Source organism: Anabas testudineus, chromosome 1 (genome assembly GCF_900324465.2).
Source record: "Anabas testudineus chromosome 1, fAnaTes1.2, whole genome shotgun sequence".
Classification (NCBI taxonomy): domain Eukaryota; kingdom Metazoa; phylum Chordata; class Actinopteri; order Anabantiformes; family Anabantidae; genus Anabas; species Anabas testudineus.
Window position 1 is genome coordinate 11,403,237 of NC_046610.1, and position 71,764 is coordinate 11,475,000.

The following is a 71,764-nucleotide window of genomic DNA, read 5'->3' on the forward strand; positions in this document are numbered from 1 at the left end:
CTGGCTCATTTCTGTTTTACTGATTATATTTGTAGCAGATGTAGATTTTTCCTTCACACTGTATTTTATTATATATTTAGCTAGTCATCCTCCACGCATGATCTTCATTTACAAATCTGTGAAAATGATTGATTCAGAAAGAAACGTAGTTCAAGTAGTTCAATACAAATGCACTAAAAAATTACACATTTATTATTTATTTATTTTATTTATTTTTTCTTTTTGTGTACACACAAGATGTTAAGGTCACACTTTGACTAGCTATTTGACAGCTGCGGCAAATGTGAACATTCATCCTGAAAACACACATTTAATGTTTGAGCACTATTCTGAAACAGATATTCAAAATACAAGAGGTTTTGGAAAAAAAAGACCAAAGAGACTTTGGCTTGGCAGAATTGGTTCTGGGGGGAAACAGGAACCAGCCAAATTGGAATAGGAATAGGCCCAGCTAGATACAATAGAGCAGGCAGGTATAAACACACTTGTTTCTCTGCTGATCTGACTGTAACAGGGGATGATGAAGACAAAGACAGGAGCCAACAAAGCACACTGCTGCTGAGATGATTTTGTTAGTGCTGGACATGAAGGCAGCACAAAGGCATTGTGTTTGACAATGGGTGACTTAACTTACTCCAAAATAAAGAGAATCTGCAATATAACATTGTGTGTACGCTGTCACCACGCATAATTTAACTTAGTTTGTGTGTTTGTGGTTAATAACTTTTAAATCACACCCATAATGCTGTGGGAATGAAAAGTTTACCATCATCCATCATAGCACAGGTACCATTAATTGAATTTTAACTTTGTTTTCCAGGCTTCAAACAGAACCGGCACTTATTTTTCAGACGGTATGTGTATGTATTCATATATTCTTTGAGTAGCTGTATTTGGCATCTGAAAGTAGTCAATAAAACTAACTAGTATATAATTTCTGCTTGATCTAGTAAGTCAGGCAAATTTGTCATAATGACAAAATGCAGCATTAAGTGTCTTAGATTTACCTTTGTTCAAGAAGATACTTCCTTATTTGGTGTTTTGACATATGTTTTGTAGAGCGCTGTTTAGCACGTTAGTCCAAAATCTCCCATATGTATGAGACTGTGAAGACTGTAACAAATGATTGACATCATGTTTATGGTCAATACACCATTCAGTGACCCTCACTGCCCTATTGTTGAGGGAGTTGCCATCCACAGGGCTATTCCCACCAGGATAGAAACATTTCATGATAAAGGTGATCACTGACAACATCTTTGTATTGATTTGCAGTGACCCTTCCCTAAGTGGAGCCCCTCATTGCAATGCAAGGATTCAGACCTGGTCTTGGTGTGCACAACACAAGAATCTAATGAAGGATGACTGATCTGTCCACTTTACCTCCTCATTACTTTGGTTTTTGCCCTACTGAACTCTAAAATGTGCATTCATGTTTGTAATGAGAGGTTCTGTGCGGTGCAGTCTTACTATAATATTGCACTCTGTAATTGCTGACAGAACATTGTTGCTGACATAGTCTGATCATGTCTCACCTAATATTGCAAGTCGTCATCATCATGGATGTTAATTGCTCAGTTGTATCTAGTGATGCACCTGTTTGGCAGCAGCTGCATTCGTTTTGATCCAATTATTTATTCAGGTTTTCCTTTTATTTGTCACCTGCCGGTATGTAAACAACACGATAAAACTTAATTAACGTTTGTCATAGGTGGCATTGAGAAATATACTGTTATATAGAGTGTTCTTGAGCATATTAATCAAGTTGGAAGAAGTTTGATTAAATGCAAACAACACAAGGTTGTGAGTTCATCTCAGTGGCATTTACCAACAAAGCAATCGAAAGCAGTGCCACTGTGAATGATCCTGCTGTAGTATGGAAGCTTCTCTTTGTGGTGTGCTTGTGATGGTTGATGGTTAGTGTTAAAAATGTAAACTAAAACACATCCAGATCCATCAAGCACAGCATATAAATATAATATACATGACCTCTGTATGGACATTCATATTACAGCCTTTTAAAATCTCAAACAGCCGTGCACCAGACCTTTCAGTGCAGAGAGCAGCTTTTTAGCTTTAGACACTTTCATGCATCTCGTTATGTAAATATGATGGCAATTTAACTTTTTGTTCTCACGTCTAAATAAGCACCTAACTAACAAAGTCTGTAAAACTTCCAACTAGGCGCAAGTCACTGCATTGAATGCCATCAGCTCACACTGCTGCCCTAGTATCCTTAAATCTTACAATAACTATTTCAAGTGTTAGCAAATTCAAATACAAGCATTGCCATCTCTGAACATTATATAAAACATAAAGCTAATAAAACAAACTGCTCATTAGGTAATTCTAACACAAATTAAGCAACTAGAGTTAATGTGTTAATTTCCCAGAAACAATGTTGAAGTGATAAAAACTGATAAAAAAAAAAAACTTTAAAATGAAACAAAAATGACATTACAAGTTTTATAAAACTCACAGAGTGTTTTAATCTTTGTGATACTATGGTGTTATCCATTACCTCAAGCGTCAGGGTTGTTATTTAACTAAATATACTCTAGTGATGAAGATTCAACTGTGTTCAGCAGAATCCCCAGTGGGAAGGCGCTTATCTAACACAGCACACATTGCTGCAATGAAACTATAAGCGCAAGTGAAGGACATCTCCTCTAGGGAAAATCAATCTCAGTGTGTGTGTGTGTGTGTTTTTGTGTTTGTGTGTTTTTCCAGAATGTCTGTGTATCCAGAACCTAAATTGGCTTATTTGCTTATTTATTTATTCATGTGCTCCACCAGACTCTGCGCAGCGCTCTGGGTATTAATCGTAATGAAATTATAAAACACCTAAGAAGCTAAAAAAGCAGAACAAATATAACTTCTCTGTTTGGTAGGGCTTCAATCAAACACCTTTAAACAACAATATCTCTGCACAGGTGGAGGTGCACTGATCCTGCTCATCACCTCCTCAGACACAAACTGCAGTCAGTCAGTGAGGCAGCCTGCGATCCTGATAAAATAGTTTAATCAAAATCCAACTTTTGCTTATTTTGTTGCTGCATTGTTGCTGATGGGTAAAGAGAAAGCCTGTTACAGTCATACTTTCCTCAGACACTAATTGTCCTCCCCCAAACAAATATTATAAGCCTTGATCCCTCCCTACCAATGAGTTAGTCCCACTTCCAACATGCTACTTACGGAGGCTTGTTACTGGCAGGTCGTCCTAAATGTAAATAAACACAACAAGGGCTGAATTTTAGATTCTAAATGTCAAAGTGTGCATGAATGACAAACTTAGCACAAATCTGCTACTTAAATCTGTGTCAGACGATTGATCAAAAGAAATGAGGCTGATCTGTCGCTGCAGCGGCCTCTCATCTGTCTTTAGATTTGCAAATCAAAGCTGATTTGCTGGTAGTTTCATAATTAGTAAAATCAACTTTGATTTATTTATTTCAATTCAGCACAAACCCGAGGTCACAAAACATGAGATCAGCAAACATTTTTGTACTTTCAAAACCGTCACAGTTTAACGTTACATCATGTTCAGGTCAGGGTTGAAAAATCACTCGATCTACAGTTGAAGCTAAACTCATTTGTCTCGAGTAGAGCTATTAAAGTGTGCTTGACTTTCAGGCAGGGGGATAATTTGTCCACTGTAATAGAAAATCTTGAGACTAGAAAGTGTTTTTTCTTTTGTTATTGTTCTGCATAAATGTCACTCTTACATCATGCTGAACACCTTGTTTCTTTAAATGTGGGTTACTTTAGTGTGGTAGAAATCTTGATGTTATGTGAAGAATGTTTTCTTTAGTCCATTAGGATCTATATGATCTGCTCTTGATCTATGTAACTATCTTATTGCCATGTCAGAGATAGTATGTTCCTCATAGTCATATATCAGTGTGGAACAGCTCTTTGATCCTGCTCTCATTGAGGGTCACAACCTCCCCTTTGTATGTGGGGCTACATATGTTTGTTACACACTTACTATCTTGCACTTCCCTCTCATACTTTGTATGATTGTATTGTATAATATAGTATCTTTTTATTACACTTTGAGATACTTCAGTTAAGCTGAGAGGAGGAAGAGGAAACATCCAATATTGTATTAAAGTTAAAGTTCATTAAAGTTTCTTGTGTTGAAAGTACAATTCCTGATGATGTACAATTTAATTGCAGAGTTAGAGCCAGACCAGAGGAAACATTTGAAAGTGTTAGAGTGGCTTCTCTACTTCATATTTCCTCCAAAGAACAGTGTAAAATTAGTCATTAAATTCAAGGACTCTTTACTTTCCTATTGTTTTGCTTGGTCAGTTTAAGAGTGAGTTGATCTGTGGTTATGTCGGGTTGTTGCCAGCCAGAGGAAACATTTTTGGCGACCTTGTTGACCTTATTAGTCATGCCTGCCCGGGCAAAAGAGAGCTATTCTCTCTGTTTGTCGTGTTCATTATTAGCAGTGCTCGTGGTGCAGATTGTGCTTGACGTAGCCAGTGAAGGTCGGCGAGGAGGTGAGTGATGTGGCGTGATCCAGGAAAGAGCTCGGCGAAGGGGCAAGGAGGCAATGATGCAAGGTAGTTTTTGAAGTGAACGGTAGAAGGTATCAAATAATTTCTATGATTTTCTTTGTGACTCCTACAAGTTTTGAGTGGGATTAGAGTATGAATACTGAGCCACAAGCTGTTTATCAATGATCTAAGGCTGTGTTGTTTGTCTTCCGGGTGCAGAGACTACTGTGTAGAATGTGGATGAGATGGGTGACACCACCCTGATGTCTAAAACTTATTTTATAGACTATTAAAAGTAAACTTTGCCTATTACCTTTTGTGTTTTCCGGTTCACAACATTTCATGTTTTTGTTTCTTGTTGTTTGTTTGTGCATTTCTGGCTTGAAGGCCGCACTTATACGTGCAATACACACACTTGAAAGTTCTGAGAACAAACTTAAAATGAAGCTATTACTGTTTTAAGTTTTCGGTGGGTGTAGCTCCGAGGTCTTCAGCCCCAGACATACATTGTCAGGAGCCAGCTGAGTGCCATAACAGCTCTCAGTGTGTATTGCAAACTTCTTTATTGCTTCTCCAAGATCGCCATTACAAGTCTTTTTCTCCACGAGAGGACAATCAAAAGGATTAGATGCCTTCTTAGGTCTTCTCCTTAGGCACACCACAGAGAAAGTGTACCATTCAGAGAAAAAATAAGAGAAACAAGATTTAGAAGACGATTTAGTCCTGTCACCTATTATTAAACAACATTCACATTCAGATTATAAAGCATCTTTCAGTGAAGAAATACTGAAAAATTATTAACATGACATAAGAATAAGTCTCTAGATCATTATTCTATGTTCATTTTTTTGAGTCTTGGTAAAATGACATTGAGTCAACATCTACATTGTATTTTAATACATCAAATGTGTCTGTTTACTTTATTCCCAGTCCCACCTTTGTCCCACCTGATGTCAAAAGGCTTTGTGAAGAAAATAAAAAGTGCTCTGAACAGACTATTATGTCAAGGTCACGTAGTTATTGTAAAATCTGCTTGAGTGGAAACATATGCATTTTTCATGAAACTGGACATATTGGGTGCCCTTGCGTTCAAATAAAAAAGCTATTTGTAATGTTCTGAAAATCTTTTTTTTTTTTTTTTTTGTATTATGTTCCTGAACTGAATGGAATAGGCAGCCTGTCAGCTCTTCATCACTATGCAGGAAGGTTTCTGAATATGGACTGCTGTCCTGCCCTGGGTGCTGCCTTCCAAGTGTGATTGTCAAATTCATCAGTTAGTTATATAAACTTGCCTGTAGCATTAGTACGTGTTGGCAGTACAAGAAGGAGAGAACCTCCACTGAGGAGAAGTATATCTGCAGGCAAAGACTGGAACATTTAATGCAGAAAATGTTGTAACATCTAAAAATAATATTCATTAACTGTGCACAAGTCAGCAAGGATTTACAATAATACAAATCTTAGTGGGAGTAATGTTTGGTGAATAAGACAATCGCTTATTCAATTACTGCAAGATGCAGTTTCATAATTTAAGCTTTGTGGCACTCAGAAATTGATTAAATATGATCAATAAGTGATAATTATGCTGCTTAATTAAAAGACAGTGGCACATGTTTGAGGGTATGTTGCCATATTTTAGTTAGTTACAGTCTGTTGCAGCTTTACTACAAAATATAACTGTACATAAGTCATTCAGTCAGTTCACATTACAGCCATTGACACACTTCAGTTCTGTTGTAATATTGAATCAGGTCCAGTTTGTATTTTTTGACATATTTTTCAAAAAAATGGGTTCAGTGAGTTAATGAACTCTTGTTCAATTTAAATGCAGTTTTTTTTTTAGTACAATGCTTTGCAACTTTTGACACTGTACATCACTTTCCGGCTTCTCTCCTTAACTCCCTGCACTGGAATATGACACATCTGTAGTGCAGAATGGTGAGCGCTACGTGTACATGGGTTTGACCATACGAATACAGATGGACAGAGACAGATGATTCTTACATGTTTATCTGATTATAGATAAGGCTTCCTCTGACTTCACAGAGACCCACTGTCAGTACACATGCAGTGAGTGTTCAGGATGTTAGGCAGCCTGTCCTCCTCCGCGGGACTTCGTCTGCACGGTGCAGGATCAAAGGACTACTTTCAATTAATCTACATTTCTAAAAACTTTCTAAGTATATACCGAGGCCTTCAGGTGCAGAATGGAAATAGTTAAAGAGGATTAGACCTAAAATATGTAAAAAGCTGTTTGTATGGCCTTTTTAAAAAAAACAAACAAAAAAAAAACAATAATAATAGTAATGCATTATTCATGACATATGACTTATTAAATAATTTAAGTTATTACTTTCTAAGATAAAAATCTGAAACTAATTTGCTTTTGTTTCATTTCCATTGTTATTGTAGAATTGTTTACTGCATCCTGGTTTATTTCATGATGCAGGGTATATCTTTTGCTTCTCCCATGAGAAGAAGATAGACAGACTGCATTAATCAATTGCCTTAGATAGTTGAAACTCTACACCTGAGAAAACTTTTCTGCTATTTTGCAGTTGGCATTCATCCATTAGCAGGGAGCCATCGAAGGTCAGTCAGTTATTTTCATCTAAACAGCACTAAATTCAAAATTTAACAGAGCACGTCTATTTCTTGTCTATATAATTTTTCCATTTTTTGATGAGAATCTCTGCTGCTTCTCACACCATAAACACTGATTTAGGGCTCATGGAAATGTTGCTTACTGAACGCTGCCAAAGAAAAAACATTTGGTTATTTTAGTTGTTTTATCTACATCTCGAGTTAACCACAAGACACACTGCTGCATAAAACATCCTGTATCTCATTTTACTTGAGATTGTGAATTTCTTTGCTTAGACCTCTGAGAAACCTTTAGCTATGATTGTCTGAATGGTTAAAGCAAGTGATAAAGCACCCTGTGACTTGACAAGAATCCAGATATAAGAAGTGACTCCTGTGGTTTCTCCTCTAAAAAAAACAGCAAAAATTAGTGTGAGAAGAAAATAAAAACTGTTGGTATCTCATTCCATCTACATTACTTGTTAAAAGACTAAAAACTGTATAATTCAAGGCCAATGATTTTAAATTGGAAGCTATCCACCATGTTCAAAGCTGCACATTTGTTTTCAGTATTAGAGCCTCTTTTATGCTCTTTCTCTTTATATTTATTTAAAAGGGAGAGTCTTTTTTTCTCTGTTCTTTGCTCTCATTTCTGTGGCAAATGATAAGTTGCTATTATGGAGCCAAGAGTTATTATACTGGTGTCATAATGAAACCTGTGCACCACAAATTTATGACAGAAAAGTCTGATTCATATTCATTAAGTAAAGACTTAAATGCCTGGCAGTTTATTATTAAAAGTATGTAGCCCTTTATTATAAGCATAAAGGTTTTTTTCCACATGAAAAGAGCCTGACAATATAAAAAAAAAAAAAAAAAAATACATCAAGGTACAAGTGTACATTGTTTTGATTGCATTGCATGATACGCTGTCTGATAAAATGTAATAAATGAATGAAAATGAATCTTTTCTGATTTCTCACATTGAAAGCTGCACATGGCATGACAGAACCATAAATCACAGCAGGTTTTCAGCGTGACTACAATCCGTATGATGAATAGACGTTTCAATACAGCACTCTGAGTTAAACTCATCCTCAGACACAGGAAAATTATACAAATGCTGGTTTTCCAGCACTGCTGTATTGGACGTCTTCCATTTCTTGTAGTCTTTGTGGTGAAGGGTGCACACACACCCTTCACGAATGGTGGAAAACTTATTTTTTGCCTTCACTCCAAATCATTCTGTGTCACTTATATGAATGTTACTGTTGAAAGGCACACGAGTCAGAACCCTCCCACCTGTCCTGTTCGCCTGGAGCTGCCTCCACTATTTTGGCCTCTTCCCCAAAACCCTCCAGGTAATGTTAAGGAACTCCAGATAGCCAAATGGCTCACAACAAACCTACCAAGAACTTATACTTTCAAAAAGATGTTTTAAAGATTCATAATATTCCCCTCAGTTGTTAGAGCACTGCAGTTAAAGTACTGAAAATACTTTCACATTTGGCATATGACATTTAGGCCAAAACATAACAGATGTGATTATTTATAAAAGTGAAAATGATGCATTCCTGATTTAGCCAAGTGACACCTTCTGAATCTGGAGTCCTAATCCACATTTCTCATGACCAAAATGGCCAGGAATTACTCGAAATAAGGCAAGTGTAAAGATTATGTGATATTTTATAGCAAGAGAGGAAACAAACATCTAATCTTCACTTTGAGTTGTCATATTCCTGCGCTGATAGAATCCAATTCTGGCAGATTGGAAATTGTTGGATTTTCCACAGAGTCAACATCAGGTCTTTGTCCAAGACAGCACTGATTACATTGAGCCATCACCCATCTTGTGTCTTACACACCCTGTTCACTCTCAAATCTGACCTGAGACACTCTAAATTTTAAGTTGTCATGCCTTTATGTTCAAAACAGTAAGCTCCAAATATTGTAGACATCATAAGTCATGTAATAGTAATTGTAATCTGATTACAGAAACATTAAAAAACGAGAAATTCACCACCTTTTGACAGAGTATGTCTTTTTTTTTTTTGACTAAATGAACTTTAGTAAAATGCTTAATGTTCATACAGTATCAGGCTGTAAATCTACACATCTAAGATAAGAGAACATGCTCAATATTGTTTTTCTCATTCTGAAGGTAGAAGAGACATATATTAGTTATTTTTTATTGCCACTTATTCATCTAAAAGGCCAGACAGGCTGTGTTCGTCCACTTTAATACAGTTTTCTTTTATTAATTTCAGTCCTTACTGGCAGACAGCTCTTCTGTGATATCACTTGATTAAATCTAAATGTATTAACAAACCCTTAGAGGAAATTTAGGGAAAAAACCACGAGACTCTTTCTCCGCTTGTAAACTGTCACTATGCCAGGCGTTCCCAAATGAGGCATTTTCCCCAAAACCCAGTTTAAAGTTATTGTAAAATTCAACTTACAGTCCACTGAGACTCCCTTTAATGGAAGATACCTCCAACAAAACCAAGCTCAGGACGGGCGGCTATCTGCCTCAACTTTTTGGGGTGAATTAGGAATACATACATTATATTTTGCATTTCACGTGAGCTGCATTTCACAGCAAGATAATCAGAGGCAAAACACCTCATGAAATGTCTTCATACATTGGCCAGACTTGTTCTACTGGTGTCAAACTGCACCATCTATAGGTTACAAAATATATAGCAGGAGGTCAGATGTGAAGTTTTCACATCTTCTTCCTCACATTTAATTCAGGTATACACCAAACTGCCTTCAGCTGATTGTTTAAATGCAGAGAAACTCGTTTAAACAACTAATGTAAAGTATGACACAAGGTGACAACTTAAATGGATATGTAGCCCTAAGCATTTAATTTACTCCTGAAACTTAATCAATAAGTCATTAGAGGTTTGCTAAAAGTCACTTCTAAAGCAGATACTGCACTAATGCATTGATTTTTAAAGGGTGTACTAAAGCAATTCACTTTTGCATGTATATGATGTAATGTAATATTTATTTAGGGGTATTTCTTAAATATATATTCCTTATAGAAATAGATATCCTACAAGAGACACAAACATTGGACAAAAAGATGCTAAATGACAGGATCAGAAATCCTAACAGTGTCTTCTAGCTGACTCATATTCTTTTGATAACAGCTTAAATGCCAGTGTCATTATATGTGTGATGCTGTTCTGAAAGCATAAAGGCTATTTCCACATGAAAACAGCTTATCTTACAGCTGACGTTTTGCCAATGATTGAGGCATTCTGGAACACTTTACCCAGTAGATGTGGTTTAGACAACACTTATCTCAAAGTTGACAAAGCTACTCTAGAGTCACAGTCAGGAAACAGTTTTCACAGTCTCTAGAGGGACATATAAAGTTACATATGTAAGTGTTTTGAATGGGGAAGTTGCAGTTTGTCCCTGTTTGAGGTTAGAAATCTACCAGAAGGATGGAGAAAAGGAAAGTAAGAAAGATGCTCATTAGAAATGTCTGACTTTATTTACAGTCTGTAACGTTAAGTGGTTTTATTTATGTAATGACAAGTTTGCATTAGAGATTAAAAAACATTTTAGACAACTGCATTTATATAGAAATCATGATGGAAACACTGTACCTAAATATTTCACTAGGTAATAAAAAGCATAAAAAATTAAAATGGCTCTTTAATATTTTAATAAATAGTTCAATACAACAAATAAAGCAAAACACATTTTACAAATTCATGCAATTTTCACTATTGTACAAAGAAACTAGAGGTGACTGCCATTACAGGTTTTTGTTTTTTCATCTGTTTGTTTTTTTTTTTTGTAGAGCCATAGAATTCAAATGTAACAGAGATGTTACTGAGCTCATTGATTAAAAAGCACAAGTGAACAGTTCATACTGAAACGACAGCAGTGGGAAATGGATTTAAAACTTATAAATAATGTGGGGCACGTGTGCTTGGAATGCAAAACAAAGACAAGTTTCAAAGTCCCTACTTGACTTTGGAAACTGCAATTGAAAATCTCAAGATCCATTTACTAGGTATTATCAAGATTTCAAAGGCCTTTCAACCTCAATTATTCAACATCTTTACCAGCAGAGGGATTTTGCTCAGGTGTCATAGAAAGGTGTCATCTTTTCCTGAAAAGAAAAAGTTAGAAAACATGAATACTTAGTCATGGAAAGTTAAAGGAAAAATGTATATAACATTTGGTCAAAGTCCATCGGCTGAAATAACATGCAATCATGTGATGTGAAAAATTTACTTCAAACATGCTCATATTTTTTTAACATATAATTATGAAAGTTCACCCCCAATCAATTTGTTGCTTGTTTGTGAGTTATGATAATACCTAAAATTGAAACAGTACACATGCCATTATAAAAAAAACAACTGAAAAATCTTTATTCACTGCAAAAGCCTCAATCTGGAATACGTACAAAACTTTTTAAAGATAGGATGAAAATGTAGCTGAAAAATTCAGTATTATTAAATGCAGAAGAGAATGTATTTGATTTAATGTGATACAGTCTATTAAATAAAGGAATACAAGTAAAAATAAATAAATAAATAAATAAAGTCATTATCTCCATTTCATCTTCTCAAAACATGAACGTGTGCCACGCCCACTTCCTGCTCGGGAACCAATGGCAGTAGAAGCAGAGGTCACATGTTTAGCTCCACTCGTCACTTGACGTTCAACGTGTCGGACCTGAGCAGAGGGTGAGTTTCCTAAAAGGAGCTTATTTAAGCTGGTATCTGACTTTGCAGCCTGGAATAGTTTAAGTCCACGTTCCCAGAGGACAGTCGTTACCGGCTGGTTACCCTTAATGCAGACAACCAGCACTTTCTCCGGGCTGTAGCTGTATGCATATTGTTGTTTCTCCAGGGTTGCATGTCTGTTGACGCAGTTGCAGCCTGTAAATCATTATTTGGCTCAACAATAATTATTCTGGACTGTGCAAAAGTGCAACTAAAAACAAACCTCAAGTGTGCATAAGAGCTCATTGTGCGTTTACATTTTTTTAAGTGGATTTTTTCTAAATGAAGTTTGACTTCCTGTTACTGTCTAATTATTCCAAACTAGGATCTGTTTTTGCTACTTAGAAAATCCATCACTTGCTGTGTAATATAAGAAGTGACCATTTAATGTAATAAAACTAAAGAAATAGTAGTATTAGTAGTTGTAGTAGTAGTAGTACTGTATAATAATATATTCCATCTGTATATTTTGGCCCTGATGTTTTGATAGACAATAAAACAATACACTTTAGTCATTTTTGCATAGGAAATCCTGTTTGACTCAACAAATTCATTAAAAATAGCTTTTATCATCAAAATCAACCTGTTGTTGGTTTCCAATGCTCTATTTCTGTTTTGATCACAGCAGCAGTGAAAGGAGCACGATGGGCCGCCTGGATGGGAAAGTGATTGTGTTGTCAGCTGCTGCGCAGGGGATTGGACGTGCTGCAGCACTAGTAATAAGTTTTAATAAGGACTTCTCACTGATATATTTTATATCACATCACAGAGAAAATTTGGTTTATGTAGTAGCTTGTAGTGCACAATATCAAATATTTGGCCTCCTCTGGCTTAATAAATAAACATATACCAATGACTCGAATAGAGAGAACTAGCCAGGCAATATTAGAGTCCGCATCGATAAGTGTGTGGATTAACTTTTGTACCTAACAGTGCAACATAAGAACGCTGTGTGCTGGTACACCCATGCATGACAGTGAGAGTGAAATTAAATCTTAACCTCAGTCATAGTTTCCTCAAGGTTTTCAACTACCTGTTGAAAATAAAATCATACAGTAAACCAAAGACCAATATATTCATTTGAAATAGCATTTGTTTATTTCCCTTTGAATGAAAAAAGCATTTCAAAGGTGAACTTTCACCATATAAAACTATTTATCACAAAACCAATTCTGCATGGTGCCTAAGGAATGCTGTTGTCTACTACAATCTGGGAGGTGGGGCTCTGTTTCTGAAATGCAGGTGACTTACACTCTATACTGTACCCAAACACACCAAACCACTGAGGAGCACTAATGCTAACATGGCTAGTGCTGATTGTAATCAGAACAGCGCTCATTATTTATCTGCAAAAGGTTCCCTACGTACAGTGCGACGTTAATGGAAAGTACTTAGGGTTAAATGCAAACTTTATGACGCATCAACACGCTCCCCACAAATTGATTACCTTGAAGCGTTGTTCCAGCCCTACGTGAATACAAGCTTGAGTAAATGGTGATTGTAGTTTATGAAGTATCTCTGTAACACTAAGAAACATGCCAGCTGGCATAAGAAATAGTTTTATAGTAACAATTATCACCATGTCTTGAGATAGTAGATGTAAATAGGTGCTATGATACTATTTCTTAAGGTAAGACCACAGGATCAGGATAATCCCTGTGGCCAATAAATGCCAAAGGTAGAGCCATACTGGAAATCTCACATACATATTTGTCAACACTGACTTTACACCATCTAAGATCATTAAGTTTAAATCACATAGTCTTAAAAGAATTAGCATGGTGACAGGTGTCTATTGGTCATTTTGCATCTAGACTTAAATGGAAAATGCTGAACATTTGCTGATGTGGCCTGCTCTGTGGTTAATGATGCAGTTGTGCCTTCAGCTATCATTTGACCAGAGGATGAACTGAAATTGGTATTTGGGGGATCAGGATTACAAATATGGCATTTGTGTTTAAGATACTTGGTAATGTGGTCTTGGTGTCAGCACTGTGACCTGAAATACTGCCTCAAGTCAGTAGAAGCAAAATTATTCAATCACATGTTGTAACATTATAGAAAGAGATTGTGCACCTGCTTGGAAGTGACTTAAGTCATTTTATTTATTGTAGGCATTTGCAAAAGAAGGAGCTAAGGTCACAGCCACAGATATCAATGGAGAGAAGCTGAAAGAGCTTGACAGCATTCCAGGTGAGATCATAGGCTACCGTCTATGGGTGAGATTCATTTCTATTTGTCTGCAGCTGCCATCTGCTGGGCTACAAGTGCAATGCAGGTTAGCTGTGGCTTCATGTTTTAATTTTTTTTCTTCAAAACTTTATCATGTATTGACCTCTGTAATTTGGTAGATTTAATACATTCAATGCACTTCTGCAGTTGATCAGTGCACCAAATTAAAATAACATATTTTTTTACGTAGCACCTAATCACAATAAAATAGATGGAATCCACTCAAACAGACTTTGTGCTGAAATGCTGGCCAGGTGTCTTAGATCTGCGAATCATCTTTTTTTAACTATTCATTCTTCAAAACTAGTTCAGATGGGTGAACGTGCTTTTGCTGTAGCAGCCCCAAAGCTTTTGAACAGTCGACTCATCGGCTATAAATATTTTTTGTGGCTAAATTAAAAATCCATCTATTTAAACAGTTTTTCTTAATACATTTTACCTGTTTCTGCCAGCTTTGATTTCTCTACTGTTTCTAATTTATACATGTGTTTTATTTAAAAATTAATTATTAATTTAAAAAATGGTTATTGTTATCTGAAGTAATAAAAACAGACATTTGTGCCTTTTCATAAACAGGGATCAAGACAAAAGTGGTGGATGTGACTAAGAAGGACCAAGTGGAAGCTCTGGCCAAAGAACATGATCATGTAGATGTGCTGTTCAATGTAGCTGGGTATTTTTCTCTTTTTTTTCTGTTTATGTTGATGCTCTACATGATTTTAAAAGAAATAATAATTGTACTTCAGATACAATGAACAGCAAAAAGACCCACACATTTCTATTATAACGCTGTCTTTAAATTAAGCATGTTTATCCATCTCTTGCTTATCTACATTTCCAAAATCCCTACATCTTAAGGGTTAGCCTCTACTTGACCTTTTTATAATCTCCTTAACACAACTCTCTAAATTGGCACCTTAAAGCCTCAGTACATTGATGAGGGGGCTAACACTGCATTTTCACCAGCTTGTAATTATATATCTGTAAGAAATCTCTTTAGTGTGTTTTGATTCTGTGTTTTTTATTTTACCATGTGCTCTATACAGGTTTGTGCACCATGGCTCCATCTTGGACTGTGAAGAAGCTGACTGGGACTTCACAATGAATTTGAATGTCCGGAGCATGTACCTCATGTGCAAGGCTTTCCTGCCGAAGGTGACCTTTGTCCCCTCTCTCAGATGCTCCTTATCTTAATGTTGAGTGAAAGCAACATGTGCTGTTGTACATTAAGCGGCAGATACTTTGATTTTGTTCTCATGCTTTGTCTTCTAGGATTATCTGTATTACTCTGAACCTGTGACATGATAGGCAGTGACTGCCCAATGTCTAATCCAGCTTTAGCCGCAAACTAACCAAACTTCAAGCTTAGATCATACAGCAGCACATTTGGCTCGTTTGTTGAATAAGAATGAAAAAACTAAGATAAGATACATAAATAATGTGAATCTTTTAATTATTTAACCTATTGCATTCTGTTTATTTTTCATTATAGATGTTGGCAAAGAAGTCAGGAAACATTATTAACATGGCTTCCGTTGCATCAAGCATAAAAGGTAAAACATGTTGCACATGCTGTATCTCTTCACTGTAGAGGTATGTAGAAAAAACATTATGCACAAATAAAAGGACAACTTCACTGCCACTGAAGTATAACTATGTTCACTGTAATCCTCTTATGTCAGATAATTGCTTTGCGTGTGTGTCTCTGCACGAGTGACATGTGTTTCCTCAACACAGGTGTTGTGAACCGGTGTGTCTATAGTACCTCCAAGGCTGCAGTGATAGGGCTAACCAAATCTATAGCAGCTGATTTCATTGAGCAAGGAATTCGCTGTAATTGTGTTTGTCCTGGTAAGTTTAGAGCAAACTGCTAAAAAAGAAAAAGGTCACTCTGTACTTTTATCAAGTATCAAGTATTTTACATAGTTACTGGCAATTTGATAGACAACACTAACTTGTTCACATCTTTGAGAGCTGATTAGTGTGTATTCAGCTAAAAGCCAGTCTGAATAACCGTTGTATGAATGAGACAGCCAGTATTTTTATTGTAAAAGACACCTGAACCGAACCCTGAGACACTGATTTATTTACAAACAAATCCTCAAAAGTCAAAAACAATACATATTGTGTTATATTTAGGGTTTCCAAAGAATGATTATTGGTTATTTATATTTTTTTTCCCAGGGACTGTCGATACCCCATCACTGAGGGGCAGGATCGAGGCCCAACCTGATCCAGAACAGGTACTTTAAGCTCTCATTGTCTGTAATTTCCTTTATTATATAACAGTCACACTGCATCTGAAAGATTTCCTGACGCCTGGTTACTAGAGATAATGAGCATTACAACTGTTACTTCTCTGTACAGGCTTTTAAGGATTTCATGGCAAGGCAGAAAACTGGCAGAATGTGCACAGCTGAAGAGGTGGCTTATCTCTGTGTATACCTGGCCTCAGATGAGGTGAGAGCATGCACCGTCAATGAGAGTATGTGTTAGTATTCTAAAGATGTCAATTCAGAGTCACTAATTTACCCGATGTGTGTCATGGATCCTCCACAGTCAGCCTATGTGACTGGGACAGAACAAATCATCGATGGAGGATGGAGCCTGTGAGAAACCTGCAGCAAACTCATCATGACAGTACTGATAGCAGATTAAGTTTTTTTTTTTCCTCTAATTCTTAAAAATCCTTAAATCAAAATTAAAACATGCACATTTAGATTTTTTTAAAATTGTATTTTGCATACTATGCTACAAATATGTTCATGCAATACCAAAACACATATACAACACTGCAATGGACACTTTTGATGTTTAACACTGTTTAAAGCAATTTTTGTAAATGTAATTGTTATAAGTAATAAAATATATTTAAACATCAATGAAAAAGTCTTGAGCAGCACCCTGTGGTGACGGTATATGTAACTGCCCTCAAGCGAAATCATGGACACAAGGTGTTTTCTTGCTTACAGACATTTATTGCACATCGCTGTGAGAACTAGATAAAGATAAAATACACATAATAAATAATTGACAAAATAAACACAATACTTAAATAATCAGCTACTATCAAATTATAAAACGCTAAACTTACCAATAATTACTGAAATACAAACAGAACATCACATCGCTATTGAGTAAAGTCCGCTAGCATCCAGCGGCTTTAAACATAATAAAACAGGACTAAAATGTTAGATACTTCATTGGCCGCTTTAACTTCGTTAGAGAAAATGAAACTTCAAAATTTTGAGTCTTAACTCCATACGAGTCTTCGGAAAGGGACTGGTAAACAACAACTTAGCTTAAAATGTAAGCTAAACACATGGGAAGCATAAAGTGTCACACCCAAATAAGTCCTGACTCCCCCTTTACCGAACATTGGTTCCACCGCACAAACACGAGTCCCATCAACTATAAGCGTTCTTAATAATATTCCAGTGAAACACACATATTGCTATTATTAACACAAACTATTCACATGTTCAACCCAAATGACCAAATTTGAGCGACTGTGGGAGGATGTAAATAAAGTAAACTCAGCAGTAGCAGTACGTGACGGGGTTCAGTATTGAACCTAGCGGTCCCTCCTAGGCTCGGTACGTACTTGGACATCACTAATCCGCATCATTCCCGTTCCCCAGCTGGTCGGTGTGTCACAGGACTGCCACAAACTCTGCCACTGAGAGTTGACAAGTGATGACAGTGTTTACAATATGAGGTGAGCTGCTTTTGCTTTGATAACGGTACTTATTTATGCTCCGGAGCGGTCTCCGGAGCTGGCTGCGGTGCTTTTAAGTGGGAGTGGACGTTTCAGCCGCTTCTAGGCGGCGCGCAGTCTCAACTGAAGCGACTGTCGGGGCATCCAATATCGGACGCGACTCCCCGAGCTGCGTTTAATGATAGTATATCAGTGTCACGTACAGATTCAGTTTATTCGCCGAGGTCGGACGTGGTCGGTTTGTGTCAGCACCGGACAATGACAGCGGTGTGTAACGTTATTTTTAACGTTATCTTAGCGGAATCCACTAGCGCCTATGCCGCCTGAAGGCGCTAGCTTAATGTGACATGCTAGCGCTGTCTGAAGCTAACCTGGCGTTAGTTAGTGAAACAGTGCTGACTGAAAAGGATGGGAAGATTTTAAAGTCGTCTGAGCACGTACTTTATTGTTATTAATATTAATAGCCGTGTCCGAGAATGGAGTCACTGATGTGGTCCTTAGGGAGGCATGGATTTGCCCCAGTAGCTAATTACCGACTCTGCGCATGTTGTCATCAGGACACGGGTGGTGGACACAGATTGACCGTAAACTGAACCAAACCCCGGGACAACCCGTCCTCAAACATTTCCTCGGCCTGGCTTGGCTGGGTTGATGACCGCCAGTGCCAGCTGGATGGGGTTGTTGTTGTTGGTATATGATAGTTACCTCTAACCTACTTGACCTAGCATCCTCAGTAACCTACTTGAGGTAATGATAGCGCCATATGGTCGAGGTGGAGGTCTGTGGTCAATTGGATTAACTAACGTCTGTCTGTCGACATAAGCAGCTGTCAAAACATTGTAGTAGCGTTAACTTAGTGATATCTAAGTGACAACGATTGTGCATAACACGTTGAACAAAGTTGTCCATTACTACTCGTCCATTATAATAAGTGACACCTCTTATAATAAAGTATTGACATGTAAACAGCACAGTAACCACTGTAGATCCACATTTGACAGGAGTCCTGTTACTTAAACCTTGTTTAGTTTAACATCTCATGACAAGGACCAGTAGAGTATTTAAAGCTTTAATGAACTTTCTTTAATCAGACTTTTAATCTTCACTATGTCTGGGAAATAGGCCTGTGTGTGAGATTAGAGATATGAATTCATACCGCGCCAGTTTGCACACCTGGGCCAACACCACTGTTCTCCTTTATTAAGTAAATAAAAATGTGTTTTTCTGCTGATAAAACCACAATGAGGTCAGAGCTGGACATACAGAGTCGAGACGTGAAGGAGTGAAGTGTCTGTGAATGGCCGGCCCCACCCCTCGGCTTGATGTACTGTGATAGAAAGTCCAGTGGACCAGAAATACTGTAGCTACTTGTCATGGAGGATACTCAACCTAAACCTGCTACCCCGGAACCGAGCCCAGCACCCAGTCCGGCACCCAGTCCTGCACCGAGCCCGCTGCTGGACAAAATCGCTTTGCCTGCAGCAAACCATGTGGAGGTAAAGTGCCTGACTCATGAAAATCACTAGGTTGGTCGACTGTAACCTAGTTTTGTTTAGTTTTTACTGCCCTGATACAATTAAAAAATGCAGTTAAGCCTAACAACTGTTTCCTTTTTATAGAAAAAGCATGCATGTCCTTGTTGTTTATATTTACAAAATAAATGCACAGTATATTTTAAGCTATTTTGTCTTCTGCATTTGTCTATTGTGTTGTTTTAATACCTTTATCTGACCTTAATTAGCACCTAATTATACATAATTGACACATACATTGCAAATGATTTGTTCAATTAATTCAAATTAATTAAAAAAACAGCAGAGGAAAATTCAGTTTTGAGCAGCATATAGTGTGCACACTATATGTTACACACTTGACCGGTATGATAAAAAGGATATTCAGTCACAGTTATCACAGTCAAGGACACTCTTATTTTTATATTCTTAGCAATGAAACAGGAGCCTATAATCACATATTGTTATGACCCAGCTTTCTAGGGGAAAGGGAAGCAAAATAGATAAGATAAGGTTAAACAAAGTAACATATAACGACAGAGGCCGAATGAGAACGAAAGAGCCAACAAGTGCTCTTTATAATAACACAAATATACGTATATCTAAAGAAACCTTTGTAACTCACAGTTGAGAGGCTTTTCTACCTGAAAAAACAGAAAAACCTTTCTTACTGCACTTACCTATTCAAATAAAATTACAACAGAGAGGTGCACCCATGTATCTAGTCACAGGGGACAGCAGGGAACACATAGTGTGAGTGTATGAGTTTATGTGCACAATGAATAGGGTCTAAAAAGGTAGCCAGGTAGGCATAAGATACTCAAAAAAGGAATCAGACAAAAGCAGCGGGCCAAGGTCCGCACAGCTTGACGTTCTGTGCAGCCTGACGTTCTGTGCAAGGTGTCTCAATTAGTTTGACTTTCCAGTTATTGTGTAAGACCGGGTCCCATACATTCATTGAGCATAGGTGATAACAAATGACCTTAACTTTCTTTTTTTTTTAAAAAAAATTCATTTATTTTAAGCAAGTGAAAAAGAACAATGTGAGACATCAATCATTTCAGAAGTTTATAGAAGCAATGTAGGCTGTTAAAAGATTAAAGATATAACTACAAAATCTATTTTTTATTTTGTATTTAATTTACAGGTGTGGTTTTTGGCAGCTAATAAAAGATAATAACTCACCTGCTCTCTTTCATGTTCCAATTCTTCCTCTCCAGCACCTAAATGTGAACCAGATCCAGGTGGTGGTTCGGCGCTGTTCTAGTCCAAATGTCACGGAGGAGACCACCTATTTTATTCCTCGAAACCCTGTTGTGGATGCTGGCACAAACACAGACCCACCAGTGGTCTGCTGCCCTTTGCTCCGCAAATTCTGCCCATGTCCACCTAGAGGTCTCCTGGCCTCTCTTATTACCAAAGGTAATCGCAGCTAACATGACGTTCTTGTTAATTTTAATTAAGTAGTTTATTTTAAATCTCATTTAGTCAGTCAGTTACTTTTGAGGAGGTGTTTTGACAATTGTAACGCAATGAATATATCTCCTTTATCCCTCACACTCTTACACTCTGTTATTCTTGCAATGTATATAAAGTGATGATAACATCATTGTTGTCAATGACTATTAATCTAATGCCAGTCTTTTCTGTCCTCTCTAGTCCTTTTGGCAGCTGTACTCTTTGGAGTTGTGTGGTCTATCACAGAAGAGGAATGTCTTCCAGGGGGAAACCTGTTTGGCATCACGGTGCTTTTCATTTGTGCAGTTATTGGTGGTAAATTGGTGGCTCTCATCCATCTCCCTAAGGTTCCACCATTCCCACCACTCCTTGGTAAGACAGAGAATTTAGTGGTTATACTTCGTCTGCTGGTGTATCTATAGTATACCTTTAGTTTACAGATAATACTTTGTAAGAGTGATATTTAGCAATACAGTTCATCAGATGGACTTGTCAATGTTAAAGCTGCCTATCTTACCATGACAACACATTTCATCGTCGTTATTACTATTATTACTACTATACCAAATCTCTTTCATTTCTTTGTCGTTTAATTATTCTCAATTATGTATTATTTGCATATGCATATTTTTAGTTAGGTTACATGTTTTAGCAATGAGTAGGTTTGGATATTGTTCAAATATTAGTGTCTACTATCCATGCTGAGTCCCAGTGTGTCAGGAGTCCAGTTTGAGCATAGCAAGTTCAACAAGCATGAGGTGATCTTTATTCCTGCTCTGTAGCCACATGAGAAACAGTCTAAAATAAATGATATTCCATGTTACAAGGAATCATCTTTCCTCTCTCACACTGTCTGCTGTTTTTTTAGGTATGCTGCTGATGGGTTTCCTGTTGAGGAACATCCCTGTTGTAAGAGATGGGGTGTACATTGACTTCAGGTGGTCTGCTTCACTGAGGAACATCGCTCTTGCTGTTATCCTGGCCAGAGCTGGTCTAGGATTGGATCCCACGGTATGCCTCACACTCCACTAGTGAAGTGTAGTTTCTGCACTTAGAGGGCTGAAGGTACTGAGGGTAGTGGGGCATCGTCACAAATTATATTTTTAATTACTGTGACATTGCTGTAGTCTCTGTTTGTTTGCAAGAGAGTTTAGTAGAACACAAAGTGATGTCTTTAGATTGTTTATGTGACTGACCATCAAAAAATCCAAAATGTTCTGGTTGCTCTATTATAAAATGAGGAAAATCTTTAATGCTGTGCAGCATTTTATTTATTACTGTTGTAAACTCTTGGATTATCTACATCTGTTTTGTCAGGCTCTCAAGAAACTGAAGGGCGTGTGTATACGTGTGGCAGTTGGGCCCTGCACGACAGAGGCTTGTACCATAGCGCTGGTCTCTCACTACCTCTTGGGCTTGCCCTGGGTCTGGGGCTTCATCCTTGGGTAAATACAACACTAATCACTTTCCCTGTATGTCAGACTCTCCATTTTCTACTCGATCTTGGTATTACCATAGCTTCATGTGTCAGACAGAAGAGGAGAGAGGTACGTGGCACTTTAATGTGCTTTTGAAATTGAAGAAACTAATCACGAAAAGGCATTCTTCATCTCAGGCAAAACAATGAATTATACACAGTTTTACTTCAGCTAGTGTGATTGTTTTTGACCTCTCGGGGGTAATATGATAATATCATGATTTCAGTGCAGGATTGTGGGTTTCTTTCATAGTTTGAATGATCCCCGCAAATCGAATTCTTAGAATGTGAGAAATTCCTGCACACATTTATGGCGATTTTACATAATGACAACACGCTTGGCACTCTCTGTCCCCCCTCTCTACAAGGCTACGAGCCTTCTCAGCTGCACTCTGTTGCTCCGTCTCTTGCTAAGGTACAGTCCAGTGACTGTGAACATCAGCGCATTCAGAAACATCAACCAAGGTTCTAGACGGCCATAAATTTTAAAAAACAACTCCGTCAAAAGACTAGTGCAAACAAAAGTTCAAGTGTGATCTCCAGACAGGTATGGTAACATTACAAAAATGAAGCAGCGGTCCAAAGACACGTTTCAGGCTAACTGGCTAACTGACTTGAATATGACAACGGTGAAATGAGCTGCTCAATTTTTAAAAGGCAGCCTACAGGGCTGGGCCTTTTACCAGCTGATCTTAGTAAATGTACAGAACTTTAATTTGCCACTCAGACTACAACACAGCAGCAATACAACCCATACAGCAGCAGTGAAAAGAAAGTGTGAGGCAGATTCTGAAAATTGATTGATGTAAGCATGGATGCAGCACAGACAGCACTGAAAAAAAACATTACATATTTAGAGTAATAGAAGCCTGATGCCTAGTTTGTCTCATTAACATATTTTAGATTTCTTTTACGCTTTTATCAATTGGAAAGCTGAGGTGTCAGAGGACGTGGGAAAGGTAGAAGATGGTGATGAGGTAAAAATGGGGCCACCAAAAGAAAAAGTAAGGACACTGATTTAGTTCACACTGATGACCACTAGGAGAGGGGAGAGAGAACAAAGAGCGTTCAGAGAGTTGGAGGTGAGCAGCATAAGTGCCCATGCATTTCAGGCCCTGATTATATGTATTTGCCCATCAAACTACTCAGACATAACCCATAATGACAATATAAAAACCAAATTTACTTTGATAAAATATTAAACATCAAAAACTGAAATTCCTTGATGACTGTGAAATAGAGAACAGTTGGAACCACCCGGACTCTTCCTGTAATGTGACATATGATCAAACTGGATAATCAAACAAAATGGTTCAGGGAGGGGATCCAGAAAGCAGTAGTGGCTTTAAAAGAGCTTCAGAAAACCTCTGCAATAATGAGGAACTGGAAGGACAAATATCTCACCAACACTCCATTAATCAGGACGTTATGATACAGCGACTGGCACACTTTCAGCAAAGACAGATGACTGGTTTAGAGTTTGCCAAACACTATTTAGCTTTCTGAAGGCATGAGGAACAAACCTCTCATGTTTCTAATGAGACAAAAATCTAACACTGTGGTGAGCACTATGTTCAGTTCATCACCTGAGTAATATTATCCTTATAGGGAAGCATGTTAGTGGTAGTGTCATGCTGGAGGGGTGAATGTCAGTAGCAGGGACAGACAGAGGTCAGAGTTGAGTGAATGCAGCTAAATACAGAGAGGTCTGTAATGAAAACCTGTTCCAGAGTGCACAGGATTGAGAAGACAGAGTTCACCTTTCAGCACAAAAATGAAGCGAGTCATACAGCAAAGACAAGGTTGTAGTGACAAGTCTTTGAGCCTTCCAGCTAAACCTCAGACATAAAACCCATTAAATATCTGTGGAGAAACCTGAAGATGGCAGTTCACAGACACAGGCAGTTCACAGCTGAAGGTCTGCTGTAAAAAATGGGGGGAAAACTGGCTAAATCCATGTGTGCAAAGCTTGTAGAGACTTGCCTAAGAAGATTCATAGCTGTAACTGTTGCCATAAGGGCTTCTACAGAGTGCTGAATGAAGGGGCTGACTGACATACACTTTCAGTTTTACATTGTAAAAGATTAGCAAAAATCCTCCCCAAAAATCTACAGATTAATAGAGTGTGACAAGTGAAAGGAGGGGTAGGCAAACTTTCTGAAAGCAATAAACTGTAGTTGTGGAGTCAGCAACTGTATATAAAAGATATAGAGGGTTGAACTTTGATTGATATCGCACACTGTTCCTGCAAGGAACAGGCAATATAAAACACACCTACTTAAGATTTACTAGATCAGTATAAACCTTAAACCTTATCTACTCTACATAAGACGTTTTAGGATTCAATAATAGGGCTATATATATAATGTGGTGTGTATATAATATATATAATATATAATAATTATATTATATATATATATATATATTTATATATATATATATATGTATATATATATATATTATTATGTATGTATATGTATATGTAATTATATTATTATATATATATATCTATATATATATTATATAGTATATGTATATGTATATGTATGTTTATATATATTATGTATATATATATATATATATATATATATTAATATATATGTATATGTATATGTATATGTATATATGTATATATATATTTCATTATCATAGTCACCTTTTCCAATTTTTTTCAAACACTGATGTTTTCCAAATGCAGTTAATGAATAATCAAACTCTTTCCTCTACAGATTTGTACTGGGTGCTGTCTCTCCAGCTGTGGTGGTTCCCTCTATGCTGCTGCTGCAGAAAGATGGTTACGGCGTGGAGCAGGGCATCCCCACACTGCTGATGGCTGCAGGCAGCTTTGATGACATCCTTGCCATCACTGGGTTCACCACGTGCTTAGGCATGGCCTTTGCCACAGGTAATCTGTCAATATCTGTGTTTGGGTGTGTGGTAAGGTGAAGCAAAACCATAGTGCTAAATTCAGTGTTTCACCTTATGTCCAGGGGAAGTGCAGTGGACCGCAGTTAAGGGTGACACTGAAAACCACATGAAATAACTTTTATATGTAGTTTGTCAGGAGCTCAGCAGAGGGTGTAAATGTGCTCTTGTTAAAACATCAAGGTTTTTTGTTTTCAACTTACTGGACACCACATTTTCCCCCTACTACTGTTGAAACAGTTTACACATCCCCATCAAAATAATGTTTTTGTATCTTATCAATTGTGTATTTCCTCTACTGATCTTTCCAGGCTCCACTTGGTACAACCTCCTGAGAGGTGTCCTGGAGGTGGCTGGTGGGATGGTGGCTGGGATTCTTCTTGGCTTCCTCATCCAATACTTTCCTAGTGCTGACCAGGTAGGCATGATCTTGGAGCATTATCATCATTACTATATACACCACTATATAGGAGGTTATCACCCTAATGCTGTATCTGCAGATATATTGTTATATGATGCATATTTCATTTATAGATTTCAGAAGTATTCTGAATGGAGTCATTGACGATCTTTTTCTCCTAGAAACATTTGCAGATGAAGCGTTCCTTTATGGTACTGGGTCTCTCTGTCTTTGCCGTGTTTGGCAGCGGTGTGGCTGGCTTTCCTGGCTCTGGAGGTCTCTGCACACTGGTGTTGGCATTCATGGCTGGGCTTGGCTGGGGGAAAGAAAAGGTAATACCATGCATCCGATATGTGTAATACATACAATGCAGACTGTAAATATTTGTTCTCGGCACTCTTTATTATTTATTTAAGTTCACTAAAATAATGTGGAGTGTTGCAGGTTTACATCAGTATAGTAAGAACAGCGTGGGAGATGGAGCAGTTTAACCTTGAAATAGTAACTGGACAGATGCATATAAAGGCAAACAAAATCTCAATACATAGACACTTTGTATCTTCACTGATATGCTCTTCCTGGACTTCACTGCAGCCAGCTTCAGATCTTGCTTGTCCAGTGTCTCTCCCTCTAGTCTGGTATTCAGCAACTGGAATCCAGCTCAGTCACTGAGATCAGGTGACTGACTCAACACATTGAGGTCATTCTGTCTTTCGACCATAAAAAGCTCTTTGCCTACTTTAGTCTTATGTTTAGGTTGTTGTTGTGTTGATTCATTTGTTCAGGTATATCTCGGAACTTACATTGACTGAGGTTAGTTTTTACCTCATCAGTGCATAGAACTTGATCCACAGCTTTACCTATTTTCTTTGAGATGATGTTTGTGAACTGAAACATGCTTTTATTGTTTTTGAGGCTCAGCAGGGGTTTGCATCTTGTAGTGAGCCCTCTGAAGTTATCACCTTGACAAGAAAATACATTCGTCTCACATCCTGCAGATCATTCTTGATTTGCTGTGCAGTCCTAAAGCCTTTTCTAAATTATTTTACACTCATCTACAACTCTCCACAGCTGCTCTTCAGTCTACCAGGTTGTTTCCCCGTCTCTACTTTGCCTGTGCATACAGTAGCTGCTGTATAAAATGAACCCGACTGTTGATATTGGCAATCTGCCTTTGGTATTTCGGTTTTTGCTTTTTTGGGCTTTATTACTTATTTGCATGGTTACCTCTGTCATATTGACAGACAAGCCCTTGCCAGTCGAAAGGGCAACTCATAGCTCAGTCTAGATTTGAAACGTGAATTATAGACTATAACTCATGTAGTCTTATCAGTATAATCTACACAAACTAAACCTGCGACTTGGCACTTACATTTGATTTGAAAATAAACGTGCTGAAACAGAAAAATACGTAACTCTCCAATGACTTAGTCTATAATGTATGCTATATACACTGATGGCATTTTCAAGTTAACTTTAGAGAAAGATACAAGAAACTATAAGAGTCGTTAACTGTATTATCTGTCACATAGTAACTTTAATTCCTATTTGACCAAGTTAAATTAAATCAATAAACTCAATCTGCTTGTCTTTAGGCGCGTGTGGAGGAAGTAGTAGGGTGGGCCTGGGATGTATTTCAGCCTCTACTCTTCGGACTCATTGGAGCAGAGATTCGAGTCTCTGAGCTGGAGGGACACACAGTTGGTGAGACTAAGACACACAAACACACACACAATGAAACACAGTGAGAGGGCAGTTATGACTGTGACAAATTCAAATGTGAGTGTATGGATGTAAATATATTTGCATGGCCCAAAAAGGAAGCCCTTGGAGAGTTTTATCTCGGTCTCACACAAACCTCAGTCTGTGTTAGCGCCCTAAAATGTATAGTCCCATAGTGACTTGCATTCCCAGTTCCTTGGGAAATAGAGCTTAGATTGCCTCAAAAAGTAATTTTATTCATGCAAGATTAAATGGCAAAAATGACATTTTGTTCTGCAAAAAGCTGTACTCACATGTAATTTACTTGTAAAATAATATTATGGACAAAAATGTGCCAGAACATTTATTATCTTCACTACACAGACACATGACTTCAGAACATCATCTTCTCTAGGAGCTATTTGTAGTGCTGATATACTGTACATATCAAGAGAGGATTACAGTATATTTGTGCTTTGGGACACGATTTTTTGAAAAATCAGCTCGATTGCTCCCCTTGGTCCATTAAAAAACATGAAAGGAGCCGATGTGGTTGACATTATTAGACTGCGGGCTGTTTGATATAAAATGTGTTCTACTGCTCAAGTCACATCTGAGGTTGACGCTGTGCTGAGCACCTGCACCTCTGATAGAAAATGTTGCAGAAATCACTTGGACACTAGACGTTTAAATGTGTACCAGGACATGTACCTCACGCCATTCACAGTTAGAATATATGTGTAACTCTTTTCTATTTGCTCTCTAGGTTTGGGGATAGCCTCCCTGTTCATTGCCCTAGTCGTTCGAATCCTTTTCACCTTTGTGTGTGTGTTGTGTGCGGGCTTTACCTTGAAGGAAAAACTCTTTATAGCCCTAGCATGGATGCCGAAAGCCACAGTACAGGTATGTTAACACTGAAATATTTGTCAGTGATACATTCATCATTGTAGGGACGTTTTTGGAGCTTGGTTTAGACTCTAAACTTAAAGAGTGTCTGTTTTCCAGTTTTTGCAGTTTGCAAATATTTTACTTTGAGAACTTACAAATGACTCAGATATGTTTTGTGAAGGTCATTGTGTGGGTATAGATGTAACTGTGCTATTGTCTTTTCCTCATTAGGCAGCTATTGGCTCAACAGCTTTAGATATGGCCAGAACAAAGGATGACAAGGAGCTGCAGAAGTACGGCATGGATGTGCTGACAGTGGCTGTGCTGTCCATCCTTCTCACAGCCCCCGTAGGAGCTTTAATCATCGGGCTTTCTGGACCTCGCCTGTTGCAGAGAGCAAAGAACTCAGCCTGTGGTGAGCGAGTCAAACCCAATTTATCAGCTTTTTTTCTAGGTAGGTAAGGTACTACATTCAACAATACAACAGAGCCCAACAACCCTGTCCAGCCTGGCTTCGTAGTTGTGTTTTAAAGTAGTGAATATCCTTTCCCTGGAAAGTATTGCCTTACTTTCCCTTTGTGATAGCTGAATCCACTCAGGCAAGGATTTGCATAGCTTTAGGTTGGCTGTTTACCCTGTCATACAGTGGCTTGTGTTGATTTTCAACCTTCACAACAGTGGAAGTTTTGCTGTTACAGAACATCGGGTTAACCACGGTTTACAAGTGGAACACATGATGACAAATCTTTATGAGGCTGTTTTGTTTTGTGCAGTCAATTCATTTACGGAAGTGTTTTTACTTAATATAATATTAAGTATATATATATATTATTCTATCATTTAGGAACTGCAGCAGGTGAAGATGACAATGAAACTCCTGTTACATATGAGAGTACACTCTGACAACATCTAACTTCAACCAGCAAGTGAAGACATTTGAAGAGACGTACATTGTGCTTTCACACCATGAATATTTGAACTTTCCTTCAGCCACGGAGCAGCTCTCTTTGTCTGTCTATCTGCTGGTTGGCTCCTGAAATTTTCCATGCTGTAGGAACACATGAATCACTCTGTATTAATAGCCTGTGGTGGTTTCCAGGCCTTGTGCTCCAAACAAATGACCCATACCCCAGTGTAAGAACGGTCCGGCTGTATGAACAGTATGCAAGAGGTGGTTTTGTTTCTGTAATCACATCCCAATAAATGAATACATACACATCATACCTCACACTCACATACAGTAGTTAGTGTGGTATATGAATATGGTTTACATTTTTGTAAAGGTGGATGTTGTTCCTGTCTGTCATGCCCTCTAAAACATCCATGTTAATTACATTTATGTAAGCAATTTGCTGGATTTGGACTAGAAAAACAACACTAAATAGGTACTTTAAATCAATGTACTAACAGCAGTTTTGTCTTGTTTTAAATTAGATTACACAGTTTACACACATTAAAATCTTTGGCTATTATGCTACGCTAGTATTTTTACAATTATACATATCTACTGTATGTATTTATTCGAATGTGTATTAGCTGTTTGTGTTTGTGACGGAAAGAGCTTGTGTAGTTTACGAAGAGCAAGGAAAAGAAGTAAATAATCCACAATACTGTCCTGTGCTTTTAATGCAATGCTGCTAAAATCTGTATTATCTATTGCATACATTGTGTCCTCTGTCAATGTCATGAAGGCTAAAAATTAATTATCTTCATATTCAGAACTTTTGTGTAAGCTCAGGGTTTTTAGATTTTTCTACTTCCACATATTAGATTTTCTATTACAGAAGTGTGCGGTGTGAGTTGTTTTTGATTTGTTTAAATTTATATGGCCTCATTGAAGAATTTTTTAAATGTATTATTAGAAACTATTTATCATACATTTACAGAATTGAGCATTAGTTTTTGTACCAAATATTCTTTGAACAATAAATGATCAAATATACAAAAACTGTCTCTCCTTAATTATGACGTTCTATATTAAGTGATTTTTTTGTATTGTTATGCATTTTAATCATGTATAACTAAATGTATATTTATACTATTGTGTATATCTTACAGTTAACATCATTTATAAATGACATGTATTTCAGTCTTCAGTTTTAGTCTGCAAACAACCACAGCAGGTTGATTTAAACTGTTCTCACTGGGTTTAGTAAAACATGACTAAAACACAAAACTTAGATCATTCTTAGATCGTTTTTTCCCCTGCCAACTAACTACATGACCACCATAGCTGAGGTAGCTATACCTTAAAACGAACCTTTTGGGAGTCATTAGGATGTGTTACTGTACTGTTAAACTATCACTTAGTTAAATACCTGTATACTTCAAATGTATAAATACATAAACATAAGGCTGTAGCGGTGGGTTGTTTGTCTATAATCATGAGCTCCTGAATGAAAGTTTTACAAAAATGACGACACATTTTCAGAGTGTTGTTCTCACATTGTCATTCATGTAGACATTTTTCAACTCAAGGTTACATGAAGTGTTCCCCAGTTGTAATAATGAAAGAAAGGAATGAAGCTGCAGTTACATAACTGTTAAACATCACTCTTCCTTCTTACATTTCAAATGCAGACTGAATTGATTCCATACAAATGGTCATAAACACGCAACCATTCAATGACATCATCCTGAAAATACAGATCTGACAGTACAAACTATTTATGTATAAAATGTTGCTGATTAAAAAAAGACCAGGCAGCAGGAAGTCAACCACGTACAGCTATTTAGAAAAACAATGTCTGCAGCAAAAACCTCATGATGCAGAAGTTAAGCTTTGCAGTGGCCTTATGTTTGAAGGCTATAAACAAAATACATCTGAGGAGTCATAAACAGCCTTCCATACACTCAATAATTTAAAAGGATATCTCACATCCTTAATGTGCAGACAGTGTGTTATTGTTTGGCACACAGAAAATCTGAAGCGAGAGAGAAATAAAAAGGTCACTCCTCAATAACACAAAAGACTCGTCCAAAATGACAAAAACAAACAGTGCAAAATGGTTGGACTGATACTAATTATGTCACCCATTTCGCTAGAAAACAAAGAGTTCAGATTAGTGAAAGTCAACATAACGTCACCTCCAAATGGTCCCAAACATTTGTAAATGATTCCAAAGAAAAGGCGTAAAAGAAAAACAAAAGACTTTGAAAACACTTCTAACTGCACAGTGTTGTTATGGTTTTTTCCTGTGTGTTAGGACCACTTCACATGAAGACTGTACATACATAGACTCAAAGGCGAGAGCAAGAACGAATGAAAACTAAAGGCTGTGGAGGTGAGAGGAAAACTCCCATCGGCTAGTCGATTATAGTATCTTCTTTTTGAGAATGAGCGGCCCCACGTTGTCTCCAGTTAACTCGTTGTGCCTCAAGTGTGACTTGTCACAAACAGGAAACTAAAACAGGAAACAAAATAAGCTGATCAGCAAGATACAACTAAATAAACTCCTCATTATCCAGATGTTTAAATCATCGATCAGGCAAAGGAAGCTGCTGATCAACTGTAACTCTACTGTAATAAGTTGAGTAGTAAGTGGACTCAGTAGACTGTGTTTAACTGTATTTAAGGCTCAGTAGCTGTCGCCGCCGTTCACTCTCAGAGCCTCTAAAACAAAACGTGACATCACCTCCACGCATGTAGAAAAGGTCCAAAAATAACGGGTCAACTTACAGTTTTGGAGCGCCAGCAGCGGCAGTAACACACGTTTGCGCTGTTCAGATCCTCAATGTCTATCTCGTTGACAACTTTTGGGTTCTCCTTTTGTATCTTCAGGTTGATCAGGCTGTCTTTCTGCTTCTTCTTCTTAGGGAGGAATGGGCGAATGGTCAGATAGCCGAGCAAAGCCAGGATGCCCAGGAGAGGCAGCAACCGGAGCCACTCAGACACTGTAGACACATGACATAAGCTACACATCAATATTAAATGACTGACATAGAATGAATGTGAACACTGGCGCCTTAATAAGTTGATTAATAACGAGTCCATGGACAGAAGACTCAATTTATTATACTAAATAATTTTTCAAGCAAAAACAAACAAATATTTTCAGGTTCCAGCTTCTCTAGTGTGATGATTTGCTCAGAGTTAACTGACTAACTTCAGGTTTTCTACTGTCGTTTAGACAAAACATGCAATCTGAAGGCCCCCACCTTGGGCTTTGGAAATTTAGAAGCTGATTTCACATTAGCAAAACAATGCAGCTCTGTGGCAGCGTTCAGTCGGCTCGTTCATTAGTTGTGAATTTGTTAGTTCCTCCATTTATTTTGGTGGGTGGTTCCAGTTTCTCTCTGATGACTTGCTGTTTTACTTTCATTTAACAATTTGAAGACTCCACCTTGGGCTTTGGGGAATTATGACTGGCTTCAAATTGGCTAACTTCAAATTGGGGAAACCATTTTGCTGTTTCTTAAACGCACCACTCTGGCAAACATAAGAAGAAGAAGAAGAAACGTAATATCTCTGTATTGAAAAATCAGTTGGTGACTGGATCCTGCAGCCGATTGTGCTGATCTGATATTTGTTTTCAGATTAACCATCTGGATAAAAGAACATCTAGCAATCAAATGCCTCTCAGCAATACACAGTTTAATTGTCTACCATCGTTTATATTTGGTAACATCAGGCAAAAAATGTCTGTGCATTGGGCAGAAATATTGGTTGATGCATCTGAACATCTGATTGAATACATACGTTAAAATTAGAATCATGCATTGTGCTACAGAAGAATAAATGCAGAATACCAGTAAATGCAGATGTTAGTCATCAGCCTAGTATGTAAATAAAAGTGTTCTCGCAATTAGAAACCATTTGCTTATGTGCCCCCAGCAAGAACGGATGTACATTTACACACTGTGATATGTTGTGACATCACTTGAGCCAGATGCATTTACTGTATTTTAGTTTCATGTTTTCATACTAATTGTTCTGCTTCTTCCACCACTGTTTCTGAAGAGGGAATATCAAGGATCACAGTGCTTTCATTAGCTAATAATTAAATTAAGAAGCTAATCATTGCAGCCCTGCTTTATCTTATACAGTTAAATTGGGCCTGCAAAGCTGTTGAAGCAGTCTGTGACTAGTAACTTGCGGTCCATGACTAAAGGCTCCTGTCTGTGCATCACTTGGAAGGTATTGACTGAATGAGGTGGGAACCTGTGTTAGGGACCCAGGGCAGCATCACATGTCCATTTGTTTTGATTAACAGGATATAATTTCCACAGCCCAGAAATGATAAGGATTGCCTTAACCTCGTCATTTTTTCCCCCAACATTCAAAAACACAAGCTAACTTTGCTGTGCAGACATTTCTTTTTTCCACTACTGAGTTGAAGTTGCTAATCAAGACAAAAAAAAAAAAAGCGATTATAAAGAGTTTACTAGGAGCCCTGCAGCACAAACTTTAGAGCAGGTCGTGCAGGACACTTCCATCCACGATACAACTATAACTTGAGTTGTCGTCTGCAGACTAGAAGAAGTACAGAGCCCTGTCCTGAAAAGTGCCCCCATCTGACTTTAGAAGTCATCTTCACAGGAAAGTCAGAAGTACAACACGGCTCCAGCTGATTACCTGTCAACCGTGCAAATCCGCCAATCGTCTCCGGAAGAGGAAGCCTCTTGAGGTACGCTGGAAGCTGGTGTTTAATTATCCTTGAAATTGTGTCTAAAACCATCTTGACTTGCTCAAATGGGCAGGTTTTGTGTTTGACTTGGATAGTTCCTGGGGTTCGTTTATGTCATTGCGTTTGTTTCTTGTCACCGGTACGTAAAGTCCTCCTGTAAAACTCAAACGCGGCGGAAGAAGAGCGTAAAAGCTTTCGTGAATAGACGTAGCGATGACCTGTGACGACAGAGAAACTAGCCAATCAGCGTTGGAGGAGTTGGTGGCCCCTGATTGGCCTACTTGAATCCGGCGTGATATTGGTGAATCGCTTACTTCAGGTGCACCCTGTAAAGTTAGATTTAGACACGCAAATAAAGTAAAATAAAACAAATAAAACTTAAACAGAACTAACATTTTTATAATCCCTACTGCATTTTACTAAATAAAAAATTCAGTGACATTTAATAGAACAAATATGCTCACATTATATACATGTATATCAATAAGTTTATCATTTATAGCATACTGCAAGTTATGGGCCACTAACTTTTAACTGGTAGCGCATATTTGTCACGATCTATAATCCCATCCTTTCAGTCATTTGATTAGTCTTCCATATTATAAGTGATGTTTTTCAAATTTGTTAAAAACCCATAATTACGATATTTTGGGGGGACCGCAAAGGGAGCACTGGCTACATGTTGCTCATCTAGTTTGGTCTTTATGACACAATTTTAAACCAGTATTGCTGGAACTTTTGTAAAAATAATAAACATAAACAAATCTGTAACAACTATTAATATTTATCTATTTTATGTTAGATGTTTTACTCCTTATCACTCATGGCCCTGTTGCTTGCAGTAATTTGTAATTGTAATAATTTGTGAGTATCAACAATAGCTCTTTAAAAAATTGTCTCTTACTAGATTTGTCACATGGTGTATTTTGTCTCAATACCTTAACATTTCAACATATTTTAATATCTAATCTAATATCTAAGAAGAAGAAAAGGTTTATTATCTCTTAGGTTCATTATAGCTGTGTAAAGTGAATAGAAACAGAGATGTGGCAACATGCTGTGAACATTTTAGACCACATGCAGATCAGGATGCCTCACACATTATTAAAAATATTAGAGCAAAATGTTTTCACACACTACTGCATGTAAGCCTAATTATACATAACACACTGTATGTGAAATAAATTCCAGTGAAACAGTAGAGCATCCTGTTCTAGTCTTGAACTCACAATCATCACATGTCCTAACTTGCTCAAAAGAGGAGATAACACACAAAGTGACACAGAGTACAGACACCACCCAAAAAAACTGCTCACATACTAAAGGGCCAATCTTTCATGCAGATCTGTGTATCTAGACATGATTTGTATAATGTTACAGTGTATCTCTAAGCCATAAATGCATACTACTGTTATAATATTCACTGAGCTAGATTTTGAAATATGTACAGAAATGTATGAGTAGGGTTTCTGCAAATTTGGGCAGAATTGCCATTGTGACATTAGGAGTAGGTAGATGAGTTGGGTCAGTCAAGAAATAAGGCCTAAATTATTCTGTGTGGTATCAAGGTATATACCTATATAAGCAAACTGACATAAATGGACAACTAAACATGTTACATTAAAGTTTACATAGAAATTACACTTTATACAGTGATAAGCTTTATTGTTGTTGATGATGATGATGATGATGATGATGATGATTTTAGTATTGGTATGTCAGGGTAAAGTTTACTCAAATGAATCCTGTGATTCATGCGCCCTCATGTGCTGACACATAACTACTTTAAAGCAATCTGTTCAAAACTTCAATACCCAGAATTCATTGGGAATTCATGCCGTCTGCAATATTCCCTGAAATAATTTTTCAATGCCTATATATGTCTCTAGCACTAAATCTATAGCGCGTGAAAAACACATTCAGTCAAAAATAAGTAAACATGTTAAGACTGGAGATCATTTTGAAACAAAAATAAGTGTTCAAGGTGTTTTAAGGCCCCGGCTTGGGCGGCGATATTTCAGTCAGCTAAATCCCGTGTGTCAGGTCCTCAGCCTTGGTGTCATTGGTGAGTGACCGAAGATGTCTCACAGCAGGTTGTTTGCCAGGCTGCTTTGTAAGTATTTTAATGAAATGCAGATTTAATAACGTGAAATGTTTGGTAGTGTACTTTCTGAAACAGAAGTACTCATGGGCTGTGTGGGGTACATTAGTTGAACTTTGCAGGCTCATGCTTGCACTTGCTAGCAAAGCTCCTCTGTGCTGGCTGACACTTAGCTTCTAGGCTACGTAGCCGCATTAGCTTGTCAACAGTGTACACTGTTGGAACTCTCTGACAGTTAGCCAGCAAGCTAGCTAGCTACCTTTTCGCTAATGTCTCACAGAAATCTAATGTTGTCTTTAACCCTCTGTCAGGCTGCTGTCATGCCAGGGCAGGTGTTGATCTTTTACACTGGATGCCAGTTTACTCTAAACAGTTTTATCGGATTAGTGCTAGTCTATGTTTAGTTTTTGGTCCAGCATTGTTTGAGAGCAGCTAAAATAGCTGTTCAGGCTACCTGCCTGCAGCCGGCATGGCTGTAGCCCAGTGCATTTCAGAGATTTGATATCTAATTTAGTTTTAGACGATGCTTGGACAGGTTGTTGTGAGTCTTTAATATCAAGACATAACGTTAGTTTATTAGGTGTCACTTTGTGAGGACATTCAGCTTCAGTGGACCACTGAACTTTGCACAGTCAATGTAAACGCAGTAGTTGATATGTTGTCTCTGTCAGATACAAGGCCAAAGTTCAGTCACTCAAGGTACTTTAGTACTTTGCTGCTGTTTTTGTTTTTTATAGAGTTTGCTGTGTGATAATGTGTGTTGGAAGACACGTCTGAATGAAGATGTGCCTATAAGGCTGTTGCTGATTTTTTTATTTTTTTTAATTATTAAACTTTTTAGCAAAATGCCAGAAAGTAGAAAGAAGTGTCCACCAGAGGCCCAAATGACATTTTGGGCCTTTTTGCTAAATAAATGATTACCACCCTATTCGATCATCAAAACTCGCATATGTCTGTTTTCTGTTGATCAGTCAGCTAGTTTTTAACATAACATAATAAGTCATGTTTTTGATGTTTAAGCCTTTAAGATAGTGATTCCAGCTTAATTTATAAAAACCTAATCTAACTTATAAAGTTACTTATAAAGTCTACTTTACATTTACTTTATGTTCTAGCTCTGGTAAAACTTTTGGCAACTTTTGTCCACAGCAGAATGTGAATGGTAAATGTTTGTGCACTAACTTATTAAAAAAAAAAAAAAAAAAGATGCAGAGAAATATTGATGGTTCAGGATCTGTGACATCACAGCGAAGGCACAGTTTAATCAGTCTAATGATTTACTGTGTCTGTAATCTCTCATTGTGATGTTATGAATAGTGAAGCATGTTGCTAGTTTTATTAAGTTAAGGCTGTTACGTAGCATGTCTAGTTTTTGTCCTAACACTTGTCTTAAAGTAGATGCAAAACGTCACAGTGCCTCCTCCGATGCGCTTTGACCTCATTTTGCTTCGTTGCTTAGTAATATGTCTAAGCCTGAGATTTGAAAACAGCTGTCTGCAGCTGCGGCAAACAAAGTTGATAAGAGCTATGATACTGAACTGGACCACATAGTTAACAGACAGAATAGAAAATCAAAAGTACAGAGATCAGTGATGATTCTTTTTAAGTGAAATAATGTGTATGGAATACAGATTATTACACTCTAGAGAAGGATTTACTTCTAACATATATTTGTTTTGTTTACATGTATTTAGCCTGCATGCAGACACAGTTACGTAAGATGTGCATTGTTTCCTTCAGTAGCTGACATAACAGCCGTGTAGTTTATGTGGCTATCTAAATAAACTTTTCAACATATGTACATTTAAGACAAGTAAAACATGTTTGTGGTCACGTGCATTAAGTCAGCAGCCAAGTCTGCAGGTGCTGTAGTTGTTGCTTAGCAACAATAAGATGTTGTTACCAAAGCACAGAGGTCTAAAGGTAAATAGATAATATACAGCTCCTAACTTAGTCTATTATTATTTTTTTCAGGGAAAACAGTTTAAATTGAATTAAACTGTATGTTTGATTAATTTGTTTATATATTTATGACAAAAGTATCTGTATGTGCATTTTCACACCTCAGTTAATGCAGAAATAGCTTGTAACCGTACAAATAGCGTCCTCTTTCAATGAACAAGTGAAGAGGAATATTTGATTTTGTAAGGTTGTGATCTTTAATATTGACCTTTATACATAAATCTGTCAATTAAATCCTCTCACTGCTTAACGCCTTTTTTTTTTTTTTTTTTTTTTTTTCTTGCCATTCAGTGCAGCAGAGTGGAGTGAGGCACTGTTATACAGGAACAAGAAAGAACCTGTACATCAACAAGAACACAAAAGTCATCTGCCAAGGGTTCACGGGGAAGCAGGTTTGTAGTGACAACTTGTTCCCATCAAAGTTTGGTTTTCACTATCGCTTCTCATTCTTTTATTGCTTCACACCGGATTTGATTAATGTAATCCTGTTGTGAAATCTCAGGTTTTCCAGTTTCAGTTCTCATTGAAACACACAGTTCTTAACTTCTTTCTGTCAAAATAATTCCATAATATATTAATATAAATAACTAAACTGTTAATATCTGCAGAATTTGTTTTAGTTTATTCCCATTTTTACTCAATTATATTATGTTAATTTGATTAAAGTTATGTTTATTTACTGCAACAGAAAGAGCAAAAAGACAATTAGGAGATTAATTGATACTAAGTTAAGTATTGAAATAATTAAATATATAGTAAGTATAATTTTAAGACTTACTTGAAATGTTTTGCACTTGTATTCATGATCTGTGCAGATGCTAAAAAATATCTGGATTTTTCCTGTTTTATTTGAACTAGTTTGGTGGAAAAAAAACTTTATTTAAAAGTGTCAATCCTTAGTCATTGTTTTAGTCAGTATAGATACCTTTATGTGGCACATTGTTGATCCTTCTACTTACTTTGAAAAAGCACACAAGTGTCACTTTGAATCATGTCCTTTCAGGGAGAATAAAAATCTTGGCAAGTGTGTTCAACAAGTCAGATATGTGGCCTTAAACAGATTTATATCCCCCTCTCTGTCCTTACACATGTTTCATTTTTCATCTTCCACTTTCTCTTCAACATAATAAAAGGTTGTTAAATATAGTTCCAGTGAACACTCTGCTTAATTAGAAAAAGATGAGAAATGAAGCAAGTGCTATTGAGTGCACATTGTCGTGTCTTTCTGGCTTGATAAGCAAGCCGTTTTTCAAATTTATTGTCCCAACATTTGTGATAATAATGACTAGCAAAAACAGCAGAGTTAGCAGGGTGTAGGACTATATTACAGTTGGGGGGGGAAATGCTGATTCATAGCTTCTAATTCCTCTTAAAAGGCTAGTTATAATTTCTACATTAAGGTCATTTATTTGCACTTGTAGTTATAACCCTTGGCTACTTTATCTACATTGTTTCAGCATTTTCAGCAATAATTAACTGACTGCACACTGATAGGATGTGTTCAGCTGAAAATCAATCTACATCTCAGTCATGTGCTAAATCTCTGGGAAAGTACAACAGAGTTTCACTCACACAGTGTTGCTTCTCAAAATATACTCTGTTCCCTCCACTGTTATTGCTGCTTTACCTGGTCTAGTTTCCATTTCAAAAGGGCTCTAATGGTGAAATTTAATGCAGAACGCTGTGAACACCAAGTGCTAACAGTTGGCTACAAACGGAGCATGACCTCTTTTTGTTTAGAGTTGTGCAAACACCCAGTTCTCTGCATCTTTTTCTACGTTATTCTTCATATATATGGTATATTTAGTACACGTGGGCTACAACAGTTTGGCTGCACAGTATGAATTTGTACTTATTTACCAACCCATTTGTGACATTTAAGAATTTAACAGTACAGTCCAAAACATAGTTTTAAATCATGAATAATAATGTTTTCACTCAGTTTATCAGAGAGTATAGAGAAGTTCATATTATAGTATTCATATAATTTTTTTGGTTGGTCGTTTGTGGATCCACTTACTAAACCATGTAAGATTTTGTAGATTATATTTTGTTTATGATTGTATATGCAGCAGCTATGGACAAAGATGATTTCATATATTTATTCAATTAGTTTTTTTTTTTTTTAAATTAAGTCATGCATATACATTTTCTTAGAATTATCTCAGAAGAACATCTGAAATGCAAAGTTAGTTCAACAACAAGTTTCTGTTTGTGTTGTATATAAGTATATGAGTTGACTTCCCTCATGTCAGGAATATGATGCACCAGCAGTGACAACTCCTTCACTATGCTAACCCTGCATGGGAGTGACAGTATGTGAAATATTTTTTGTTAGCTACCTTTCTTGGGAGATATTTACAGTCGGTGTCGAGAATATCCGAAGCTGCTTTTGATTTGTTTTTCAAATGTTCAGCAAGGAGATTAAACTTAAGCTTACATCATTATTTATCTGTCAAGAACATTTCGATTCCTTCTCATTGAATATATTTACCAGGAGCTTCATCCCCTAGAAGAACCCACCCTCACTTTCTGTATCCATCTCTTTACTCAGCAGCACAGGTGATTAATTCTGCATGGCAGCATATTTCCTCCTTCCTCTCTGTCGGTAACGATATCTCAAGGTTGACGCTACAGAAGTGGCTGTACCTCACTTCATTACACACACTGACTACTCTGACTCTCGCTTTCCTTGCAGGGAACGTTTCACAGTCAGCAGGCTCTTGACTATGGCTCCCAGTTAGTCGGAGGCGTTTCCCCCGGAAAGGGTGGTAAGACGCACCTCGGCCTACCAGTTTTCAACACTGTCAAGGAGGTATGTATGACTCCTTATTCTACTGTAATTGTCCCTTTTTAAAAATAGTTCAATATATAAAAGTTAATTATAAACAGTCCCATACTGTATAAGGTGGTGATCAGACATTTTGTGAAGACTGCTTAGCTTTACAGAATATTTTCAAAGAAACATTAGGTGGCACTATTTCATAACTGTAGAATTTCCATTTTTAATGCACCTCCAATACCTTTATTCCTCGCTTCAGGCAAAGGAGGGCACAGGGGCAGATGCCACCGTGATTTATGTCCCTCCTCCTTTTGCGGCAGCAGCTATCATTGAGGCAATTGATGCAGAGCTGCCGCTGGTGGTGTGCATCACTGAGGGCATCCCCCAGCAGGACATGGTGAGAGTCAAGCATAAGCTGCTGCGCCAGAACAGCACCCGCCTCATAGGCCCCAACTGCCCAGGAGTCATCAATGTAAGCTCACACACACTCGCTCTCTCTCTCACACTGAACATACTTTTTATGGCTGTGGCTAAGACGGCTGAAAGTACAAACTCCCTCTCAAGGGTCCTGAATAGTTCAGATTTAAAGCATTAATATTCTGCAGAGTCAAACTTAAACCTTAAAGCAGCACGATTTTCTTATACTGTTGTTTTGTTTTTTTTTGATAGTTTGTGTGCTCTTGGTAGTGATTAATAATGACAGTTATTTGGAATGAATAACTGATGTTTTCTGGATTTTAGGGTATAGCAGAATATGCATTCTGACAAAGAAAAATTTAAGACATTCTCATGGGAATTTGCTCAGTGGATAGTCTTTGAATTTGTTCCAGTTTATTTTAAATGAGTGTATGGGCTAGAAAAAAGGCTAAATAATAAATCACTTTTGTACAAAGATAAATGTTTTCTTCTGTAAAGAAAAAAGTATAACTGGGGACAGAGTTTAAAGTTGGGGAACTGGTGATACGACATTTCTAGTAATAGCAAAAAGTAGCAGTGAGGTTAAAACACTGATATATATATAGGATATGTATATGCATGTCATAGTGAGTGGTCCTTGCTTTAATTGAAATTTACAACGTATTTATTTGCAGCCTGGAGAATGCAAGATTGGGATCATGCCAGGCCACATTCACAAGAAAGGAAGGATTGGTAAGAGTTATGAGTTTAAATGATATTTATGTAAGCACACACTACTATTCCTTTTTTTATTTTCTGAGTGATTGCCATATAAAAATGTGTATATAAACAGAAATTCACCGGCTGTCTGAAGGTTCTCAGCAGTGGCCTTGTGTAATGAAATACATTTATTCTTACTAATACCTGTCTTTTCAAATTAATTTTCTACAGTACTCTACTTAAATCCTTGATTGAGCGTCTGCTGTTGACAGCTTGATAAGCAGTTTGTGCTGCTGTTGGCCAGTGAACCTTTACAAGATGTCTGTTTTTATAGTAAATCGACTGCCATCATTCCCAGAGCACAGACAGAACAGCTGTTACAGAGCTCTGTTGTTTCTGCTGTCATGTTGACGACAATTTGGTCAAAATTGGACACAAAAATGACAGCTACATTTTATATTGTTTTATCACCCTTGAGTGTAGAAGTGTAAAAAAACAATCATAAAAAAACTTCATAACGTTTTTTCTTCTTCTTCTCCCAATCTGTCTTTCAGGTATTGTGTCTAGATCGGGCACCCTGACATATGAAGCTGTGCACCAAACTACACAAGTCGGCCTTGGCCAGTCACTCTGCGTTGGTAAGCTCGTACTGAGCTGTGGCATGTGAATTTAAATTTAGCACACAGTAACACTGCCCCTCATTTTGTAGTTAGGTATGTTATTAAATTAAGCATTTCACTTAGAATAGTAGAACAAAACAATAATAAATCAGAATATGGCTTTTAGTACAATCAATATAATAACTAGAAAAATATTTTGTTTATCTTGAACTAAGGATAGCCACTTGATAACTTACGCACTTACCATAACAGTTGCATGGATACATTTAATTTGAGCTTCACTGTGAATCCTTGCAACACAGAACACACACAAGAACTCATTTACGAGAAATAGAAAGGGACAGGGCTCCAAAAGATGACACTGTTTATACAGTTTTGTAGACATAACCTACTTTACCTCAACACTTACTTGTTGACTCAAAAACTTGCTTAGATATCTTCTGGCAAACTAGGAAGAGGAAAACAATCTACCGTGTTCACCTTGCACTGAAAATCATCAGATGCTGTTGTATTTCGGTGAACAGCACAGACATTTTGTATTAAAATAGCATGTACCAACTTTAGGATGATTGCCTAGAATATCCCTCTCAGATGTGAACGTTGAAGTTGCTGCTGTCTTTGAAGGACTCTATTGAGACTAAGCAGACGTACTGAGTGGCTCAGATTCGAGTAGAAACTTTGTCTCCTTATTTTTAAATGTCTTTGTCCTCAAAATTCTGAAGAGGGGGGGGGAAGCTCCATCTCTGATCCACAATGAGGCACATTTTCTTTTTTAGTCTACAAACCAGATGATATTCTTTATCGCATAATTGAAACGGGAGGGATTCAGAGCTGAATAACTTTTCTACCAATAAAGTAACTATGAATATCTTTAATAAATGTTTTATTGCTTCCCCTTGTTTTTAGCTTCATCTTCCTTTTGATGCAGTTGAGCTTGAACTTTCTAAATGGACTTATGTAGTGTTATTCCACACAAGGCCATAATATTATCACATACTGAAGAAGAGAGCTTATTTATTTTTAAATGTAAAACCCAGTAGGTGTATTCTAGATTTAAATTGTATGAAGTCCAGGTAATACAGAACTTTTAGCAATTCTACACTAAGTACAAATTAATACCTTGCTTTTCTTTCCCACAATTTCTCACAGCTTTGTTTCTGTAACTTACTGATTGCTGTGGATACTGGGACATTATATCTAATTATGTTTTAGTGACTAATTTAACATATCCACTAATCAGGCCTGCCGAGTTGCTCCTTATTGACATACTCAGTGAAATGGTCAATTGAGAGCCCATTTCATCTCTCTTCTCTGAATTATCTGAGCTGTTATGTCTCTTTTTAATTCATCAGAACATCTGGGCTGTTAAACCCAACTCTGTTACCAACACAGCAAATATGAGATTAACTATTTTACAAAAACAAATTGTTTTGGCCAACTTATTTTCCACCAGAATATCTATATTAAAGGACTAGTCGGATACCCGAATTAAGTGAAAAACAGCTTGGCTTCATTATTATTTAGACTTTTTAATTATGGAGAGTCCTCTAGCCAGACTTCATAAAGCCAGTGCTGCAACAGTATTAAATATTGTAGAGTTCATTAACAGGGTTTATTGGTGGTTCTGCTAGCGACTTCTTAAGTCTGAGTATGACCTAGGGGCTACAGCAAATTACAGTTAATACAATATTTAAAATCACTGTCATCTGTGATGCTGGTAATTTACAGTACTTCTCTTTGATTATTATTCATACTTTTTTCTTTTTTTGATGTTGCCAGGATCTTTAATGGCATGAATATAAATTTAGGTGACATTTTATCTGTGAAGATTTGTCTTGTGGAGGTTTGCCCAAGCTTTTATAGTTGCTGCTGTAATTTTCTTTTTACTAACTATTTTTGAGAATATTATTGGACCCTTATGATTAGGAAGATCTTTGTGTGTCATGTGATATGAAAGGAGAGGCATCATTAAACTACTGTGCAGGTATAAAGGTGGTTTTGGACAGTTATACCATTAAACAAACTTTTGATGTGAGAAATAAAATTGGGGGGAAAAGGTTTTTCTTTATCCTCAGTCTATTATAACTTTATATCCAAATAAATTATTAATATTTCTATATTAACATTAGATCAAATGACTGTGTCTTTGTGAAACTCACAGAAAATTGTGATGACTGTTTCTGTTCAGCTCTGTGGAGCTTTACGCTGTCTTTGAGCTCCTGGTTGGCCACCTTTCTGGTTTTGATGCCCCCTCATCAGACGGTGTTAGTGACTGGATAGTGAATATAGTGGCATACAGCTGGAAACCAAGGCCAAGAATTGGATTTAACAGTTCACTAGAGACAAAACTCCAAATCTGCTGTATTATTCAACTGTTTGCTAACAAGGTCACTTTGTAATGTTAAAAGGTGATGATACAAAATCAGTACAGGGCTCATAGAGCTGTGTAGCTGCAGACCAGTCCACCGCAGCATTAAAACCCTCAGGAGGCGTTAACGTTGTGGCTCGGTATAAATCTGTTTTGTTCCGTTCTGATGCTGAACAGCTAAGTGAACCTCAAATACGCACATGAATTATCCTTTGAGAGTCTTGAGTATACAACTAGTGTTTGCTTTGTCTCCTGCAAGGTATTGGCGGGGATCCATTCAACGGTACAAACTTCATAGACTGTCTGGAGGTGTTCCTGCAGGATCCCAAGACAGAGGGTATTATCCTTATCGGAGAAATCGGAGGCAATGCAGAGGAAAATGCAGCAGAGTACCTTAAACAGCACAACTCTGTAAGGAAATAACACACTGGACAACCATTATCTCACTTTTCTTTCCTTGTAATATTCTTGACTGCAGTGCTTCACCCCAGCAGATATATCTGCTCATATAAAAAATTAATCATTTTCTGAATTAGCTCTCAGTCATGCCCTTTCAAACCTATCAACTGTAGTGAACACTTGAAACCATCGTACAAAGAGAACAAGGTGGAACTATAAAAGTGTCCTTCCTTTATCATAGCCTCAGGCTTTCCCTCTTAGTTTCCTGTGTGATTTGTGTGGAAAAAGACAGCCGGATAGTGTAGTGCTAACATCACCGCCCTCCATGCAGGAGACTGAGATTCATGTCCCGGCTGTGACCTACCTTCAGTAGGGGTCCTTAGGCGAGACTTCCTTACACTTACTGTGCCTTTGCTTTGTACCTTGTAAATCGCTTTAGATAAAAGCGTCTGCCAAATGTAAAGTAAAAAGACAAAAAGGTATGATTCACAAGACATGTTCCAGAAATCTGTGGTGTTGATGAGCAGTGAACCGCATGTGATAAAGAGCGATAAGGTGATGATTAGTCTATGAAGCCAAGAAACACAGAACACTTTTTACTTCGCCAGCTCTGTACTTGGCTTTTTGCTTCTTCCAGACGACTTCTAATCTGTAAATTTTTTCAGTGTGCATGTGTGTTTTTTTTTTTTTTTTCTGTGTATGTGTGTGTGCTTATGGTTCTCTTGAGCTAAGAAATGAATTTGATTTGCCCTCGGCTGCTTTAATACGTGCAAATCTCCCACTGGCGTCTCAGGAGAATAACTTCCTCTCACTTTTCTCTCAGTACAAGTGTACTAAGTACAAACAATGCCCCCCAACCTATTCACCCACAGTGTTGACAACAAGGGACAGTTCAAATGAAACGCATGCATGAAAAAAACCAACAGAGCGTGGAAGTAAGCTGCAGATCTTCCATTTAAAGTCAACTGTTTAGAAGATTGTACATACAATGATGTACTTGGACCTTTTATTTAAATTCTTGAACAGCACAAAGAATTCAGGAGACATTGTTTTTACTTTGCAGCAAACTGAAGTTTCTTGATTTAAATACATTTACATTCATGTCCCCAGTATACTAGGCAGCTCCGAAATGTGAATATTGTATTGATTTAGAGCACAGTGCTGCTGGAAAGAAGCTGCAGATGAGCTCAGCCAAATCTCCTTAAATAAATATTACAAAATGGCAAAGACTTGATAAACTTGGTTATAGATTCTTTTTGCACTTTGACGATCAAGAATATTTAGCTGATTCATGAGCTTCTTTTAGAGGCCATACGTTTATGTAAAGAGTCACTTCTGTGGTTTAATTTTATCCTTCAATTCATCCTTTCCAACTTTTTTTCCAACCTCTTAAACCCAGCGAGGACACAGGCAGTTCAGTAACATCTCATGTAAAAAGGACAAAACTGTATCAAATCTGCCAGAAATTCGTTCAACTTCAGCTTGGATCTCACATCTTATAGCAAGATGTTAATTGAGGAAAATAGGTTATTTAAGATGCTGCGTTTCACATATACTAGACAAATTCTGCCACAGTAGACACATTATGTATCGAATACTCAGTAAAAGTTAAAGGTCCAGTGTCGTAATTGATTTTTGTCATGCAACATTAAATATATTGAAAGTCTATTTGAGAGGCACGTTATACCAGAAAGGTCAAAACGTATTGATTTCAGTATCCATCAATGTTACTGCAGACTGTTTATCTAACGACCCCGTAATTCAGCAGAATTCAAGAAAACAAGTTTATACATCCCACTAGGTTGTGCTGTCAGATTTTATGATGCAGGGCATATTTCAGGGTTCAGTCTTCATCAGCTATGCATCTGCCATACTTGCCTTTTTATTCTCTTAAATGGTCACCTGTATCAGAAATCTGTTTGTCATCCCTGTAGTTTCACAGACTTCCTGAAGACAGAAATAGGTTTTGCACCGCATAGCCATACTAGAATTTGCTTCATGCATATCAAGTAGGTTGATGTATTTGGCACTTAAGCTACCGTGGAGGTTTACTGAGGTTTTTTTTTTTTTTTTTTTTTTCCCCTCCCTTCCCTATTTCAGCCTCTTGACTTTTAGCCCAGCCTGTCTCCACTGAGCTTAGCTAAACCTCTTGTAATTCTGTGGAAACAACAGTGAAAACTAATGTAGTCTGGAGGCAGCCTGAGGTTAGAAAAGTGTTGCTGCTCTCCATGCCTGTGCACACTGTGCCGGTTTTGTTCATGCCCACCTGTCATGTTTATAGGTGCTATAATTGTCTCTATGTGACTTATTAAGCTTGTGAATACTACGCCTCACCTTGGAGCATGCTGTTTTGTGTTTCTAGAACAAAGCCCTCCTCCACTCTTGTTTGCACACAGAGATGGGGGAACTACCCTATTGGTCTCATAATTAAGGTAATTTATCTGAACTGCTAACAGTGGAAGACAAAAGATGGGTAAAGTGAATGGTACTATGACTCCCCTCCCTGTATGCATTGTTAGTACTTAGTATCAGGGGAGGCAGGGATTAATAGAGTAATTAAACCCATTTCGTTTGAGGTAGATTTTAGACTAGATTCACATGAGGGTGGTTTGTTTATTCAGAACGTGATTTGACTTCTGAATACTAAGCAGGGTTTGGTGTTAATTTGTTATGTACATACATTTCTCAGAACAGATGCTTGCAACATATTTTAAGTACTTTAAAGTGATATTCCTCTCTCTGTTAATTTCCCTGTTAACTATGCAAGAGTTAAAATCTCATTAGCGGTGCGTTTCTGGCCAGGGTTCTGAACATTTATGTCCTACTAGTCTTAATTATTAAAAGTGATTTTTATATTGGTGATTACCATCCTGTTCCTGTCAGTGTCAGGTTTGAATTTGGTGTTGAACTTGAAGTAAAAGTGGGTGTTTGCGCAGGACCTCACTGTATTGTTTTGGCCGTTGAGCATGCTGCGTTGACTCTCTGAAAGCAGTCTGCCAGATGAGCTACAGCTTCAGTTGAAAACCCAGCACTGGGTGTATGTGTGTGTGTGTGTTTGTGTGCGTACGTACAGAACCATCCTCTTCAATTATGTTGTTGCTCCTAAGTATGAAATATTAGTGCTCGTACGTGTGTGCACTCACACCGACACATGCTTGCCATCCCCCTTGCTGGTTATGATGTTATTGCTGAAGATGAAATATTAGCTCTCTTCACCTTGGAAATGATCTTAACTGTTGAATGTAACATCCATCAATGAGCAAGCAGCATAGACAGCCGCTGAGCTAATCAGTGCCTGCATGACTAATTACCATCTCAGAAATGAGATGATATGAAATGGCAGGAGCCTGAGCCCCTATCTGGTCATACACCAACCCATGCAATTAAATGGCTTGATTGACCCTTTGTTTTAATAACGCAGGCTGAGACAGAGATGGCTGGTTGGACAAGCCTGTTATCATGGGAGCTCCATAATGGGAGGACATGGGGTGTTTAATTTCTAATGAATGAATAAAATGTAGGTGCAGAAAACTAATTCACTCTGTTTTTGTACCCTCCCTTCCCCATTTGCTTCGCCAACTGTATTCACATCCCCGCACTTTCCCCTTGAGCTTATTTCCTTTTTATGTTCATTTTCACCTCATTTTACCCTCATGTTTTTCTTTCTCTCCCTCCTCGATATCCAGGGTGCTAATTCAAAGCCTGTGGTGTCCTTCATCGCGGGGCTAACTGCTCCTCCCGGTCGTAGGATGGGCCATGCTGGCGCCATCATCGCTGGTGGAAAAGGTGGAGCCAAAGAGAAGATTGCAGCCCTGCAGTCAGCTGGAGTTGTAGTCAGCATGTCCCCTGCCCAGCTGGGCAGCACTATGTTCAAGGTGAGTCATTTCTGGCAACCTGATATTATGTTATACCGGGATAGTATTAGTAATTATGGAAATGTAATAATTATACTGTTCTGATGGGATGTGCAGGAGAAAAAGGACGACATATTCAAGTTTGTATGGTGGTAACAGATTACAGGTCTGTGATGTCCTAACAAATTCCCACTACAGTTTGGATACTTCCAGTGGATCATTTTCAGTTTCAGCAATCTTTTAGACGGTTCACACCACTTTAATTCACAGCTTTCTCAAACTGGTTTGTAGTCCCAGATTCAGTGAAGATTAAGTAAATAAATGAATTAATAGATTAAAAAAAACAAAATTTCTTCTGTAATGGCAGTTTCACATAAAGAGACTCAGATCTGAATCAGTCTTAGACAAATTTCTCTCAAATATTTAGTTTTTCCATTATAGTTAAAAATAATAGGTCAAATGTCAAAATACTGTTTCTGCTCATGTCAGTTAAAGAGAGACATTATAAACAAAATAATATTTTAAGGTTTCATAGTTTTTCTCAGTGCTGCTAAAGTTTCTTTTAAACAATATTGAATGTATATTCACTTTATCTTTAGTACACAAATCTGTGTGTAAAAAGTGATGTTCAGCACTAATCTCACTAGTATATAATAACATTACATGTAAAATCGCTACAGGAATAGGCTCCAGAAAAAAATATCCTGCTGGTCACTCATCTTTCATGACTGAGCACAACGTGAGAAGGTTTTCTAAGAACAGGAATTAACTTCTTTTTTTTTTTTTTTCTACCTGGGAGTAGCAAGAGATTGAACTTTTAATATGCTGTGAAGAACAGCAGAAATTAATGAATGCATGTTGACAGTGGCTGAGTTGGCACCACTGCCTCTTTTTTTTCAATTTATCTCTAGGGAAGCACTCTTAACAAGATGTATAAAAAGTGAAAGCATGTATTACACCCATTCATCATCTTGTACTTCCATTACCACTGGTGGCACTACCACATGAGGACATAGATTTAAACTTTTTTTTTTTTTTTTTCTTCTTTTAAGGTTTAACCAAAGTTTAATTCGTAGTCATTGTGGGTAACGATGAAAAACATGCTACGTGGTTGCTCATTTTGCTGCGCATTGTGTTCATACAGCTCTGTTAATCTCATTGACTGCTTTAATCGACGTAATAACACGTAAGAGAAGCGAGATGTAATGCTTTTGGTGCGGGAAACAATTACAAGCCCCAGTTGCAGCTGGTGAAAACGAGCAGTTAACACATGTACGGTTTCAGAATGTGATCAGACCCCTTCACTCTTTGTACATGTTTTAAATGAATGCATTTATCATCTTCGCCCATCGATCTACAATCAATCACCCGTAATAACAAAGTGAAAACATTACGTTTTGAGAAAGTTCAGTTTTTTTTATTAAAAACCAGAGCCTGTCTCTTATGTTCTCAAAATGTTTCCAGTTTGCTTTAATTATGAGCTGTGTCTAGAGCTTCATTCGCAAGTGCAGCCAGATTCGGAGGTTGTTGAAGAAAAACGTGTCCTTGGTTCACAAAACCTGAGACCGTGCAATGGTTCATCATTCAGCATGACAGTGACCTGAAGCATACAACCAAGACAAATCTGGAGTTCCTTCAGGACACATCTGTCCACAAGTGGCCCAACCAAACCTCACACAGTTGTAAAGGAGAGATTTTAGTTTTCAAATTTCATACACAAATACATTTACAACCTCTTTAATTTAATGGTCAAAAATTACAATTTAAAATTAAAAGTACAAGACAGTAAAATGTGCACAAAATGAAGGCGTCTGAATATTTAGTTGAAATATTAAGTCACAGTATCTGCAAGTGGAGGCATATTTAATTTAATTAGAGGTTTATGAATTATACACACAGCTACAGTGGATGCGTTTTGCTAAAAACATAAGTTGAACAAAATGAACTATGTCACTATGTGTGCACATCAAATTTGTAATCAGAATAAAAATAGTGTCATATTTTAAAGCAGAATAATGTCTTGTTGCAGTTTGTAGTCAGTAATAATGCTCTTACTTCTGAGCGAAAAAGATCAAATTGAACAGATACAGATAGACACTATTCAACATATTAATAACTACAGATACACTTACTTCAGTTGTCTGTTAAACTACTTATTTTACTTTTTGCTATTTCACAATGTAGTGAAAGTAAAATGTGTTAATAGTACTCGCACATCAGATGTTGTTTTGTTTTGCTCCTCACCCAGACAAAGTGTTGTGTAACACACACCTGGTGGACAGTCACGCAGGAAAGGGAAACCATGCAAAATTAATGCTCCATTTCCTGTACACCTTTCCGCACCGAGTTTATTCAAATTACATTGTTTTGGTTATGGTGCTTAGGAAGTGGAAAACGCTAAATGAGACGGGTTCATACAGGGGACAGAGCCGACTAAGATGTGAAATTAAAATATCTTCAGAACTCCTGAGGTTGTAGTCATATCTTTCATTGCCCATCCAATCTATTCTGAAGTCATTTCTTATTTGTATCTTTTAGATCTTATATTGTATACTTTCTTAAAATCAAATTTCAAGTATATTTTTATTTTAATAATTGATCCTGTTGTTATCCACTGTGTTTGTTGTCTGATTTCTCTTTGATAGTTATTTATATATTTATTTATATAAAGATGGTTTCATATTGTGAATTTGGTATCTGATGAAGGCCCATGAATAAGACATTGTGCTTTTAAGATTTCATCTGCTTCTTTGTTTTGTTTTTTTCCTTTGGCAGTGTGTTTATTTACTTAAGTTTTTCTATTTCAGCATTACTTAATATGTTTTATTTACATGTATCTATTTACAGGCTCCATCTAGTTAATTTCTTTGACATGGTTTGACATTAAGTCTATATGAAATAAAGACCAATTAAGCAACAGATAGTAAGTAAGTAAGTAAGTAAGTAAGTAAGTAAGTAAAAAGAAACAAAAAAAAACAACAAAAAATTATTATTGAGAATTTAACATTGAAAAACATAACTAATCTGCTACATCTGTGTAGGTGTTATATTTACAAACAGCACTGGTCCTGACCAAGGTCCTGGCTAAAATGATTTGTACAAGGAGTACACAACGTCATTGTTTTTCAACCAAACCCTGTCCATTTCAGTTCAGTAAGGAAAAACAAGGACGAGCACAAAGAAAGAAAAAACTGAATAAAACAACCAAAACTGCTCCAACTCTAACAAACAAGTTTGTGTTCCTGCAGTCCCAGTGCTTTGTGCCACATAAAGATATGTGTTGAGTTGTGTGATTTCAGGGCCATTAACAGTTAAAAATGGCATCAAGTATGTGGAAACAAAATTAAAAATGCACTGCCTGCAGTGATATCCAAAGGAATTCTCAGTGCCACTGGTGCAAGGACAAGATATCAGAAAACTTATGTTTATCTTAGAAGGGCTTCATTCATATGCAAGGTAGAATAATTGTAACCTTTTACTTGTTTACAAAATATCTGGAACTCATAATCACAGCAGCAGATAGTATTATCCTATCCCACTCAATATTCACAGTTCACGCGCATACTGATGTGTGCAGACAAACAGAAGCAAACACATTTAATCTGCACTTTCTGTTGGTTCAATAAATTCCAAACTGCAAAAAAGTTGAAGGCGGCTCAGAGGCCGTATTTACGATGTCTGCACTCCTCGTACACCGGGCCTCAGCTGTGTCAAAGCTGTTGTCACTGCGAGCTTGTAAATGTCTTGCTTTTCTTTTACGTCATGTTTCTTTTTTTTTTTTTTTCTCACTTCTTCCCTCTGCTCTCTTCAGTTTGAATCCAGCCGTATTTCACCCATCCCTTTTGAGTGGCAACCTCTACTTTTCTCATTTTACTCCCCCTCTTCCTCCTGCCTTGTCTTGTCAAGTGTCTGAGTGAGTCTCGCACAAAAAGTCTGTTTTTCCCTCTCTGTCACAAACAAGTCTGCTCTTACCTGGCTTCTATGATTCCTGTCTCGTTCCCTTTGATTTATTGTCTGCTGCTGTGGACCAGCAAAGCACCACTCTACTTATGTCACAAACACCCTCTTCCGACTTTTTATATTCCCTCTTCAAATCCCATTACTCCTTTAATGTCCTCTCATTTACTCCACAGCTTTGCTCCTCATTACTGAACTGTGTGCCACTCACTCTTTTCCCTCAGCAAATGTGTAACCAAACATCTGTTCATCTCTAGTGAACAAAGTCAAAACTCAACCCACCCACCTACTGTATATATCTCCTCGGTCATTTCGCTCTCGTCACAATGTTGACGCAAGAGCAGCCAATGATGCCACCAAGCATCTCCGTTTTCTGAAACATGAACCCTCTTCTTCCTCAAGGTGGCAGTAGACCTTCAGGTATCCGCCGGCCACAGAGGAATGGCCCAACATGTAAATGTGCACTTGTGTGTTCTCTAGACCTGATAAATGACATTTGCATTAAGTTACTTTCCCCCTGTGGAATGGAAAATTCTCAGGGAACGACATATTCTATCAAACTATGGTTTGTGTGATATTTTCCAAATTGAATATGTAAATAGCGACATCCTTTTTAATGGTTAACATAATGCTTTCTCATTTATAGTCACATGGTTGGAGTGTGCTGATAAACACAGCAACTACGACCTCCCATAAATCAGATTTCTGCACATGCAGCTCCTCTCAATCACCGGAAGTGAGCTGTTTTAATGTTGACTAGTGGAACTTAGTGGCACGTACGCACTACAATTTGCACTCTCCAGGAAAAAAAACAAAAAAAACAACTGACTCTCCAAAGCCCCCACCCTCCACAGCAGATCTGATACATGGGATCAACCCAGAGCACTGTGAATTCTGCATGAATAAATCATTCACCTCTGTCTATTTTGCTTCATTTCACATTGTTTCTTTTGTTCTTCCCTCTCTGTTGTCCATCTCTGCAGGAGTTTGAGAAGAGGAAGATGTTGTAAGTTGTGTGAGAAGGCACCCAACCTTTTAACCCCCTGCCCTGAAATGGAGATGAACAGCCCAATCGTGGAGGTGGATATGCCCTACACCGTCTGTAAACCCTGATTCATTAAACAGCAATGCGCACATACAGTATGGTGTTTAATATTGTAATATCTGCCATGAACTTGTACCTACACATGCTGAAGTAATAAAAGAATTATAGTGTCTTAATGGTATCCTAAAGAACTCATTGTACACGGTGTAAAAGTTTTATCAATGTGTTTTTTTCTCCTCCACACGACTCACCACTTGACAGCTGAAGAAAGGATGTCTTTCTAACCTTGGCGTTATGTTTCGTTCTGGTATATGCTCCTGCTGTAAGACGTATTCCATCACACATTTCACTGGCTGTCCACCCGAATAAGAAAGATTTCTCATATCATTCTCTCCTGTGTTGTGTCTATATTTCTTTGTGAATGGCACATGTGAGCATGCGGTGTATTATTATACAACGAGGCCTTTATGTAAGTATGTAAGAGAACAGATGGGGATACAAAAGACGTTAAAAGTTGAGTGGGTATGATGTTTTTGAAGTGTTCCAGCACAACCTGTGTCTGTTACATAATGTATGTATAGATAAGATATTTGACATCTAGGTGCTTTTTAGGTTATGAATCTTAATGTTACCCCAGTGTTCAAAATGATGAGAACAAACTTAAATATAGTGTTTCGCTTGAAAAGTTGTGCAGTTCAGTACTAGCAAGCAGGAGAGCCACCTAATAGTTCATTAGCTGTGTTGCACCATCAATTTTCATTTAACCTCAACTGGCGTAGTAAAAGCTGCTTCACATGGGGCAGAATTATTCAGTGATTTTAAATTAGTCAGTGACACAAATGCATTTCTTGAATAAACTGTGTTAGCTTACATGTCATTTAGCAAACTTGCTAGCTTTGAGAGATTTGATTCCCCTTTAAAAACTCTTTATTAAATAAAATGATGGACAGCCTTCAGGTCAAAATGCAACGAAGGGCCTAAACTTTTATGTCCCAGTCCAGATAAAATAGGAAGAAACTGGGAAAGCTATTATAACTAACCAGTGTTCACTACATTATTGCTTTTGCTGCAACTTATTTTAAAAAGCGTGCTACTTATTTGTGTTGCACTTATTTTAAAACTAAAATACAAATAATGGTAATACTTCTCAGAAGTAAATACTTACTACCTTTTTCTGTCTTTTCTTATAGGAACCTGCTTGGATATCTTTAGTTTATAGCCTTTTAGGGACAAAATAAGTAAAATAAATGTTATGATGCTAAATTGGATTCCAGAAAATCCAATATATTATTAATATACTATTAATCTTAAAGAAAATAATTGTTAGAAACGTTAATAGTGTGTTTTTTTTTTTTAAACATGTCTCACAGCTATTTTGCCTTTTGGTTGAACTGTAGATATTGTTCTTAACACTGTCTTATTTTAAGTTTCACATCTGGAGAAAACAAACTAGAGAATCACTTCTGGGCTTTGCAGGTTGTAAACAATGCAGCATGTGTGCACATTCAGAGCAAAGTCTCAGGTTAAGCACTAATTAAGACAAAACCTCAAAATTTCACACACACACAAAAAAAAAACACAGTATAGGTTAAATTAACGCCTCATTATTGTACACAAGGTGAAATTAGACCGAGTGGAGGAAAATGAAAGGGGAAGATAAGGTTACAGTTGGTTCTGCTGCCACAGAATCTTTTTAAATTAACACACTAGGAACAAAAGTGTGTAATGAAGCATATAATGCCCTACACTGGACATCTCTACAGCTTATTCTTATCTCCTCCACAGCAGTCAGCCAAGGCAGATTATTCTGTGTACACATTGTTAACAATTGCTTTTTAATCTGCATTAGTGAATTAACATAATGACTGACAGTGGAACAGAAAGCTTGTTTGTTTAGAGGCTCAGAAGTTCCTTCTTGTAGTGAAGTTGCCCAGCTGTATTCTGCTTTGGTGTGTCTCGTGTAAGATGTAAAAGAGGCCAAAGTTTGCCTTCTGGTGGAGTTGAGCTGCTGTTTTTAACTTTAGAACAATTAAGTGCAGATTCAAAACGAAACTTAAATTGCATAATCAAATTCATTTTGATGTTGTTTCTAATTAAAAGCAGCTGTCAGTGATGACAGAGGTGCCCCCAAACAACTCCATGGTGGACGTTGCACAAAAATTAGGTTGGTTTGAAGCCTGAATTGAGTAATTCAAGTTTCAGTATTTCAGTCAAAAGTACAACTTGGGTGGTAACACAAATACTGTGTATAAAATTAGAAACAGTAGTTAGTGTGTCTGTAAAGTCAGTGGGATTATTCAGAGTTCACGTGGTAATTCTAGATGAATCAAAGCCAGCATAAGAATTATACTGAGATATATATACATATATGTGTGAGTGTGTGTATATATATATACATCTATACACATATCCTAATACTTTGGAAGGATACTTGCAGTAAGATACCAAGTTCCTTAATATGCTTTGGATTGAATACTGAGTGTACCAGTTTAAACTGAGCAGGGGTTGAGTGCACTCAGTTTACCGAATGACACATGATTCTTTTTCAGTTTGTGTTAGTTCAAATTAACTTATCAACGGACACAAAACCGCTATAAACTTTTATCTTCTCTAATGAAGCAGTGCTGATGACAGCTGTGTTACCAGTTTGTCAGAGACCTGACAATTTATTCTCTCAGACCAGAGAATTAACTTTATTCATAAAATCATGAATGGCTGACTGAGACCCACCCACAGACCTACAGCGAAGGCCTCATTACCAAGAGTGGAGACTGTCGTCAATCGTCTGAGTTGAAACGAGAATATTCCTGGGAGCAGACGGCAGTCCTAATGAACTCAGCAGGGTCCTCTGCAAGTGGCCTTGCACACAGTGCAACACCTTATGACTAATGTATGTGAGGAGAAGTTTAACATTGCCAAAGTGCCCTGTATGTAAATGAGTCATTTAATTAAATGGTTGCTAATGAATCTGACGAGACAAATGTTTTGTTAAGAGGTAAGAGAAGTTTTTTTTTTTTTTTTTTTTTTTCTCTAAACTTCAGCAGTGTGTACAGGGATGAGTACAAGCTAACATGCTGTGCACAGGAGGTCATTAGCATTACTATTGAAATGTAACAATAGCACAGGCTGCCACCTGCCAATTAGAATTAATTCTGTTTCTGTATCAAAAAATTGTGCAATCTGGAAGCTGTACAAGTGCAGGTTAGATTTGTCACCTCTGTTAGTAATTACCTGGTTTTTGGCAGCAGACCCCAGTGAAGTGCTCATCTATTCAGTGTCACATATTGTTCTCCGTAGCCTGACAAAGCCAGCGATCATTGTCGGATTGTTTTATTGATACCATTGATCCTACCTGATGCTGCGAAGCCTGGTTGGCACAATCTCCATTAAAGCATTGGAGAGCGGTGGTAAGGACGAGAAATAAAACCAAGGAGCTTGACAGTAGCAATTTGCATGAGGCAGTATTGTTTTAATAGAACCACAGACTTGAGATTGCTTTGGGAATTGAAGGCAAGAATGAGGACGGAGGAGTGGATGTATAGAGATCTTGGAACGGAGCCCCGTGCTTTTTTTCAAGTCGGCTGTGGATTGTTTTACTTATTTATTTATTTTCTTCAGACAAAAAGGAAGGTTTTATTTGTCTGGCTTCTGATGAGAGAACAACACGGGACATTGTCTCAGTGACTCGAGTTTTGTGAGGGGGACGACTTGCATCCCTCTCAATCACAGGTTTTTGAATTGCTGACTAATACTTGTATGTTATAAACCATAACAATACTTATATAGTGCATCTGTAAAGTTACTGTTGAGGACACTATGTATAATATGTCGAAGCTGTCAACAAGTCAAAGCAACCCAAACACCAATACCTGTGTGCTCGCTTTCATTGTGGTACCTTTGTGGAAGCCTCAAATCTAAAGTTGTAAAAAACGAACTTTCCCTCAAGGCCTTGAATTAATTCTAAAAAGAAAAATGCAGTTAAAACATTGAGAGCTTTGGTGTAAACTATTAACTGTGAATGCCTTATTAGAAAGTGTCACTATGTTTTTTTTCCCCAGTACAGTAAAGATGAGAATTTTGTGAAAGGCAGGAGCTCGTGTCTCGGCTGGTGGCCACATAACAACTGTAACGGCGAGCTTCGTGGCGGGATATCTGGTCCAACCCGTCAGCGCTGTGGCTCCTCATCAGGATTCCTCCCAGTGGGAATGACAACAGTGTGAACTAATCCCAATGAGAGACGGGGTTTTGAGGCCCAGGAGTCTGTTTTGTGATGTGAACACGAGTGACCTTTAGTTTGGTTGTCAGCCACAAACCATGTGTGCAAAAAACAGAACCAGGACTGGCAAAGGTAATGAAATCTAAAAAGCACAGTTAGTTCTTGAAGGGATCATTGCAAGTTCCAATCGTGTGTCCCTTGGGCTCATTTCATGAAAAATCTGCCTGCAACATTACCCTGTCCCATCATCTTCATCATTGCAACCTTTATTCATTTTTCCTCCAACTCCCCCAAAAACACAAAAGCACCAGCCTGGCTCCACGGTGCTGTTCATATTGTTCAGCAGTCGAGGGGACAGTATGTTATTGAAGCTGAAGTGCCTTCAGCTGAGGTTAGAGAGGGATGTATAATTAATATAAGTTCCTCAGATCCTTTAATGTTTATTTAAATTTGGTTTGTTGGTTTTGCCCGAGGATGGATGTTACTCTTCACATGTCGTCATTAGCAGCTCTGGGCGATGCCTTAGGACATGAGATGCCGCAGAACATGAGGCACATTATAAAGTGCGCTGCTCCTTCAACTTTCAAAGGATACACGAAACGGGCCCCTGCGAAAGAATCCGTAGATCCTCTCTAGAAAATGTTTTGTGGTTTTATTGATCCACTTGTTGCCGCTTTTATGGACACTTATTGTCAAGTTCAGCCTTTTTTCGCCTGCTGTCCTCTTCAGGGCCCCTCTGGACCTTCATAAACGCAGTCCCACCGATAAAGATTTTGAAACTTCTATTTCACCAAAAGGATGACTCAAGAGGATGATTACTGGTAAGAGCTGCCTCAAGCTGGGAACGTCTCCTGATTGATGTATCGATCGTGGCTGTGGAGTTGCTCACAGCACAGTGGTGAGTTTACCTGTGCTTTAGATAAGAGAAAGATTGAGGAACATGCCGTATAATGCCTTCCTAGTAGTCTGGAGTCTCATCAGAAAGCAGTGATCTCCTCCTGCAGTTCATTCAATCCCTTCTAGCAGACTGCGGTAGAGTACCTCCTCCCTGCTACCTATCCATCATACCCAGAGTGAATATAACAGAGCCAGTAATGTTACACTTAACACAATTTCAGCTCTTCTCTGTGTTGTGGCTTTATTACATTTAGTGCCAGTGTAGATACAGCAGGGAGTCTCTATGGGCAGGTTGATAGGTAGGTGAAAATCCAAAGAGGAAACAGCTCCTGTATAACAACACTTCGGAAAAAGGCTGAGGAGAGATCTCCTGTGATTTAAAGGTCACAGGTTTGATGCCTGCAAAAGAAGAAAATGGGAGAACTGTCACTGGTCTTAAACCCTAGAGGGAGCGGCCTGCTGGTGAAGTTTACCTGAGCAATAACTGACACAGCAGTCTGTACTCAAGAAATGTCATGCTCACGAGTCCGCCTGTGTGTGTGTGTCTCAGGGTGTATGTACGTCTATATCTATCTTATATCTATATGTTGTTAATATATATTAATAAATTAATTGAATGTTCACTTTTAGCACGTTTTTTATGTCTGTTCCATTGATTAAACATTACAGGATAAAAAAGCCATAAGAGAGAGTCAAGGGTCAAACGTGCGGCAGAATATTCCCAAAAGCACATTTAGTGCCTTCATACAATAGCCGAGGGCCCCAGGAGCAAAGCTAAGCAACATCGCCTTTTTATTTCTAATATCTAATATTATCTATCAAGGTAAAACTAACATATTAGTCGGTTTTATTAGTAACCTCACATTCGCAGTCTGTTCACAATGTCTGCCAGGTAGATAATTCTACAGAATTGGAAAACAGCTTAGTGCAGCTGCCCCCACAGCTGAGAAACTGTGTGCATGTCCCTGTATATATGTATAATATATAAAAAGAAAACTGTAAAGCAACATTATAAATACAGACAAACACAAAAAGAAGTGAAATGCTGACCTTCATCATTTCCGATACATGTTCCAAAAACAAAAGGTAATAAATCCTGCCAATCTGATATGGATAATATCTGATATTATTACCAATAATAATATCTTGCTGAAACTATTCATGTCCCCCTAAAAGAAGGCCAGGAGTTTGTTTTTGCCCCAGGCTTCCTCCCATGCTAATAACATGTTAATGTGTCACTTGATTTTTGTAAGTGAACCAGTTTGTACCTATGTGCAGCCTAAACCTCCTCCTCAGTAGCAACAAAGTTCTATATATTATGAGGTCAATACACAAGATTCAAGTCCAGACAAAGGTGACTTAGCTTTTTTTCAGCAGCTTTAGTCGAGACCTTCTGAATTCACTTTATCTCGCTCACATCTCTGTATTCTGACTGGTTTTGTAAAGGCTAACCTTTGACTCGCCGCTCACTGTGCTGAAAATGGCATACCTTTAAAATCCTCTGCTTTGGATTTTACTTTTATTTATCTCGGGAAAGTAAGCCAAGCATGCTTGCTTTTTTTTTTTTTTCTTCTTCCTAAGCTATAACCTGCTTAACATTCATGGTACAGTCGCACACATTCACGCCTGGGAGCCGATCGGTACAGCCACAGTCTTCAACTGCTGACCACTGAGTGGCTCCAGCGGAGCAGTCGAGGTTAAGGGTCTTACTCAAGGGCACCTGGATAAAAGTAGTGACAATCCCTCCAAGACCCCTGCCTGTTTACTTTTATTTCATGTAGCGTCTTGTAAAATAAATAAATAGAAATACTTGAGGGAATGGGAGTGCACACCCTTCATCCCAAAAAATGAAATGAAAAATTAATATTAATGTTATTTTAAATCCTTGTAGAGAGCAGACTTGCTGTTCTTGACCTTCGAAAACCTCCACATAGCCTCTCTCAAGCATGCGTGTTTATTTATCTTTTTTCCGTTGCTCTGCATATCTGTCATGCTGCTACTGTCCCTGAGGTTTTGAGCCAATTTTTTCTTTTTTCTTTTTTTTTTATTTCGTAACAGCAACTGCAATAATCATCTCTATGGTAACTCATTGAAAATGCTTTGCTGCATTCAAAGCAGAGACGACAACAAGAGTGGGAGAGAGAGGGAGAGACAGGCTCAGAGATTTTCATTTCATTTTCTGCTGTTTTCCGGCCATCAGTTATTCATCCGTGTTTTAAGTCCATCACTCACACTCACTTAAGAATCCCCAGATCACATCTAAAATGGAAATGGGTGAATGTTCTTTTCTTTTTTTTTTTTCCTGCCAATCCTGCTCTATAAAGAAAAATAAAAAATCAAGTTGTGCTGTCAAAAATAATTCATTCCAATAGCATGTCTGACTTTTTCATATCTGAAAGGGGAGGCAGTGCTGCTTGTCTTCCCGAGCAAGTCTATGTTTATCAGTAGCAGTTAGAGGGAAAATACATATTCTGCTTTGACGTATATGTGCCAACATATTTTAGGACAGTGCATTTGCGTCATAAATATCTCACGCTCGCCATCAATCAGCGAGCTCGTTGGAGTCAGTTTTACATTCTGGTCTGTTGTTGAGATATAGGACTGTAAGTGCGTGTGTGCCGGAGCCACCGATGAATAATCTATGTGTCCACTAAATTCTGCTTTCATCCTGCTGGGAAATGAATACCAAACCAGGAGTGTTCAGCGAGGTGTGAGACTCACATCCCCAGCTCTTTACTTTTATCTTTTGGTGCAAATATTTGTCTCATGAATTTCCCTGCCAACTGTTCCCAGAGATATTATATCCCCAAGATAGTGCGCAGGTTCTCCTCAACATTTATTTAAATCTTTATTATCTGCTCAACCTCTCCTTAAAGCTCTTAGCTCAGGGAGTATTGCATTCATAGATTTGCTGTTGGAATATGTACATAGGGCTTCCTCCTGGTGTGAAACGCATTTGTCTGCAAGGAGCTCGAGCAGGAGGGGCTGCCCGTGCTACGTGTTGGTTCGACCTCTGAATGTATCACTCTGCTAAGATTAATTAGTGCTTCAGGTCTGACTTAAAGGTCACAGCCTGGGAATCAGTCAATGGGGCCATCGCCGCCTTGGGACATCTCTGGACAAATTAAATGAAAACATAAGGATTGAGCAGAATAGCGTGAAGCGTCCAGGTTTGCAGTGTGGGGGTGTTAACGTGGCCGAGGTTCTGCACCGTCTGCTCAGGCATGGCCCCTACTCTCTGCTGGTTAATCAATTACATGGAAGCCCAGTCTTAACAGAAAAAAAAGGCTTTGTGTTAATACAAAAGTATGAGATGTTACATTCTGATACATAGATCAAATATTTGACCCTGTATCTCCCAATCATGATATTTTGTTATTTCATCAAGGTAAGCAATGCTGTGCTATTTGCCAATGTAAGCACATCACAAACAATGAAATAAGAATAAATCTAACTGAGCTTGTCCAACTTTGTTTTTCTATAAAGAGTGACATTTTCTGTCTTTCTTTTCTGTACTATAACATTACTGCTTCGGCGTTTCCCTGTGATTTGAAAACAGCTATTTTCGTTTGTTTCCAGATGATGAAGCTGATATTTGGCCCGACACTCGCAGCTTTAGCTCCAGGAATTCAAACTCACTTTTATGAGCTCCTTTAAAGACCCCGAACGAGTGTTTTCACCTGTAGCTGATTGGACCTGATGTCACCGGACGCCATGCGCCAAAAAACATGAGAAAGGTGTAATTTGGAGAGGGAGAGGGGGAGAGTGAGGGAGATGCCATTCAAGCAGTCAGTTCACTCCCACATACTTGATTCCAAACGTCCAAATCATTATTTCCGCCATTGACATTAACAAGCTACACAGACTTAGCACCAATAACTGAGCGAGTGGAAGGAGTAAAGTGAGAGTTAATGAATGATAATGATGTTCGTAAATACATTTTTCAATCATGAACAACTTTTAACCTTTTTCCTTCAATTCTTGCTTAAAATGAACATTTTGTGGTCATGGTGAAATAAATAACCGCTGCAAAAACAACATGTTGTTCCGGCTTCCGCTCTGCCCATCACCTGGCAAATATGATATCATAATGATGTCGGAGAAAATGTTTAGCAGCTCCCAAGTCCCAAAGTGGATTATTATCTCTGCACCTCTTAACACTGACATCAAAAGAGGACTCCTATTCCCTGAGGTACACGCTATGGTCTTCTAGCCTTCGCTTCAGTGTTTCCTCTCACTGTTTCTGGAGAGATGACAAACTTCTCTCCCGTATAACAACAATTTTGACCCAGCATGACTCGCCAGGTGCTGATTTTTTTTTTTTCTCCAACTGAAATGTTGCATTTACACCAGAAAACATAAGCGTTGTTTTCAGGCGTGTTGAACAAAGTAGACTAATTAGGACGGCTGGCTACCTCTCACACTGTGTTTTAATTTGCCTCTCGCAGTGAGGAGGCTCCATTTCACTTCATAGTTTGTTGACTGTCAATGTGTGGGAACAGTCTAAAATGCTGACATCGGATAAGGACATTAATAAGGATATCACTTCTTCTACCGTGGGTGCCCACATCTAAATAATGGCATTCAAATTGTACATACTGTGTTCTGCACAACACTCTGCTGGAGACTAAAGCAATTTGACGACAATCAGACAGTGACAAGAGAGCAGTACTCTGATTAGATAACTACCATTATGCAAGGCTGGCTGTGCAACGCTGGACTCTCTCTTTTACATTTCCAACGTTTGTTGCACTCACCACACTATAATATGTTGACATGTACAGATAACTGCAATAGGCTTCTGGTTTTCTCTTATTCCTGTAGTGTACAGGATAACAAGACGTGAAGAAAAGTGTTGCAAAGAGCATACAAAATGTCTTCTGCCAAATAAATGACAGGCTGCCCTGGATGTGACATGGAGCTTCACACATACCAGAAGGCACAAACCATTAGCACAGTACGGAATGAAATGATGAAGACATATTTTGTGTTGTGGGATACAAAATTATAGTTTGGGGGAAACAGGGGAGACCAAAAAAAAAAAAAAAGGGAGAGGTAGTGAAAAGGGCTTTGGTGAGTGGGTGTACAAGCAATGAGCATGAATTGTGAATGAGCAAGTGTCTGAGCTGAACACTTGCATAACAACTTAGCTGAGAGAGAACTCCAGCTCAGTCAAACTGAATGCACTGGGTGTTTTAAAGACATCTTGCCGTCTTGTTCGCATTAAAAGATGAGAGCTTCGCTGCATGATTACGGTTTACGCATTGAGGTCTTTCATAATTTATTGGATGTTGTTGTGAGTACCATCCTCTAAAGATGCTAGAATGTTAGAAATCTCTTACATTATGATCTTACATTTGGGTTTTACAGATGTTTACGAGGATAATTAGCCAAGCTGATTTCGCAGATTACCTGTTCTCGGCAGCAGCCTGTGGAAATAAGAACTGCTGAGTGAAGTGTCACTTCATTATCATCCTGTAAATTAACCATTAGAACGGGAACTATTGTTGCAGTTTCTATTACTGAGCTGTTGTAGGTAAAGCAAAGCTAAGGGCCTAAATATCTTCAACAACTGCAATGAATGTGTGTAATGTCAGGAAAAAGAGCAACACACAGAAACCTATTGCACAGTTTTGTGCGGTGCTATATGTTGTAAGACAGCCGGAGCTCACGCGTTATTTGGTGAACTAGATGCAGCACAACAGAAGCTTCAGGCTGCGCGTGTCCAATCATTTGTGGGTTTACACTTTTGTGAGCATTAACTGTGATAGGTACAAACATGTCCCCAAACAATAAAGAATGAAAACTCTATAAGGTTGCATTTTACTGTACTAACCATGCAAACAATCACACTCAATACTATATATATATATATATATAAAATATAGATGTTTGCACTCTGGGTTAGTTTGGAAAACTCTACTAAATGTGGACGTAGTTTCTGTTGTTGTGTTCTTCCAGGGGAGTCTCAGTGACTCACAGTGATAGAGTTTTCTAAATGAATGGTCAAAATTAAAGCTGCTAATGCAGCCATATCCTGACTTTTAGTCCTTAGTATACATAAAAACCCTGATAATGTAGCTTAACATGCAGCCAGAACCAAATGTCTGCAGCTTTCGACATCCCCGCAGCTTCATGTCATGAATATATGGTCTCAGGACTCAAGCCAAGCAATCTCTGATCACACAGTTTTAGGTTATGTTCTTAGACTAGAAACATTTTCCAGAGCCATAAAAGACATAAAACAACTGAATCTGTTTAATTGTGATTAAATGCACAGCCACAAACCAACGCATACTTTCTTTACAAGCTTTGCCCTTTGGCTGGTGTTGCTGGAGAAATGCTTACGCTTAAATCATTTAGCACGTTTTATGGATCAAGGATCCCCCAACTTTGGAGAAGCAGTGTCTATTGGATTGATGTTTCCCACAGCAGCACTCAGAGTAAATATATCTGCATTCATTGAGCTGCCCTGCTCAATCACAGTGCTTTGGCTGCAGCGCTACAAGATAGCTTGCACCCAGAGGGAGATACTGGCAGACTCCGTAAGGCGTCTTGCTGACTGCTCAAGTGCCTTTATCTGTGCACTTCCTAATGGCATAGTGCTTGCACAGACTTTTATGTTAAAAAAGAGATAATGTTCAAAGTGATTTTTTCCCTCATGACTTAATTAGTGATAATTATGCCACAGAAGTGAATGTTTTCAAACTAGTCCTGATGCCTGAGTTATTCTTTTAGCTTTGCTGTGTCTGAAAACTTCATAAATCTGATTCCAGTTCTGTGAAACTGCTCGGCATTTGGATCTTTTGGCATCTTTTAGCCGTTTCATCTTCAAATTAGTCTAAATATGTGCATGATGTAATCACCTTTGCGGATTTTGTCTGATGTCATTTTTGAAGAACGAATCCACATGTACTAGTTGTGATCTTGTGTTTCTGTGTTTCAAGTTTCCAGGGAAGATCAGTGCTTCACCTGATGAGCTCTCTCAGATTAGATGCCCTCTGGACATCTACTGTATATCCTCTGCTGTCATTTGACAAATAATCAATGGGTCCTTGTGAGGACAAACAAAATCCCAGTGGACTATTATAATGTATACAGTACATACTTTCACTTGTTTAATGGCTCTGCTTGTTCCAAGAAGCCTGCCAAAAACGGGTGATGCCATCTGTTTTAAATTAGCATTGGCCAGGAAGGAAGCGTTTGACAGTGTTGTTTAAATCAATCAAATGGGACTTGGAGGGGATCTCATTATGGTTATGCTGATCCTGGGAATCAATCATGACCCAGCAGATGTTTCTAAAATAATGTTTAGTCCTCATTTTGACTCTGTCATCCTTCACCTGCGTACTCAGTCCAAGTGTGGAAGCAAAGCGGCACTGGATGCTTTTTAGCGTCACGTCGAGTCAACACCATGTCAAGAAAAATAACAAGTTAGGATTATGGCTCAAACAACAGCCTTCACAGAACACATGGATCCAAATTCTCAATATTAGAATCTGTGGATCATATGAAAGCGTTGTGATAATGTTGCAAAACTGAAAATATGACAAGCATGCCCCTTTAATACTGGTGAGCGGAAGTGAAACAGCAAATGAGATAATTTTTGACCCAAATTGTATTATTATTATTATTATTTTGAGAAGTGAGGTCAGTACAGTAACATGTGCACTGTATTTATTTTATGAAGGTTTTTTGAAAATCATACATCATCATTATTAAACTTTTTATGTAAAAATACGTTTTTAAAATGTCCACAACTTCCTGGTTAATTGTATTTTCTGGTTGTTGTTACCTTAATATATGTATATGTATAATAAATTGTGGTGTGTTTGATGGGAAAAATAATCCTGTAGAATTCATTTACTGTCACTTTGACACTTTGTGGTTCATTTACTTCTCTTATCAGTGTTGCTTTTAGCCAAAGCAGCCACACACACACACACACACACACACACACACACACACACACACACACACACACACACACACACACACACAAAACAACAACCTAAAAGCCCCACTATATTCTGTACCTGCTTGCAGTTGTTGGTGAACATGGTGAAGCATTTACGAGCTTAGAAGCCAGATATTTCCCTCAGGTGTTGGTGGAGATCACTACAGACCAAAAGCGAGAGTAAATATTGGACGTAGTTTTATCCGAGACATAAAACATGTCTTCAAATGAATGCTAATGTTTCCCCGCGTCTCCTGCTTAAATAAACAGGGAACTTGTTTTTGCTGCCCCCAGGAAATAAAAACAGTTAGATAATGGAGGATTGAAAGTCACCTGTGTAGTGCTTAATAAAGTTTGATTGCTTTCAATTGTCCCTGTTAGTCATACAAAGGTGGATCCACCATGGTTTTCATTAAATCAGCACTGGCAATTTAAAATACTCGTCCCAAAAATGCCTGACATAAGATTAGACCACTGTGCTCTCAGCTGCCAAAACACAGACAGCAGCAACAACTACAGCAGTGGAGTGCACAGATGCACATACACATGAAAACTAATAAAATGCCTGGCAGAAGAGGAATGCTTTGAACCTCTTTAAAGAGATAAGATTAGGGGCACGTCTCAGGTCATGTGGCAGGCCGTTCCACAGTTTCGGGGCAGAGTGACTAAACGCAGCTTTACCAGATTTTGATTCCATTCTTGGAACAACGAAAACTCGCCCGATCGGAGCTGCAGTCTGCAGCTGATAAACAGTGAGGAAGTGAGAGTAGTATTGTGGAGCGAGGTCATTCTGTGCTTGATAAACCAGAAGTGGAATCTTAAAGTAAATTCAGGAGGTTTAAAGGGAGCAAGTAGAAAGGTCTAAGTAGAGGAGTGATGTGTTCAGCACTTTATGTTGTGGTCTGAACAGTCACAATCATCTGGGAAAAGACTGGAGAGGAGGGTATTCAAAAATCAAAAACACTCAAAAAGACAGACACTAATGCATTTATTAAAGTTCAAAAATACTTATTGTCATCATTGCAGTCAGTCCATGTTTTGGCTGCACAGACACTATTGTTCTGACATCATGCATCAGGGGACCTTCCTATTCAGATCCCTCAACATGTCCTGTGGATTAGTCTGGAGGATGTCATCCTGTGATACACTAACCATATCAGACTGTAGCATCGTTGGGGGAAAAGGTAAACTTCACCGGCTACAATATGTGATCTACATGATTTACTATGACAGGTGTTCTGTGGTCAGTTCTTTGCTGCTACACTCTCAGAAACAGACTTCAAAAGTTCTTTTCACGCTTCATTGGCTCAACAACCTTTGATTGAAGTTGAAGGGGGAACGACCACTCCTCTCTTCTGGGGCCTTGAGGTGTTTTTCGGCTTCGTGAGAGAAGTATGGCAGCGAAGTAGAAGGAGCTGTAGGTATAATTAAGTTATAGCCGAAGGAGGCATAAGATGCGCTTTGTAGTCTTGTCAGATGCAGGAGACTTCAAAGTCCATCTTTACCCCATTAAACATCCTTTAAACAACAACAGTATGTAAAGATGGATGTCCAGTCGTAACCATTTTATGGCCTTGACATGATCTATATAATCACAATTAAAATGAGTCTTCACGTTGCCCTCTTAAAATCTGGAGCAATAAGAATACAATTAAAAAGACTCAGACAATTCACACGCATTAGGTCTCACGAGAGGCGTCACCTACACGGTGCAGTGACAGACAACCCAGGCACACGGGGGCAACGGGAGAGACGCGATTCTTCTTATTACATGTCGACGTGCCATCGACGTGATTTTCAAGCTGTTATTTTAATGTAAAAATGTCACATAATAGGGCTTTAAGATCCTTCCACATGGGCTTCAGCCTCCAGCTGCCTGCCTTTGAATTGTAGAACAGTACTGCTCTAAATTCACATGCTGTCTGTGCTTTTAAAGCTTTTCATCCGTGGTGGAAAAAGTGCTCAGAGTAAAAGTATCTTTACCAAAGTGCGGAAAAACTTGATTACAAGTAACAAGCCTGCATTTAAAATATTAAGTAAAAATAGTAAAATATAAAATATACTTGAAGTTTCAAGCGTGATGCTTTTTTTCACCTCAGCAAATATGATGTTATTGAATTATAATAATTGGCGCATTAATACAGTGTGTTCATCACTTTAATGTTGCAGCTGGTAACAGAGGTGCTTATTTTAACACCCCATGTTTTGAATCTAATTACTTCTGTTTGGCTTCTGAAACCATTATTATTAATTAAATTCTGAAGAATAACTAGTAACAAAAGTTAAACTGAGCCTGTCTCCCTCTTGGTAAAGCCTGGTGGATCATGCAAACACCAGGGACAACAACGCCTGACAAAGCCACATAGGGTGTACTGTCTGAATACATTTATGATACATGGCCGCCCCCCCAACCATCTGACATTCATTTTTGTGGAGTTAATCATGTACAATGTCAGGTATGACGATTGCCGGGTTTACGTATCATAGATAACTGAGACAGCTTCTTGAATGTCTCACCAAGTCGCTGCCAAAGGCATGTTCACTTTTTTCTTTCTCTTGCTTTTTTTGACAACCTCTGTGACACGTTGTTAAGTCGACACATCGAAACCGCTGTAAACGTGGTGCAGCGAAGGGGGGATGTTGTTGTTGTTGTTGTCGTCGATGTCAGTTAAGACAGCAAAGTCAGCCCCTCGCGTTGCACATCCCCCTTGATAAACATCTGCACGGTCTCTCGAGAGAGAGTGCAAGCGATGATTGGTGGAGGTTCAGCATGTAACTCTATGACTTCTGTGTCCATGATCACCCACCCTAACGTGGTGATCCTCTGTGTGCAGTCAGTATGACATCCTCATGCAGCCATCAGAGGTGAGTGAATCGTTTCAGGTTGCTCAGACGGGGAAAGCAAACATGTCTCTGTGCTGTTTGAGGTAGTCACTGCTCAGGCTTCCATTCTGTCCATTATCTAGTGAGCTTCATCCAAAGCTGACTTCCATTACATTTTTGGAAAAGGAATTCCTCCAGTTTTTGGCAGAGTTCAACAGCGAAATGTACACGTTCGCAAGGCGTCAACACTGACCAGTGAAATGGCTTAATAGTCCCCCAGAGCTGGTGGGAGTGAGGGAGCAGACAGCCAACGATGTTTAATAACAGCTGCATATTTATATGATTTCAGTGGAGCATATTCTGAAATGTGGCAGGAACATTGGGCTACTGATTTGATATTTTCCACCAAAAGCACTGACATAGTTACATCCTAAATTACATCAGGCTGCTTTTAATTTGTTTAACAACTTTACAAGGTTTCCGGATTAAGTGGTGAAAATGAAAGTGCTCTCGATTGCAGCTCATCTCTTTGTCCGCTACTTTTGTTTTGCTGTGTTATGTTGTTGGCTACTTGGTCTTCCTGATGGAGAGTGTGCAGCATGTCTTGCTTTAAGGAAGCACGACTGAATCAACTCGTTCCTGGCTCACTTCTAAAGGATGGTTTCCAGCTGGTGAGGTCAGCAGGGACACTGAGGAATGTGCCCTAAGCAGCGCCTTCAGCACGGACAGCACAGACACAGTACAAGGCACATGTCAGTTTTTTATTGTTGCTGCCTCTGTCTGAAGTATTTTCACACACCCTTTGCTCTTTGCATCTCAAACAACATATGATCATTATTGTATTTGTTGTTCTTTTCAGTGTCATATTCTAGATTTATTCTGTTCTAGTGTTTTTAACTTTTTAACTTTTGCTGTACTTTTGGTGACACCTGAATTTCCCTCTCGGCTGAACGCCGACATCGATGCCCTCGAACTTGTCAGCTTATTTAGCACAGTGTCCTACTATTTATTTTGTCTGTTAATATATTCCAAGTTTTTATCAACATTTAATCTCCATTTACCCCCTCTGTGTGTCTGCTCTACGCCTGACTGTCCCTAAAGATGGTTCCCCCTCTGTCAGACCCTGCAGTTTCTGTCATCTTTGTTTGCTAATGGCTTTCTTCTTGTTCTTTTTGATTATCTAATGTTGACAACTCTTTGATGTTGATCATTTGTTGTCCGCATGTATTAATTCTAAATTGTGATGCTATTAAGAGCTACACTTCCACTTGATTTCCTTTGACCTAGCTTGATGCAAAATAAGCGGGTGGCTTATTTATTATTTGGATCAGACTTAACTTTGCAACTGTGCAATATTACATTTGATTAAATCTAATATTATTCCAGATTTTTTTTTGTTAGCAACAAATCCCATGAAGACCAAAAACAATAATGTGTGTCTCAGTATTTTCTCCCCATTAATTCACAGAAAGCACTTGTTAGCGGGATAAATCCATTGCTCTTTATGATTGTTTTGGGATTTGTTGATAAAAAACATTTTTCTAAAAATGTATCCGTCAAATGACACATTTAATCTGAAGTCTTTCATTTACATTCCATTTAAGAAAATCAAGTTTATTTAGGGCTGAGTTCCTCTTCCAGCGGAAACAGAACAAATTATTTGCTCTGTTTCATGTGACAAATAATTTGTGTTGACAGGATTAGAAAAAAAAAAGCACCACTGACTTCTCAAGTAAGTTGCTATGAGTCAGCTGGCCATTCTACTGGTAACTTCAGCATTAATTACAAATATTCAATTCTGAGGATTTAAAAAAATTCACTTTTTTGATGATGAGCATTTCCATATTACTTGTTCTCTATTTGCCGTGGTCGCAGAATAAGAGAT

The 71,764-nt window shown here is 38.0% G+C and overlaps 4 protein-coding genes across 6 annotated transcripts; 3 read left to right on the forward strand and 1 right to left on the reverse strand.

The window, feature by feature from the left end:
- Nucleotides 1-11,767: 11,767 nt before the first annotated feature.
- On the forward strand, nt 11,768-16,915 carry bdh2 (3-hydroxybutyrate dehydrogenase, type 2). 2 transcript variants are annotated; one of them, XM_026358711.1, is made up of 10 exons: nt 11,768-11,806; nt 12,471-12,561; nt 13,960-14,038; nt 14,654-14,750; nt 15,124-15,232; nt 15,570-15,630; nt 15,815-15,928; nt 16,262-16,320; nt 16,445-16,537; nt 16,637-16,915. In XM_026358711.1, the coding sequence occupies exons 2-10, from the start codon at nt 12,490-12,492 to the stop codon at nt 16,688-16,690; spliced, it is 738 nt and encodes a 245-aa protein (XP_026214496.1). In that variant the 5' UTR covers nt 11,768-11,806; nt 12,471-12,489; the 3' UTR covers nt 16,691-16,915. The 2 variants fall into 2 exon arrangements, with proteins under 2 accessions (XP_026214496.1, XP_026214497.1); XM_026358712.1 differs by having other exon boundaries at nt 11,780-11,806; nt 12,474-12,561.
- A 754-nt stretch (nt 16,916-17,669) lies between these two features.
- On the forward strand, nt 17,670-30,211 carry si:dkey-162b23.4 (sodium/hydrogen exchanger 9B2). Of its 2 annotated transcripts, none has more exons than XM_026360334.1 (13): nt 17,670-17,795; nt 19,042-19,291; nt 20,527-20,728; nt 20,966-21,136; nt 21,633-21,775; nt 22,082-22,209; nt 24,971-25,146; nt 25,478-25,584; nt 25,749-25,898; nt 27,162-27,270; nt 28,034-28,170; nt 28,387-28,570; nt 29,000-30,211. In XM_026360334.1, the coding sequence occupies exons 2-13, from the start codon at nt 19,169-19,171 to the stop codon at nt 29,056-29,058; spliced, it is 1,689 nt and encodes a 562-aa protein (XP_026216119.1). In that variant the 5' UTR covers nt 17,670-17,795; nt 19,042-19,168; the 3' UTR covers nt 29,059-30,211. The 2 variants fall into 2 exon arrangements, with proteins under 2 accessions (XP_026216119.1, XP_026216120.1); XM_026360335.1 differs by having other exon boundaries at nt 19,047-19,291.
- A 377-nt stretch (nt 30,212-30,588) lies between these two features.
- cisd2 (CDGSH iron sulfur domain 2) lies at nt 30,589-33,957 on the reverse strand. Its single transcript, XM_026360336.1, has 3 exons — nt 33,731-33,957; nt 31,835-32,049; nt 30,589-31,559 (listed from the first exon to the last, which is right to left on the reverse strand). The coding sequence occupies exons 1-3, from the start codon at nt 33,831-33,833 to the stop codon at nt 31,470-31,472; spliced, it is 408 nt and encodes a 135-aa protein (XP_026216121.1). The 5' UTR covers nt 33,834-33,957; the 3' UTR covers nt 30,589-31,469.
- Nucleotides 33,958-35,810: 1,853 nt separating this feature from the next.
- suclg1 (succinate-CoA ligase GDP/ADP-forming subunit alph) lies at nt 35,811-54,370 on the forward strand. Its single transcript, XM_026360348.1, has 9 exons — nt 35,811-35,895; nt 38,137-38,237; nt 40,544-40,660; nt 40,887-41,099; nt 41,719-41,776; nt 42,298-42,381; nt 44,991-45,142; nt 48,817-49,005; nt 53,925-54,370. The coding sequence occupies exons 1-9, from the start codon at nt 35,862-35,864 to the stop codon at nt 53,949-53,951; spliced, it is 975 nt and encodes a 324-aa protein (XP_026216133.1). The 5' UTR covers nt 35,811-35,861; the 3' UTR covers nt 53,952-54,370.
- The last annotated feature ends 17,394 nt before the right edge of the window (nt 54,371-71,764 follow it).

Excerpts from the sequence above, each read along its gene's own strand:
- bdh2 (XM_026358711.1), top strand. The coding sequence starts at position 12,490 with ATGGGCCGCCTGGATGGGAAAGTGATTGTGTTGTCAGCTGCTGCGCAG. Across the intron at positions 12,562-13,959 it reads TTGGACGTGCTGCAGCACTA|GCATTTGCAAAAGAAGGAGC; the intron begins GTAATAAGTTTT and ends TATTTATTGTAG. Across the intron at positions 16,321-16,444 it reads CCCAACCTGATCCAGAACAG|GCTTTTAAGGATTTCATGGC; the intron begins GTACTTTAAGCT and ends TTCTCTGTACAG.
- si:dkey-162b23.4 (XM_026360334.1), top strand. The coding sequence starts at position 19,169 with ATGGAGGATACTCAACCTAAACCTGCTACCCCGGAACCGAGCCCAGCA. Across the intron at positions 25,585-25,748 it reads ACTTTCCTAGTGCTGACCAG|AAACATTTGCAGATGAAGCG; the intron begins GTAGGCATGATC and ends TTTTTCTCCTAG. Across the intron at positions 28,571-28,999 it reads AGCAAAGAACTCAGCCTGTG|GAACTGCAGCAGGTGAAGAT; the intron begins GTGAGCGAGTCA and ends TCTATCATTTAG.
- cisd2 (XM_026360336.1), bottom strand. The coding sequence starts at position 33,833 with ATGGTTTTAGACACAATTTCAAGGATAATTAAACACCAGCTTCCAGCG. Across the intron at positions 32,050-33,730 it reads CGGATTTGCACGGTTGACAG|TGTCTGAGTGGCTCCGGTTG; the intron begins GTAATCAGCTGG and ends ATGTGTCTACAG. Across the intron at positions 31,560-31,834 it reads GCTGCTGGCGCTCCAAAACT|TTTCCTGTTTGTGACAAGTC; the intron begins GTAAGTTGACCC and ends TTCCTGTTTTAG.
- suclg1 (XM_026360348.1), top strand. The coding sequence starts at position 35,862 with ATGTCTCACAGCAGGTTGTTTGCCAGGCTGCTTT. Across the intron at positions 35,896-38,136 it reads GTTGTTTGCCAGGCTGCTTT|TGCAGCAGAGTGGAGTGAGG; the intron begins GTAAGTATTTTA and ends CTTGCCATTCAG. Across the intron at positions 38,238-40,543 it reads AAGGGTTCACGGGGAAGCAG|GGAACGTTTCACAGTCAGCA; the intron begins GTTTGTAGTGAC and ends CTTTCCTTGCAG.